This window comes from Pseudoliparis swirei, chromosome 17, assembly GCF_029220125.1.
Source record: "Pseudoliparis swirei isolate HS2019 ecotype Mariana Trench chromosome 17, NWPU_hadal_v1, whole genome shotgun sequence".
In the NCBI taxonomy this organism is placed as follows: domain Eukaryota; kingdom Metazoa; phylum Chordata; class Actinopteri; order Perciformes; family Liparidae; genus Pseudoliparis; species Pseudoliparis swirei.
In genome coordinates, this window is record NC_079404.1 from 5,548,719 (window position 1) to 5,620,807 (window position 72,089).

The following is a 72,089-nucleotide window of genomic DNA, read 5'->3' on the forward strand; positions in this document are numbered from 1 at the left end:
GGCTGCGCCGCATGATGCTTGTCTAGTTGCAGGGAAAACAATCACAGTACTCAGTCAAGCCATTAATAACTGTTTGCCAATCGGCGATCGTGTGTGTGCGGGGATCCCGCGTGGCCATTTGCGAGCGAGCGTGCGTGCTCCAGGGTGTTAATTTCCAGCGATGGGATGAGTCCTTGGCAGCTCAGCGTGATTCATATTAAAAGTCAATTGGCCTTAAAATTTGGCCAGACCCCCAAAGTCTGCGGCGGCGGTGAGATGTGGCTGTCGGCTAATGGCGGGAGCAGTCCGCAGTCATACTGGCTGAAATTGAAACTGACCACGGAAGCCAATGGGCCAGAGAAAGAGAGAGTCACGACGACTGACCATTACACTGATGACATCCTCTCTGCGAACTGGCCCACGCGTCCCCTACACTTCTCCCAGTTTGAGCTCCGAGTGCTGGGACTGGTGACCAGTTGGTCATTTTTGGTATTCAACGTGCGACGCATTGAGAGTCACGGAGCTCCCGGTAGAGCTCTTAACTCCGTAGGCGCCGCATTGTCGCTGGAACATACGACCACGAGCAGCGTGTACGTTGTGTGTCTTGTCCGCAACCTCTCGGCCTGTAACATTAGCGAGAGCTATCAGCGTCTCCCTGCTCTTAATTTCTCGCCTGCGTGCCCGCCAGGTGAGGTATGTCACCGCTGGCTGGGAAATAGAAAGAGATGAAGGCAGAGGGGCCATCACCCTCCTGCTGCTCCTGTGATTTCACCGGAACCTCAACTATAATTACTGCAAACGCCATTTGCAGGGACGGCAAACTTTTTTTACCATTTAACGACCAAAGCAAAACTTCTCCCGAACTCCTCCGTAGACTCACGATGTCTACGGAGGAGTTCGGGACAATGCACAGTTTACATAGCTGCAATTGGATGTAACCTAGTGGGAAAGAGGTGGTAAGCAGTAAAGCCACGAGAGGGCGCTCTATTTTGGGGAAAGTCAGTAGGACCGAACGAGTGCGTCACGTGACTGACTGGTGGCGTTGGTGACTTTTCTCGTGGAAGTAAATGTGTAGTAAATATGTTATAAACGTGTTTCTATGTCAACCTACCAAAAGATGTTCAATAATATGAGCACATAGAAGTTTATAAATGTATTGTATGTCGTTAAATGTGCCGATGGTGATGTCAAGAGGTATGATGTTGACTGATTTTGTCACCATGCGCTGCGCGTTGTGAGACGATGGCGGAGTTACTAATGCGCGTCGCTTTAATAACCGTCCTGTCGGGATACGTGCCGTTGTGATCCATGTTTTATGTCATTTGTTGTCTGTCAATTGTTCCAGAGATGATGTTTGTTTTTGTTACTTTAGTGCTCTATGGTGTGGGTGTCTGTGAACACCACAAGCATTTGAGCTAGCACCGTGATACGAGCTGTGAGTGTGTGAGTATGTTGTAATGTCTTGCGTCATTTGTATAGTGATGGACCAAATGTTTAATGTTGATTTCAGAGGTATGTGTGATTTGTTGTCTTTTGTTTCTGTGTTAGCAGAAGAGTTACCACTGCGGTTTATTTGTGTATTAGATAGATAGACACATAAATTGGACATTCCAAATTACTTTAATACTTCTCTCAAACATAAAGAGAAGTCGAGGAATAAAGATCCCGAACTCTCGTGTTGCGTCTGGTGTTTTATTAAATTTCACCTGCCTACATGAAGATGAAATGTTTCACTCTAAATGTTCTCAGTGTCTTCAGGTTTTCTGTTCCCACTTCCAAAAGACGACAGTCACTCTCATCTCGTCGTTTTTTACATCCGTGAATCTGCGTTGCAACCCCTTCCTTCTCTTCGCTTTCATTGGATCCATCTTGGTGGCAGATGCACGAGGCCCGGGGCAGCTCTTCTCGCCACGTGAGGCAGAGAGCCTTTGTTAACGTTTCATTCTCCTCTCCCCCCACATGACAGCAATGAACCGCCATGGCAGTGAAACCCTCTGGACTGTGAAATCTAGCTTTGTCCCTACTTCTACCCTCCATGTTCTCCATGAGCAGCAGCAGAGCTAAAGGTAGAGAAGCAGCATACATGATGCTTTACAGCTCTTATTGTGTTGAGATTGTTCAAGACCACAAGACCATTTCGCTTCTGAAATCACCTGAGGGAAGATACTGGTATCATAAAACTAGTCCGACTAATGAATCCATTGACACCAACCATGTTATGCTAGCTTGTAGGGAAGGTGAGCTGAATACCCCTCCAATGAGAAAAGTGGCATAGCGATTTTAAAAGGAGTTCCTTGACCCCTCACCTCAAGATATGCATATAAATACAAAGATATACAAATAAAAATGATATGGGTACCCATAAGTCATACCCCCTTTTGTGATAATTCACTCGTTGGCCAAAAACCATGCAGTATAAATGTGTGTTTTTTTATATTTCTGCACTGAATAAATTCTCAGATGGCAAAACATTTTGAAGTTTTGCGCCAAATCTGTGGAATAAACCCGTAAACTTATGAGACAAAAGTGAACATGCCTATGGACATAGTATACTTCTAGCATAATGTTCCCAGCCCTTATACACCTTCCAAATGATTCTGACTACTTAATAAATGTATTGTAGATTTCTGTTTTTTGAGCTCACGACCGCTTCTTTGAGGAATATACTGTTAACCTGCTATCTCGAAAGATCTCATGACCCTCCTAAAAATGTTAAAATAAGGTCTATGACGGTTTCAAAGAGGTAAAAAACAAAAATGTCTCATTCCAGCTCTAGTGTCATTGGGAAAAAAGAAAACAGGTGTTATCACTTTGTGAACTTTTTCGCCAATGTGGCCAACACAACGCAGCTATCTGTCCATCGATCATCGTCGCGATGTTACATGCTAGCATGTGGCTAATGCCAACACCATCAATCACCCCGGCACCGTGCTAGCACATGGCTAATGTATTTGTCATTAATCTCATCAGTGCTGTCTTTCCACATCATTTCAAGGCTTTGCCGTGATTCCTAGCACTAATTTGATAGTAATGAACCCATCGACGGCACAGTGCTTGATGAACACATTGATAAATCACCTTCGAGTGGATTTTGGACAGGCCACATCGGATCCCGTCGGATGATCTCTAGATCTCCTTCTGTTAGATAGGCGTGTAGCTGGGGAAGAACTGGCTGAGAATTTGGATGGGATGATCAAAATGGGCTGCACGATGGTGTGGTGGCTAGCACTGTCGCCTCAGAGCAAGAGGGCCGTGGGTTCAATTCCCGGTCGGGGCGGTCCTTCTGTGTGGAGTTTGCATGTTCTCCCCGTGGCAGCGTGGGTTCCCTCCGGGTTCTCCGGCTTCCTCCCACAGTCCAAACACATGCAGTCAGGTTAATTGACCTCTAAATTGCCCATAGGTGTGAATGTGAGCATGAATGGTTGTCTGTCTCTACACTACCGTTCAAAAGTTTGGGATCACCCAGACAATTTCGTGTCTTCCATGAAAAATCACACTTTTATTTATCAAATGAATATAAAATATAGTCAAGACATTGACAAGGTTAGAAATAATGATTAATATTTGAAATATTAATTTTGTTCGACAAACTTCAAGCTCAAAGGAAGGCCAGTTGTATAGCTTATATCACCAGCATAACTGTTTTCAGCTGTGCTAACATAATTGCACGGGTTTTCGAATCAGACATTAGTCTTCTAAGGCGATTAGCAAACACAATGTACCATTAGAACACTGGAGTGATAGTTGCTGTAAAAGGGCCTCTATACACCTATGGAGAAATTTCATTAGAAACCAGACGTTTCCACCTAGAATAGTCATTTACCACATTAACAATGTAGAGAGTGTATTTCTGATTAATTTAATGTTATCTTTTTTGAAAAAACAGTGCTTTTCTTTGAAAAATGAAGTCATTTCTAAGTGATCCCAAACTTTTGAACGGTAGTGTATATGTACCCTGAGATGGACTGGCGGCCCGTCCAGGGTGAACCCTGCCTTCTCAGCTGGCATCGGCTCCAGCGCCCCGCAACCCTAAAGAAGGATAAGCGGTTTGGATAATGGATGGATGGATGGATGATCAAAATAGTGAGGATGACATTTTTCTTGAGCCTTTTGGGTCAGTGATAAGTTTGCACTTGTATTTACAATTTCAAATTTTAGATTTTTTAAAATGTCTGACCTGCCTATTCCGAATCATTTTCGAAGAACAATAATGGACAGCAAGGCTCCAGAGTTAACTTTTTCCACCACTATCCCCCCAAAGATATTTAAATCCCCCAAAAGTAATTTTAAAAGTTAGACTAGTCCAGCAACTTCCTCCTGCTTCTGTCAAAACACTCGCCACAAATGGACAGTGTCATAAAAGTTGAGAAAACAAAGACATAATGGATATTTTATTTCACCTCCACGTCCTTCTGAATATTTAGTTTAGCTGTTGCCAGTGTGTGTGCCATCATTAACAACCTTGTGAAGCCCCCCTTGTGTATTATGTTGTTCCTTCTCATTTGTTACATTTAATTTCACAAAATAAATAACGATAAGAAAACTTCCGAGCTGTTTGTTTTGTTTGTACAGTTAATGCCCGTGTGAATGCATTACTCCCACAAAGCCCAGCTTATCAAAGGTGATTAGCATGCTATTCAGACAATCCCAACAGGTAGTCAATATCTGAGGATTAGTGGTTGGAGATATCACTTTGGTCATAAGTGCTGCTGCTTGGATCATATGTATAATGGAGAGCAGGCTATTCAGGTTCACATTTTCCATCTCACAGTAGTTTAACTACTATTCAGCTTGTTTTGGTATGATACAGCTAAAAAACATTCCTCACAGCAACACCATGTTGTTATGAAGACCTAAATTATAGTAATTACCCAGATTGTCTACACAAACAGTGTAGATCACTCTTGGATTAGTATCTGATCAAGGTTTGAATGGACCGCATCTACTTTGTGAAGGAGGAATTATACTGCATGCCTAAGTAAACATTAGTAGTGGTTTCTAAAGCCTCTAAACACCAACCAGTGTTTTCAGTTATTCTGCCTAGTCGTGTTGAAGGTGGGCCACAACTTTGATGGATGAATTCATGAAGTCACCAATCTTCGTTCACCAATAAGAATGATTATGGTCTAATTAGTACCGCCCTAACAGAAGCAACAAAGCTAACTGGAGGCTTAGGATAACGACACTCATCCGGTCTGTACACGCCCACACAGTCCTATGAAGAGGTCTAATCGAGATCAGATTAAAGATACTGTTAGGAATTTTTAACAGTCTTAATTTAATGCTGGTTCTCCTATAAGACCTACACAAGTACACAAGACCATCAGCAAGAACATCGTCTATTTGTACATTGTGATTCTTAATAGTTGTCATCAGTGCCACCTGGTTGGATTATGCGCAAAATCAGATGAAATCATGCAGAAGCTCAGACTCCAGCGGGGTCTTTGGCTCAGATCGCTGCCACCCTGCAGTTAAGAAGCATTGCTAGTTGTCCTTGCCTGCGTTGCAGCCTGGGGCTCTGGTTCAACCGTCAGATCGAGCAGGCTTCCAAAGTCAGTGCTTTTAGTAACACCAAAAGCATAGACACACATTGCTTCTCAATTGAGAATGTGTGTCTATGCACCGTAGCCCAACCTCCCGCCAACCATCTAGTCATTAACCCCATCCTGCTCTCCTCCACACTTGACCGCTGCTCCCATATGGACGGCAGTGCTCTCTATACTGGTAATGCTGGGAGCGGCTCCCTGTTCATTAAAGAGAACACCGTCCAGCCCGAGGCAGCTCACTGGCAGTCTGATTGCAGCACTTCCATACATGGTTTCTAATGGATAAAGTGCCATGCGATTTGGTTTAATTATAACACTTCAGCCAGTTTTGCCAGTGTTCCTCTCTGAAACAATAGTTACTGCACTACCATGACATAAACTAAATCGTTAAAGAGTACCAGCTCAGTTCTCTTAAAGTCCCTTTCAGCGATGGATGATCTTGGATAACCAGTGTCACAATCTGGTTTTCAACTGGCTCATTTAACTCTTGGTTTCCAGCCCAGCAACAAACGGCATTCAGGTGATGGAGGCACAAGCCAATCACAGCCAACATCATCAGATTCAGGTCTGAGATGAAATGGTGATATCCTCGGGGGGAAAGGGTTACAGTGGCAGCAAAGAGTGCTCAGTGAGGTGAAACATATTTAATACAACCACACATCTAGGGTAGAATAATAAGCGGTAGAACTAGTGGGAAAAGTGTATTAAGCATCATGATAAGGCTATAAGTCTCTGAATTAATACCTGGGCTTTTTGGGTTGGAGTTTTCGACATAGTGTGTATAGAGTATAAAAAAAACATTTGCCACTGGATTTTCTGACCAAGACCAAGCCACCAGACTGTTACAGGTTAGGAAAGTATACATCCTCCACCTTTACCCGAAGCACTGGTGTTCCACAGGGATGTGTGCTGAGCCCTCTCCTGTTTGCCCTCTTCACCCATGATTGGCTACCTGTCCACACAGCAAATACCATCTTCTGCACCAGGTTTGCAGAAGATGCAACAGTCATGGGCCTCTTTCTGAACAACAAGATCACTGAGGAGATTGTGGTTGACTTTAGGAAGACAAGGGGAATGCATCTTGGTCCAGTGTTAATATAAATGTCTCCAGTTTTAAATTCCTCGATGCTGCCTCGCTGCAGACTTCTCCTGGGAAATACACCTGTCAACTGTCAGTGAGAAGGATCAACAACACCTCTACTTCCTTCAAAGACTGACGAGATCCAGACTGACACAAAACCCGTCTTGGGAACCATTTATTGGTGCAGGTTAGAGAGTATCCTGACAAACTGCATCACCCAGCTGTGGAAGGACCAGAATGCTCAGCAGAGGGTCCACAAGACAGCCCTAACACATCATTGGGATCTACCTGCTGATCTTAGACATCTAACAGACCTAAGGTTGGGGACAGGGTCTCCAACAAGGTCCATGACCCAGTTCTCCCCGTAAAGTCACATTAGCTATAACTTGTAAATGATATGGCATATAAATATGATGATAATATAATACTGATGAACTACTATTGTGACAGTTACCACTGTCTGTGATTGAGAGAATGACTGCAGCAAAATGTAAAATACACAAACACACCCCCCCCCCCCCCACACACACACACACAGACGCACACACACACGTATTCCCCCAAACCATTCATGCCTCGGCTCACTGCTATTATTACAGGCACAGCTTATTGGGAAACTGCTACATTATGAGAAGTGTCTAACAAATCGCTTATGCTGCTATAATTGGATTACAGCGTCAGCGAGCTCTCATCGCTGGGACCTGGCAGGCTGCATGCACACACACTACAGTAGTGTTCAGGGTGTATGTGTGTGTGTGGATGAATACCTGCAGTGTGTCTCCCTGTGAACACAAAGGCAAAAAAAGCCTTGTTAGATTTAATTGACCTTCAGGCAATAGTATGATATCGTACGATACCTTGCATGATTGCACTTGCCATCAGTGTATGAATGGGTGAATGACATGTAGTGAAGAAAGTGCTTTGAGTTTCCTAATCTTAAGACTAGAAAGGTGCAATACAAGTACATTTAGCATTTGTTCGTGTCCTTGCAGTGACATTACGTAGTTTTTCTAACCCTATCATGATATTTTCTTTTGTCAACTAAACTAGTTTTGATGCCTGAACCTGACTTGTTGAGTGGCGGCTTACATTTGACACATTCCACGCCACCACCTCGACCGTAAGGTGTTCGTAAGAGTTTGTGGTTATTTCACATCTTTCGGCGAGATCAAGTTGAACTCTCTCTCCGTTCTTGAGAGTGGTGACAGAGGTACACAGCTCTGTAAAAAGATAAATACAATACATGATGGTGGTATCCCAGGGCTGCACGGTGGCGTAGTAGCGATAGCACTGTCACCTCACAGAAAAAGGGGCCTGGGATCATTTTTTTTCGGGTTTGGGTCCTTCTGTGTGGAGTTACTCCAGGTTCTCTGGCTTCCTGCCACATCCCAGAGACATGCAGCTTAGGTTAATTGGGGACTCTAAATTGCCCGTGGGTGTGAGTTTGAGTTGCCTGTATCTATATCTTCTCTATTTCCTTCTGTATAAATGAATGCACATTATTAACTTTGTACACATGACATATATTGCACTTCTATCCATCCTCCTCTGTTGCTCTCCCTGAGGTTTATTCCCTTTTTCTCCCTGTTGAAGGTTTTTTGGCGGGTGTTTTACTTAAGCTGATGTGATCCATCTCAACCCCATCACCAGAAAAGACGTGAGACCATTCTGCATAACCGAGGCTTTCTGTTTTATTAGTCCAGAAACAAAAATCGAAAGAGACAATTTGTTGTTCCAGGGGCAGTTATGTTCTCTAATTAAGTAAATTAGTGCAATTAAAAAAAACACAGGGAGCGTTACAATGCATTCTGTGTCTCTGTGTGTGTGTGTGTGTGTACACCAGGGAGTACAATCCGTGTCCACAGCCGCCCATAGATCAGTCCCAGGCAGCCGTCCTCTGTCAGCCTCCAACTCAGTTTATATGCAAATGCAGCAGTTTATTGTCCAGAACGTGTGAAGCTTTTGTCTGGACCGGCTTGAGCTGATCACTGCCTGACAGCTTAAATGTGTGTGTGTGTGTGGGGGGGGGGGGGGCAGACATTATCATTAATGGAGGGAGTATCCGGCAATAAGCCAGCCCTTGTCCCTGATGAGCAGCTCAGTCTGTCCACACACACACACACACACACACACACACACACACACACACACACACACACACACACACACACACACACACACACACACACACACACACACACACACACACACACACACACACACACACACACACACACACACACACACACACTCTGAGCCACTTCATTCATCATCCTGATGTTAATTGGTAGAGGCTTAAATAAACCTCTCTTACCCCCCTCTTAACACACATGACCTTGTGAACGCTCATGTTATGTCTTACAGCGGGAAGCGTATTCTTCATCAGATATTTTCTATCTTATTGGACTGAATGGAGTGTGTACACACACACACACACACACACACACACACACACATACACACACACAACCCCTATAACCGTCCATTGTATTTTATGAGTGTACAGACAAGTACTGCTATTAATATTACACTTCTCTCCTTGTAGTCTGGCTTGTTTTATGTGGGCACAAAGGAGGTCTGTTTATTTTAGAACTGCAATAATCATGATGTCAACTTTATTCCCCCATGAACTTTGATTTGCGATAATTCCGAGATCAAAGTTAGCCTAAATCTATAATGTCAGTGACATTGTTTGCTGCTGGTTTTGCGGCAAAGAATAATTATTTGTATTCTTAAAAAAGGATAACATTTTATAAGGACCACTGGACCTTTGCCAGAAGCTTTATTTTAATGTTGGAAAAAGTCAAAGTTATTTTACATATTAACACATTTCAACGGGCAAACACCCAAACCACAAACTACATTAAATGGCTCTTGGTTAAAAAAAATTATAAAAAGGGTTTGGATTCAACGAATGTCTTCAGGATTATGACTCTTGGCAAGTTTATGTATGGATAAGAGGTAGGAGACTGAATTGAAACACAAGTTGATATTGCAGAAAAAATGGAATACACTTTAGCCAGGGGTTACTATTTTATTTTATAATTTCTTTATTCTTTTTATTCTGTATTTTACTGCGCCTTCTTTTATTCTGTATTTTATTATGCTTTCTCTTGTAATGTTTTGGGCCCTCGTATAGTCATGCTGTTATTAATTGGAAAAAGTGTACTCTAGTCTTATTTATTATAGCTCCATTATTTCTTTTTTAAATCACGATTTAAATGGGCTGAGTTGAGCTTTTTAAAAACTAATTTCTGATAACAAATATTTGACACACAGTTGAGGTACATTTTATGAATTGATAAAAGCACACTGTTAAAACATCTATTTTTCTCTCATCTTGAGAGTTCACATTCATCTTTTATTGAAGAGTGAATTTATGACACATTTGCTTACTGACGTCATCGATGGTAGGCATGTCTACCTGAACCAATCCCTGGTTTTCTGTTCTGTTTTTAACAGACACATCTTTGGGTGATTTTCACCTGACCTTATTGATAGAGGTTAACATATTTTCGGGTAGACATTACCATTGCAGGAAGTCAGTGCCTTCACCGGACAAGGCTGACATGTCCCAGGAACGGATGGAAGTTCATAGCTCCATTATTTCTTTTTTAAATCACGATTTAAATCATGTTTTATTGACGAGTCCCGAATTTTTTTTCGCCTTTTTACAGGATACCTGCTTTTTTGTTTTATGAGAAGTAAACATGCCTATTGCTGTCATAATACGGAGGCGATGCAACAAATAAAATAATAATAAATAAGACTAGAGTATGCTTTTTGTAATTAACAACAGCATCGTAGCAAAGCGAGACAACAAATGGCAAAGATACGTTGATTAGAGACGTAGTTGTAATACGTCAAATACAAACGTAATCGGGGGAGAAATACATTTCAGTCAATCGTAATTACAAATTAGTTTTTAGTTCGTGATACAGGGTTGCTGGTAAAGTACTTTTTTATGAGGACCAAATGTCAAATGTGTGTGTAATGATCAACTTGTTGTGAGGTTCTGCCCCAACCTGACAAGTACATTTGATTCATGCAGCTTTAATAACCAGCAGCATGACAAGACGGAATAGAGTAAAGGCGTCATAACGGCTCCTCTTTTTTATGCAAGTAAAAATACTGGGGAAAACACCTGAAATGTTCCCGTGGCTTTTCTTTGGGCTGGTTTAGTCATTGTTTACCGATGTGTAAAAGTGATACTTGTGAAACCGGAGAGGTTGGGGGGAGATATATATTTCACAGAAATTACACTTCAGAGTAAAAACCTGTCTATTAGTAGCAGAGTGCATCATTAACATTTCTATGCTTTGCTTTAACGTTTCTTTGCTGCAGAATCCGTTTGACGTCTTAGACATACCCTTCAAATGCATATTGTAGACCCGTCAGTTCTGCTTCTCTCTGAAATTTCCTTTTAGTTTTTCCATAAATAATATATATACTGTCAGACATTCCAGCAGACCTTAGCTTGTATTCATCCAACCTGCCTGTTCACTAACACTCCTGTCATTTCAGATCCTCTCACCGCATCAGCTCTCCTTCCCCTCACCTGGCCCCCCCACCCACCACACCTCACCTGTGGCTCAATGGTGAGCAGGGTCGTCCTTCAGAGGATTAGCGGTTCGCTCCTAAAACACGCTTGAAGTCACATTTTCTTCCGTAACAATTTCTGAAAATTCTGTTTGTTACATTTGGATGTAAACTTGAGTATAATATTGAAGTTGATGGTACTTTATATGTTTTTGTTGTCGTTGTGAATAAGTAGGAACATTTGTATTATTTTATTGCAGGCCACACACTCAGTCCACTGATGCTATTTAAGTAATAAAGTTTGCTTTTATTGAAAGGAAAATGTACAAAGAAAACGTGTGAGCGCAAACATGAAGGTAACACAGAGTATAGTCTGTCCCCGAGGAGAGCCTTGGTTTCAACTGTATTTGTTTCATGTAGCTTATTGATCAAAATAAGAAATGTCTTTTGCAGCTGTTTTTATTTCTGCCTAAAATATTATTGTGGTGCAATAAAAGGGCAGAGTTGTTTGAATCTATCACGTAAAATGTAACTGAATGAGAAGTATTATCTCTCTGAAGGTCATTTGTTATTGGTAATAATATTGATAGGTTTTACTCTCTGGGGTCTAGTGCATTTGTGTCTGTGTGTGTGTGTGTGTGCGTGAACTGTGTACCAGAATTTGAACTCCAATCTCGTCGAATCATTGTTTCTATTAACTAAAACGTCACTACGATGGTTTCAACCTGAGGGTGGTCCTCACAAAGCTAGCATTACCACAAACACACACACACCATTCAACCTAGAGTTTATTAAGGCCTGCAGGCCTTCCCCTCCTGCCTGTGTGACATTTACAGCGTGGATAGGAACACAGAGTGGACTGACCCTTCTGAGCTGTCAATCAAACCACGAAGTAAAAAAGAAGGAAAACAGCTCAAGGAGTAAATGATTTATTTTGAAATAGACTCAGTTCTACTGGTGTCCTGCATAAGCCATGCACCAGACCGGTATGCATGTCTCAGTCAGCGCTGTTAGCCAACACCACTGTCGTCCAAAAAGTGGTCAAAACTAAATAAATCACTCGTAAACATTTGACTCAAGTGGAGTAAATTCACTGATAAACAAGCTGATTCAAGACAGCGTTGAGCCTTTTTGAAAGCACGTGGAATTGGTTGCTACGAGACAAATGTACACAGAGAAATAAGAGCCGGACAACAGTGCAGAACAATGCTGCGATATCAAAAGCAGCTGAACAGAAGCCGACCTCCGGTCAGTAACATTCCTTTGACATATCTGCAAAGCCGTGTACTGCCAACATCCGTCAGTTATCGCCCAACAAAAACTCCCAACTCGCACTGGGTTTTAGATTTGACATCTCCACTGATCAGACCGACGTCTACGATCCGGTTCCCCTCCTCCCGCCTTCCACTTGTTCCTCTTACTCTCCTGTTTCAAGGCTCAACTCAAACACTCTGGGCTGTGCAACACGAAATGTTCTGAAAATCATTTTTACATTTCTGCTAAACTTCTGTGTGAACCTCGGGTCTGTGTGCCTCTTCTCCTTTAACCCCGGGCCTCTCTGTGCCGGGCCGTCCCGGGACCTCTCGCTCTCATTCCAGATGTTTGGACTTGTGTCCTCTCCTCTCGGCACTTCTCCCGTGTGCATGTTGTCCTTGTGTGTCTCTCCCTCTGTGCGTTTGTTTCTGTGTGAATGATGTGCAGCAGTTGTGAGTCGGCCTTCCTCCAGGTCGGAAGAGTGCATCATGTTTAATTCATTCTTCAACAAATTGCCGTAATATTTCACAATTTTAGATGCACAATTTGTTTGTGTTTTACATGTACATATCATTGGTCCCTGTCAAAATGTAGCCTGCACATGGTATATACAGTATAGGCACACAGTATAGGGACATATTTAGATGTACACACTGTACTTATGTATTAATTGTTGGCCGTTGATGGTACTTTTATTCATATATATATATATATTTATTTGGAGCTGGCCCTATATATATATATAAATATACACTACCGTTCAAAAGTTTGGGATCACTTAGAAATGTCTTTATTTTTCAAAGAAAAGCACTGTTTTTTCAATAAAGATAACATTAATCAAAAATACACACTATACATTGTTAATGTGGTAAATGACTCTTCTAGGTGGAAACGTCTGGTTTCTAATGAAATATCTCCATAGGTGTATAGAGGCCCATTTCCATCAACGATCACTCCAGTGTTCTAATGGTACATTGTGTTTGCTAATCGCCTTAGAAGACTAATATCTGATTAGAAATCCCGTGTGCAATTATGTTAGCACAGCTGAAAACAGTTATGCTGATGATATAAGCTATAAAACTGGCCTTCCTTTGAGCTTGAAGTTTGAAGAACAAAATTAATACTTCAAATATTAATCATTATTTCTAACCTTGTCAATGTCTTGACTATATTTTCTATTAAATTTTCAATTCATTTGATAAATAAAAGTGAGTTTTCATGGAAGACACAAAATTGTCTGGATGACCCCAAACTTTTGAACGGTAGTGTATATATATATATATATACAATATTTCCATAATTGTTTCCCTACTTGTTGCTCCTTTGAGCTTGGTTATTTTTAATTTCTATCAAAGTACATTGCGAGAGATTAAAGAATTCTTTGTGTTCACGCAAACTCATATTTCTCTGATTGTCTATATTTACTCTAATTGGGCACATTTGTAATATTGAGATGTATATTAAAACTTGCCTCGACCAGTTCTTGTTTTCTACTTTTTAGGTTCTTTATCACAATCTAAATTTCCACATCTGATTTACTTCGACATCTCAGAACTAGCAAAAAGGTCATCATGAGAAACTTAAACTCCTCACTGATATCAACACAGTCAATATGCACTCGGTAAAACTGTTTCAGGTATTCTAGGTTCAGGCTAGATTTGACAGAGTAAACAGAGTTACAACACATTCAATGAATATGACAGAACTGTATGAATAATATGGGTTCCATATGTCCCACTCAGCCTGCCTCTTGTGGTGAAACTATTACGTCATCCTCATTTCATGAAAACTTGGAAAAACTGTTGCCAAACTCGCTGCACGACAACTACGCTATAACCTCAACCCTTCGATGTTAACGCCCGACCATAACTATTCTTGTGAAAGTTGATCAAATGTGCCATCTTGGCACGACGTCTCTCTGTGAAGCATCCGAACAGATGAGTACTCCTTCCCTCTTTCCTTCGACTCCGTACTGCAGGAATAATGAGAATGTATATCACTGCACTGAGAGGCCTGGGAGGCTCCTGATTAAAACACACACACACACACAAACGAACGCACACACATTTGCAGGCTGTCTCCCAGCATAACTAATGGGAGCATTTCACGGTGGTGACAGCGAGCGGTGTGCGCTTGTCTGCCTGAGCATTATAGCTGTTACGATAATAATGAGAACAAATGAGAGCCATCCATTTCCTGCCTGGCAGCTGATTGGTCCTGATGGCCAATATGGCGCCGGGTAATCCATCTTCGAGCCCCTCCCCCTGGCGACTCGCTGGCGACCCGCTGGGAGAGCGTCAGCCAATGGAACGGCAAGTGGGTGATAGAGGGGGGGGGGGGGGGGGGCATGGTCCGGAACGAGTGGAATACAGGAATACAACACCTAAACATAGCAATGAAATGAGCCCATCAGGCATTATCACTAGTACTTCAACTACGACTGGTCCTGGGTCCGCCTCTCCAAAGGACCGCGAGGCCTATCGAACATTTGAGGTGATAATGGGGGCGGCAACACTAATATGTTTTTGTTTTGTGAAATATAAGATAATTTTTTCTTTGGGTCTCACATTTGTAAATGTAACATTTAGAGAGGAGATGTTGATGGAACTGATGAAAAGTCATAGAAAAGGGCCCACAACTACGCACTGCTTTTATTTAAAGAGGTCACGAGCCAATGAGGTGAACACACTTAATGTTAGCTGTCAACTAAATGTTTTGGTATTTAACTCTGAACTGTAGAGAAGTATAAAGAAGCATAAACTGAAAGTACATGCATCTCAAAAGTATGCTTAAGTATGGTGTTTACTTTCCACCACTGACTCCTGTGAATATACCTTGACTTTATAGTACCGACAAATTACAACAAACACTACCAACGACTATTACTACCCACACAATGAGAAGGATTCTGTTCTTGCTTAACTGCGACAAAAGGTAAGAAACCTCAGTGTAATTATAGTTCCTCATTCAAATACACTGACCAAAACTGCCTTTTTGTAATTTGCACAATGAGCAAAGTTGTGAGCTCCAATGAGCCAGCAGGACGCAGGAAAGATTGTTCCCACTTGTGTTTGTTATACTCGCTTACCAAGAGCAGCCTTTGCAAAGCTCATTAACTCATGAAAAAGCCTTCACTGGCTCACAGTCTTCGAGTATAATGGATCTTAAAGTCCTTCTCTTCATTTCCTTTTATATATCCATTTATATATCACTGTCCCCAAGGTCACGTCAAAAGCCTTCTGGTGATGCCCCAACATGCAAGACTGCGCCTATACCCTCGTAATGTCCTCCCCATTGACACACACCTTTTAACCTCTGGGGTCAAAAAGGACCCCACCTGGTTTGACTGTTATTTAAGCATATAGGATACATTTTCAACACATTGTGTTTCACACCTTTAGTCTGACCTTGAATATGCGGTTGGTCCATGCCGGCTTGTCTCTCTCTGCTCAACATGCGTCATCCGTCACTGGGAGGGATGGAAAACCAGATCAATGTCATCTTTGACTGGAAATATTCTTCTATCGTAGCTGGGTCCTCTTCCTTTATATTTTACCTCATTAGTTGATTCTTCCTCTTCATCATCAAGTGCACTCCTTCACTTCAGACACTTCAGCTTCAGATTCGTCCTCATGTTCTTCATGTTCCTTCATACTCTTCTTCCATTTGTGTAGCGGGTGATGTGGGGGCTTCTTCAGAGGAAGAAGTAGCATGTGGTCTGGATGTTGGTTCTATCACCTCATCATGATTTTTCTTCGGACCCTGAATCCTCCTCATCAGTTGATTCTTCCCAGTGATGTTCAGCATTGTCCTCATGGTCATTATTTTGCACGACATGATTAAAAATGAGCTCACAAGACTCCTCTCCAGCGCTTCTGCCTCACTGTGCTGCCTGTCTCTTTCTAAAATGCGAAATGCCCCACACCTGTGAGAAAAGAGCTGCTCTTGTTCGTCGTTTGTGGCAGCTGTCCCCAATCTGGCCTCGGCTGCTGGCTGGTTGTTAATCAGTCAGCTGCTCTGACTGATTGGCAATCAGTCAGCAGCCGATGCTGCTTGTATAAGAGGGCAGCAGAGCTGGAGGGAGAGAGGGAAGAGTTAGCAGAGGCGCAGGTTTTGCGGTCTGCTGTGCATTGTGTGTGTGAATAAAATATGTCGTTCAACGAAACCTCTTGGTGCCTGGCTGATCCTTGGAGCCTTTGGGGGAAACCCACGGGTAGTGGCCCGGAAGCTGCTACATTGTTATAACCATTTATTGACCCCACACATCAAACATCCAAGATGGTGTTTGTTGTGACACGTTGCCCCATTGCACCACTTTGTGCTGCAGGGTCGTTTTGAGCCCAGAGGACAACAGATGTTATTAAGTTAAATTCATCAACCATAATTTAATCAAATTACATGAAATGCATTGCGTCACATCACACGTCATTTAGCAGATGCTTTTATCCAAAGCGACTTACAATAAGTGCATTCAGCCATGAGTACAAACTATTTTAATCAACCCGATTGTTTTCAGACCTTTTGATGAATACAACATATATTTAATGGCACTACCACTACTACTACTTATTACTACTACTATTACTACTACTACCACTACTACCATCACCACTACTACTACTACCACTACCACTACTACTACTACTACTACTACTACTACCACTACTACTACCACTACCACTACCACTACTACTACCACTACTACTACTACTACTACCACCACTACTACTACCACTACTACCACTACTACTACCACTACTACTACCACCACTACTGCTACTGCTACTGCTACCACTACTACTACTGCTACTACTACCACTACTACTACTGCCACTACTACTACTGTACTACTACCACTACCACTACTACCACTACCACCACTACCACTACCACTACTACTACTACTACTACTACTACTACCACTACTACCACTACCACTACTACACTACCACTACTACCACTACCACTACTACTACTCCTACTCTCTCCTCTTGTGCAGGTCTTATTTAGCAGTGTGATGAATGTGACACTGCTCTGCACAGACAACCAGCTGTCTTCATTACAATGAGTTCTTCCAGCCTTCCTGTCACACAGGTCAACAACATGGCCACCAGGGGGCCACCATGATTTAACATTGTGTGTGTGCGTGTATGCGTGTTTGTGAGTGTGTGTCTGTGAGAGTGAGAGAGAGAGAGATAGAGAAAAAGAGAGCGAGAGAAAGAGAAAAGAGGAAAAAAAGACAAATCAATGCAACAATGGTTCCCATACAATTCATAAAAGCAGATAATGAAGACATCACGGGAGTTTGCGGAAGCCATTGGCAGTAACTTCTCATGGTGTGTTAAGATCTGAGCATTATTTACTTACTATAATAAAATGATGACATGGTAAGCCACAATTTTATGTCAACATTATGAGATAGTTTTAACATTTTAAAGGGACAGTGTGGGAGAGTTGGCACCATCTAGTGGAGAGGTGGGGAGCAACCAACTGAACATTTAGAAACACTACAATGGTCGACGCAACAACACACACAGACACACACACACACACAAACGCACACACACACACACACACACACACACACACACACGCACAAACACACGCACACTCAAATGTCCCTGTTTAGGAGCTGGACTGGGTTTGTCTAATTTGGGTTACTCTAAAAACATGGCGACCAGCTCAGTGAAGAGGGCATGCTCCAAATCAAATCCTGCTTTATGGTCTGTCTGACTCTAACATTTCTAAATGCACCATCATTTACTAAATTACCATCATGCTGTCAAGAAGAATGTTCACGATGTTTACTGAGATAATAAATCAAGTTATTATTAAGATAATATTAGAGTACTCATAAAAACTGGCTTTTAAGTCAGGAGACGGCAGTTCGTTAACGTTGACGACAACCCATTTCTCCCAATAGATCCCTGAAAATTCAACACGTTGTTCCTTTAATTGCTAGTCTTGTCGGGTCTATATTTTGACATTAAGCTGTGCAGCAGGTTATCATTTTTTTACTCCATGTTTTTAACAACGAGATCAGGATTACTTTTCCTTTCTGGTACCATTCACTTTGAATGAATGCCGTAATAAGGCATTAGCAACCCATGCATTGAGTGCCATATATTCCCATTACTAAGGCAACCAGGACCGTTCGTGAAGGGCAAATTATGGCACGGCATTACGGAGCCTACACTTTGAGAGGCTCACAGCTTAGAGGCATTTGTGTAGTTCTGTGTGAAGTATTGTGTTATATTACTGTAAGTGTACTGTAATGCACAGGAAGTGTCAGGCAGATCATGTGCACTGTGTAGAAACTATGATACAGTACTGTTTAAGCTTTTAAATGTATCCCATCCTGCACAGGGACAAAGGATATACAGAAACATCAGTGCACTCTTTGCTCTCGGTATCAACATGAAATTACACCAGCGGGGGAAAGTACATTTACTCAAATACTGCACTTAAGTACAATTTGGAGATACTTGTACTTTACTAATACAGTATTTACATTTTGCGCTGCTTTTTATTTTTCAATTCAAATCAGTTCATTTTGTATAGCTCAAAATCAGAAATGACTAATTTGCCTCAGTGGACTTTACAATCTGTACATCCCTGACCTTTGATCTCACATCGGATCAGGAAAAACGCCCCCAAAAATATTAAAAACCCTTTCATGGGAAAAAAGTGAAGAAACCTTCAGGAAAGCAACAGAGGAGGATCCCTCTCCAGGATGGACAGAAGCAATACACTCTAAAAAGCCCAACTTCAAATTTGTTGTCCTAACACATTTTTTAAGTTGAGTCAAATTTTTTTTTTTTTAGTGTAGATGTCATGTGTACAGATGAACAGAGTTACAGAGCTGAACATGGAAAGTAAAACAAAAAAGTATTCTTATTTATTTATATAAGTAGTTATCATCATGCAAATACATTCCATGTAATTCTCTGTCTTTTTCTCTCCTCTTTTGACCTTTTTCAACACATGCAGCTCAAGCTGATTGAGAGGAAGTGGCGCTCAATAAAAGTTGATACGATGGACGATCGTGTGCTCGTTTAACTCAATAAAAGTCGTGCCGCTTTCAATTCAATCTGAAGACGACTAATGATTAACCTGGAGCTAGACTCATGGGACAGAACACACACACACACACACAGACAGACATGGTCACCCGTGAACCCTGGATCCGGTAGACTGGAGATATGCCAGCTCTTTTTCCACACTGTCAGAGAGACTGTAAATATTTGTCTATTACTATAATGAAGTAAAAATCCCAAGTCCTTAGTTTCCCTCAATGTACGTACTATACATTCCAGAGGGAAACGTTGTACTTTTTACGACACAATGTTCTTCCACTGCTCCTGAATAACTAAGGATGGGTCAAATGCAGAGAAGGATTTACCCACGGGGATCAATAATATTTCTTCATTTTTCTCTTCAAAAGGCTCTAAAACGATTTTGAACCATCATGTTATCCTCCAGAAGAAGAAGGGAGAGTGGACACCGACCACTTGAAGGAAACCACACTGTCTCTTTTTTATTTACAAAGCCATCCTAAATACGCTACCATTTTATTCATCACCACTTTTTAAACTTCATGGAGAAATAAAGAATTACAGGAAACCGACTCGTTCCCAGGGAGGCATTGACTTGGATCCTCTTCATAAATCCGCTCCAGGACACCTTTAAGTTGGACACATTGCTGACCCGAGAACAGTTGAAGCTTCGTGCCTGTGGAATGTACTTGCTCTCCAGTTGTTGTCTTGTGTTTGTGTTGTTGATTGTGGTAGGGTTTGTTTCACAGTTTTTGATTGGACATTTTGATTCTGCATCTGCAAGGCACCATTGTAGTCATAAAGATGCTAAAGGTCCTGGTCTTGAGTTCACCGAAAAGCATTCACATTTCAAGAAAAAATTTAATGACATGACTCTGGAGAAGTACAGACGTAACAGCATTGATGAAGCATCATAAGTAACGGTTAATGGGGACATTTTTTGTTTTGTTTATTGTTTTATGTAAATATGTATGTGTGTGTATTTATGTGTGTGTATTTATGTATGTGTGTTTGTATATGTATATATGTGTGTGTGAATATGTATGTATGTGTATGTATATGTATATGTATGTACATGTGTATATGTTAATGTATATCTCTAGGTATATGTATATGGTTCTCTGAAATAAGTTTTTTCGTGTAATTATAGGTTAGGCCACTTATAAGCTTGATAGCTTCAGCCTTGACCCTTTCGGTCAGCCACTTTCTTCTTTTGCTGAATTTTGATTTTTGCATATTTTGCTGATCAAAATAAACGAAACAAAACTAAATTTCACACAACACATTCTGAATCGAGTTACCCAATCGTGCCTGTATCGACTTCTACAGTATTGCCGCGCTCCGGCCAGATTGTGATATTTACAAATTCATAGCTAGTGTAGCTTCACGAGTCGTAGGTTAATAACGGGGGCCAAAGTTGTGGGAGTTTAAGAACAAACCCAGCCTTTCATGCCACAGCAGGGAGGGCGTGGTCACAGGATTAATGCATGTGGAATGCTCAGCAGGTGATTCATACCCAATGATCACAAAACACTGACTTGCTTCTTCTAACCAACATAACCAGTGGTTGTCTGACCTTTACCTTTTTTAAATAGCCAGTGTGATCAGTGTGGACTTAAAGGACCGATGTGTTTTCATCCCGTCTCTACGACACACAGCATACGTCACATTTATCTTCAGAGCAAGTCGTTATGGTGTGTCCTAGATAATGGATGTCTTTAAAGAAAAAAATGCAATAGTTTCAAATTTTTTTTTTACAATGAATAGAAATATAGAATTACAAACACCTCTCACCTCCCCCTTCTTCTTATTTAAACCCGGCTCTAATCTCCTCCTACTTTCTTCCCCTTTCCTTTCTTCCCCTGTTCCTTTCTTCTTGCTCATTGGCCTCTCTCCTCTTTTCACCTCACATCACCTCCTTTCTTATTTGTTTTCCTTTTCACACCGTTCATGACTTTTGCCCTCCTTCCCTTTCATCCATCATCTCTACTTCCCCTCTTTTAAAATTTATTTTCACCCCTCCTTTTCTAGTTAATGTCCTCTTTTCTCTCTTCTCTTCTTTATCTCCTTTCCTTCTCGTTTTATGTCCTGTCTTCTTGTTTCTGTCCACTCGTCTCCTCCTCCTCTCCTTCCCACCTTCTTTTCCTTTCGTCCTCTTTTCTTCTCGTCCTCTTTTTTCTTCTCTTCTCTTTCCCTCTCCTCTTCTCCTCCTCTTGTTCTTCTCTTCTCCTCTCCTCCTCTAGTTCCTCCTATGTCCTGTCTTCTTGTTTCCGTCCACTCGTCTCCTCCTCCTCTCCTTCCCACCTTCTTTTTCTTTCGTCCTCTTTTCTTCTCCTCCTCTTGTTTCTTCTCTTCTCTTTTCCTCTCCTCTTCTCCTCCTCTTGTTCTTCTCTTCTCTTTTCCTCTCCTCCTCCTCTTGTTTCTTCCCCTTGTTACTTTTCTTCTCTTATCCTCTCCTCCTCTAGTTCCTCCTCTTATGTCCTGTCCTCTTGTTTCCGTCCACTCGTCTCCTCTTCCTCTCCTTCCAACCTTCTTTTTCATTCGTCCTCTCTTCTTCTCCTCCTCTTGTTTCTTCTCTTCTCTTTTCCTCTCCTCTGGTTCCCCCCTCTTGTGTCCTCCTTTGCTCTCATATCCTCCTCTCCTCTCTTCCCTTCTTCTCTCTTGTTGTCTCTCCTTTCCTTCTCGTTTTATGTCCTGTCCTCTTGTTTCCGTCCACTCGTCTCCTCCTCCTCTCCTTCCCACCTTCTTTTTCTTTCGTCCTCTTTTCTTCTCCTCCTCTTGTTTCTTCTCTTCTCCTTTCATCTCCTCTCCTCCTCTAGTTTCCCCCCTCCTGTGTCCTCCTTTGCTCTCATATCCTCCTCTCCTCTCTTCCCTTCTCCTCTCATTGTTTCCTCCTCTTAGTTGGTTTCCTCTCCTCTCCCCTCTCTTTCTTCGTAAACTCACTTCGGGTAAATTGCTTCCAGCAGGCTTTTCTCTCGGCGTGTCACGCTGCCCTCTGTCATGTGATGACACTGCGTGGTCTTGTTATCGGCCGGAGGAGAGGCCTGGAACTGTGCACGTGAACGGCCACGACCACTTTGACGTGCACATTTCTGTGAGAGCAGACTTAGCCGTGCAGCCATGAGCTCCTGTGCAGTGTAGAGAGAAACCCTTCAGCTGTGTACCGTCGGGGAAGGAGGACAGACTTCCCAAATGGCTGAGGAGGTTTTAATTGCATCGTCTGGGAAAAGCTCATCGGTAAGTTCAGACCGCCTGCATCACTCGGGTCGGATCAGCTGACTGATCCCCTAGTCTGAGACGCATGCAGGGACCCAGCAGCTGATAGCATTCCTACTTTCAAAGTTCCAGAGCTACTTGGGATGTAGAGGATCAGCGGCTGCACTCAATAAGACCGTAGGGGATATTCATCTCCCTGATGGATCATGGAGGTCTGCATCGTGGTCCATGCCTACTACCAACTATTCATACACTCTGTCATACTCATTGAATGTGTTGTAACTCTGTATTGATTCATTCTGTACGCATGTCATCTATTGCTTCTGTCCATCCGGGGAGAGAGATCCTCCTCTGTTGCTCTCCTGAAGGGTTCTTTCTCTTTTTTCCCTGTAAAAGGGTTTTTTCTATTTCTTGGGAGTTTTTACTGATTCGATGTGAGGTCAAAAGTCAGGGATGTCGTATTCGTACAGATTGTAAAGCCCTCTGAGGCAAATTTCTTCATTTGTGATATTGGGCTATACAAAATAAACTGAATTGAATTGAATATTCAATGAAGACCACCAGACCGTATAAGCATAAAATGTACCAGTACGTAAAGACTGTTGAATTTGATGTCAAACAGCAAAAATACTCGGCAAAATTCAGTGAACACTTTTTTGATTGAAAACAAAAGGAGTCGAGGTTGCAAACAATATTGTGTCGTTTTCAGCCAGTTACAGTGAAAGAAAATCAGTGTTTCTAGACCAGAATTATTTGATGTTAAATAACCAAATACAGTGACTCATTCGTAGTAATCAAAGGGGGACTGGCACATTTCTGATCCGGGGTTCTATGTGTCCCGGAGATTATGCCTCTGCCGTGCTTATTTAAAACCATCTGATGCTGAACCTCACTAAGTGGTTTTGTTACCCAAACGTAAAGTATTTCTAGAGCTTTTCCAAAACCTAAACATTTGATAATATTGCCGAAACCTATCTGAACCTCTCATTCTTCCTATTTCTGTCCACATACTTTTAGTCACTTTCGTGCCATGTCTCACTCTGTTATAGATTACAACGCCAACATCACATTTCCAGCCATAATTCACATATTCTTCCCAAATGCAGGCTCTTTCCTCTTAGTTTGTACCTTGATATTTTGAAGTTCAGCTGGACATTTGTTTTTCGTGACCATGCAGGTCACACTGTAAGGAAAAAAGGTTCTGACTTTGCCTTTCAACTCTCTCAGGCCCTTTGCCTGCAGTGAGGAATGTGAATCAAGTGGATGTATTGTAGATCCTAATCTTCTCAATTAACATCATGCTGTCTTGAAAAAGACTTGAAACTAAAGATTGAGACCATAAACTCAAGACAGACTTCATTTTGCAACCAGAGGAGTCGACCCGCACTGGTCAATTGAGAGAATCCAAGTTTTAAGATACTTTCCATTTAGTTTCCACAGGTTGTCCCAGAGCGACCATTCCTCTGTGACTCATTCAATATAAATAAAAATAGGTCGTGTAGCCTAATGCAGCGTATGCATGGTCTTATCCCTTTACTTGTAAAATAAGACCATTTATTGTAAACGTCCTCCTTATCTTCTTTCAGCTTTAAAAGTGGAGAAGAAGAGCCATAAAGCATAAACTCCACCCGCGGGCTCTCATGGAGGCGGAGGTACTGCTTGCCCCTTTTGTTTTTTCACTGCGGTTAATGGCAATCAGCAAAACTAACTGGGTTCAACACATACACAACCTATTCTATGGAAAGGACGTGTAATAAAAGTGTCTATATTACAGTGGTGAGAAACAACGAGAAAGCAAAGGGATTAACCCAGTTAGTGAGGGATTGATCTGAGATGAGGCTCAGTTTGAGCAAATTCATCGATTTTGATTCTAAAAATTCTTGATTATTATTAATATTTATTTAATTTTGATCAGTGATTGTTTTTTACTTTTCATGAAGCTCTGCCTCCCCTCCTCTCCCTGTCCATTGTCTCTATCGTTGACTACCGTACATTTATTTTTTTACCAAAATAAGGTCCCACGGTAGTCGACCGGCAGAGGCGGGGCTTGGCCTCATTGTGTGAAGCGACTGCGATCACCTTTTCCAACTAAATATTCTTACATTTCTGAAAACTATGTATCTTATTTTAAAAAAAAAATACTTTATTAGAGAATGTGCACAATATAGCGACAGGGATCAGCGAACAAGTATTTTCATTTTTTTTAAACTATGTATCTTAAGCTTATTGTGCTCAATGTCTTCTAGCAAGCCCTGACTGGTTAGGACACCTCTTGAGCTCTAGATAGGTGTCATTTCCTAATCTAAAGTATATATATATATAAAGAATAATTGCCTTTACTCCTAATCACTTCCCCTACCACTCTCTGTCCTCTGTGTACAGCAACTGACCGGCTCCTTGTTGGCGGTGACGTTCATCACCTCCTTTGGGAGCTCCATGCTTTATGGCTAGAACCTAGCTGTGGTCAACTCCCCTGCTGTGGTAAGATGCATGTGCACACACACACACACACACAAAATGATTATGACCTTTCATTTATATGCAGATCTCCAATAAAATTACGAAAAATAAAACATGACAAGAAAAGATTACTCTCATCGGTCATTAATACCATTTACTGGAAACACGGAATTTCCAAAGAAAGTGTTATTAATGATTACTTTTCCTTATGATGGATGACGACTGTCTCGCTGTATTAGGAGTAAATAAAAGATACATAACATGTATATAACATATTGTTGCTTATTTAGTCATACATATTCAATGTCAAGATGTGTACGCTTGACTTGAGTAAAAGTGTGTTATTTTGTAATGACTTTTTTTGGGCCAAGAGAGTATTTTCAACAACAGGAAGTTCAGGATTAAGCCTTAACTCCTTCTTTATGTTAACAGGAGACTCGGGAGATCACTTTTTAAAAAAGTAGAATAAAAAGACACCGTTTTCCCATTTCAAAATAAAAGCCACATAGAGTAACTCTAGGACGCTCAGGACACCTGCAACGCTGTGTGTGTGTGCGTGTGTGTGCGTGTGTGTGTGTTTGTTTTCTGTATGTTTTCGCTCATACTTAAAAGGGAAAAGTGTTGCAGAGCGTTAACGATCCGGAGCAAATGATATACACTCTTCCACTTGCTATGATAATTAAGTCAAACAATGATTAATTAATTTCAATCACGGGAGGCAAGTGAGTTATTTAAAGATAATTGTTATTATAACAGATAAGATGTGATCATAACCTGGAGGCCAAGACACTGGTGGCTGATGTTTCTGCTGAGACTGGGAGGCTGATGAAGCTGATGAAGACTGGGCGCTGATGGGGAGCATAACCACAGCATGAATTAATTAAAAAGAGACAGCAGCAAGATGATTGACGTGTTTGGCTGGGTGTATGGCTGGATGTATGAGAAACACACAACAGGCCTAAGCGTATTTAAGTATAGTCGTCAGGACTGAACTTACACTCGAGCTTCATATGAACCAGAGCTACCAGGAAGTTTTAGTGGTACACGTCATTGGAACCGTTGTTTTCTTCCTTATATATGATGGAAATTAAAATAACACATCAACTGCAAAAGGCAAGAAAATTGTGAAAACATGTTCACTAATTTGACTTAGAGTGAAAAATAAACACAGAATTGCGCTAAAACTCTGCTCACATTGTTCCATATCGCGTACCTTAATGGAGTTTTACAGAACTTAGTTCGGGAGCAATGACCACGCCCCGAATGTAGCTCATTCCCGCGCACTAAAGCATTTAAACCGAGCACACCTGCCCATCTTCCTGTGACTCTGTCTCTACATCCCGTAGCAGCATGGACCCAGAACTCTCACTCACCGCTTCCGATGCCGACCTCTTCGCAGACGAGCAGATAACGCCCGAAGACCCAGAGACCCCACCGTCTCCCGCCATACGTCGCCGCCGGCGACCGCGACATACAGCCAGTGTCACTCACGGCTCCGGACACCGATCCCCGGGCAACCCCGACGCCATCGGCCTCTCGCAGTCCAACAGCCCCGGGCGGAGATCCCGTCTCCGTCGCCCGAGGGACATCGCCCCTCCCCGACGGCGCTCTTCCAGCCGCTCGAACGCCAGCCGCGATCGGTCTCCACGCCGACGCCCCGCCGAGCGCCGTACTCTCAACAACTCCGGGTGGACAGTGCGTAAATTGAAAGATGCACTCACCGAGCGCAACATCCCGTTTTTCGAATCTGACAAGAAAGCCAGATTACACCAACGCCTGACTGAACACCAGCGGAACACCACGGCACTTCCGGGTTCCCAGCTCCGCGTCGGCAGCTCCGCCAATGACGTCACTATGCGAACCACGGCCGCAGCAGCGCTGCCGCACACGGGGGGGCCAGGTTGCATCGCACCCCCCCCCCCCCCCCCAGCATGCCCTCAACCCAGAGGCCACCCACCTGGCAGGCTCCCTCGTACAGCCTTCACTTCCACCCCATGCACATGCTTCCTTCCATCCAAGCACCCCTTCCCACCCTTCCTTCGTTCCCGTTCCCCCCCCCCCCCTACCCCTACCCCTTTCATTACCCTTCCCTCCCCCATATCCCAAATGTGTGTAATACTAACCTGCATACAACCTTTCATTCCACAGGTCAGCCAGCATCAGTTCACAACTTCTTTCCACAGCACGTACCTCCACCCGCCAGGCCCACACTAGCCATAGCAACACCTCCAGCACACCCACCCACCCGACCATCCCCGTTATCTAACTCCATCAGGCAGCAGATTCTCACCGGTAACTACGTCGACCTCGCCCAACTCATCCACCCATCAGCTAGCAACACCCAGACCCCTAGAGGACTGCTCACCATATTCGGCCCCGTCGAGCTGAGCCAGCCTCTCCCCACCCGGTCAAAAGAACTCACGACAACGGAGTTCGCGTACGCTTTCTCCCTGTACCGTGACGTCATCTGCTCCGCCCTACCCGACCGCAGGCCCGAGCTGGACAACTACTTAACGTTAATCCTCAATTTAGCCTTGCGGTTCGGCAACAACGGGTTCTATAGCTACCACGTCCTGTTTGCTTCCGAAACCGCCGGCCGCGTGCAACAGTACAACCAGGGCACATATTGGGGAACCCTCGACCCAGAATTATATTGTCGAGTTTTTGCATCCCGCCCTTCCCTTAACTGCGAGCTCTGCAGCGCACCAGCCCACCCAGCCTCCTCATGCTTCCTCTCTACAACTCAGCCGCAACCAATTCCCCTTAAACAAAGTCCCACATCCCACCGCAGCCCCCCGCCCCAACCCCATCAAACCAGCCCCCCGCCCTCCCCCCAAGGACACAGACCAGAGAGGAAGACCCATCCTCTACCAGGGCGGGAAGACGGTCTGCAACAATTTCAATGACTTGGGATGCAGCGCCTCCAGCTGTCGATTCCTCCACACCTGCTCCTTCTGCGGCGGGGCCCACACAAAATCAACCTGCCCCCATAACTCTCTAAAACACAGGCTTTGTAAGTACCTCGGGACACCGATTAACATCCCCGCGTTAGCCTCCGCACTGGAGGGACACCCAGACCCCCAGTTCACGAGTTATCTTTTACAAGGTCTCACTCACGGTTTCCACCCAGGAGTATCCGCAGTACCACAGTCTTCCTTTACGTGCAAAAACCTTCAGTCAGCCACTGCCGAGTCTGACATAGTTGCCAAACTCTTAGCCCAGGAAGTTAAAAACTCATTTATGATCGGCCCACTCACCAGCCCACCTTTCCCCATAGTTAGAATAAGCCCCATCGGAATAGCTACCAGAAAATATTCGGGCAAAAAGAGGCTAATTATAGACCTCTCAGCACCTCGCGGCTCCTCCACCCCAAGCATTAACAGCCTCATCCCCAGCGCAGACTACTCCATGCAGTACACAACAATTGGCCATGCCACATCCCTCATCCGCCTCGCAGGCCGAGGAGCCAGCGCTTTTAAAATAATGCCCATCCACCCTGATTACTGGCACCTTTTCGGTGTCTCCTGGAACGGCACTTACTACTTTGCCGTACGCCTGACCTTCGGGTGCAAGAGCAGCCCCAAAATCTTTGACTGCTTATCCGAGGCACTCTGTTGGGTCCTAGCGAATGTCCATAAACTCCCCTACGTCATCTACCTCTTGGACGACTTCCTCACCGTCACACCACCTTCCTCCCCCCCGGCACACGGCCTCCATGCCCTGACCTCCCTGTTCCAGGAACTCGGCGCCCCCCTTTCTGCAGAGAAAACCGCAGGTCCCAGCACGTCACTGGAATTCCTCGGCATCACCCTCGACTCGGTCCTGTTCCAAGGGTCTCTACCCCTCTAAAAAATCAACCGCATATCCCTTATCATCTCCAATTTCCTCCTGACCCCCACATGCACCAAGCGCCAACTCCTCTCACTGCTAGGCCACCTTAATTACGCCATTCGTATCATTCCCCAAGGTCGTTCCTTCTTGTCCCACCTTCTCTCAGTCGCCGCTTCCGCCGAAAACCTCCAGACACAAGTCACGCTCGACAATGCATGCCAAACAGAGCTTAAACTATGGCACCAGTTCCTCTCCTCGTGGAATGGAATCTCCTTCTATGATGACCACATTACAAAACCGGAAGACATCCAGCTCTTCACAGACGCAGCACCCTCAATAGGCTTCGGCGGCCTCTTCGGCAACAAATGGTTTTCAGCCGATTGGCCGGTGGAATTTGCGTCCTTGACTCCCTCCTCCGCGATCTCAGAATTATATCCCATCGTCATCGCAGCCATTCTTTGGGGGCCTGAATGGTCCAAAAAGACAATAACTTTTTACACCGACAACAGCGCAGTAGTTGACATAATCAACAAAGGGCGGTCACGCTGCCTTAGACATCATGCAGTTCATGCGCAGACTAACCCTAATTTCAGCCCAGTGTCAGTTCATCATCAGAGCCACCCACATCCCAGGTCACAAAAACCTCATCGCCAATTCACTCTCCCGTTTCTCATTTCAGAAATTCAAACGATGAGCACCAGCCTCAGAACCCCAGCCGACTCCGGTCCCACCGTTTTCAGCCACCGTCTTCATCTGACCCCTCAACTACGACACCTGATCTCCGCCTCCCAAGATGCCATCATCACTAGCGTCGCACCACGAACACTGTCTTCGTACCTCACAGGATGGCACAGCTTTAAAGCTTTTCACGCCTTTGCCGGCTTGCCATTCCCATCACTCGACGTCCTCACCCTCACAAACTTCGTCACATACGCCCACTCCCGCACCATCAGGTCGGCTACCATAAAAGTCTACCTAAGCGGAATCAATTTCCTCACCAAACTGTCCACAGGGGCGCCCTGTCCCGCCACAAACCACTCGCACATAGCCATGCTCCTTAAAGGCCTTCGCAACACTGCACCTATCTCTGCGCCTAAACGCCTGCCCCTCACTCCAGACCTCCTCACTCGCTGCATCCAGACACTTCATTCAGGCTACCTGTCTCCATTCACGGACAAAACGCTAGAGTCCATGTTTCTGCTCGCGTTTTTTGGTTTCTTGCGTTGCTCCGAGTTTACCACTCCGAGCTCGGTCCACCACCCGTCGCTACACGCCACCATTTCCGATGTCTCCATCCATCCTCCCGACACCATCACATATCTCCTCAAACGCAGCAAGACTAACCAGCACGGTCCACCTCAGCGCGTTTACCTCTTCCGCCAAGAATCGTTCCTGAGTCCGTACGAGCCCATCTGCGACTACCTAAACTCGAGATCAACGAGCCAAACCCAAGACCCCCTGTTTATCACTGAGACAGGGAAGGGGGCCACGCGGTCCTGGTTCCTCCACCACTTCCGCCAGGTCCTAGCCAGATCCGGCATACCTCCCGCGTCATACTCGTGCCACTCATTCCGCATCGGCGCCGCCTCCGCAGCCGCAAGCCAAGGAATACCCGACCACGTCATAAAGATGCTCGGCCGGTGGTCCTCCTCCGCATATCTCTCCTACATTCGCGCCAACATGAACGCCATCAGGAACGCTCACCGGTGCTTGTCTACCTGAAGCTACCTTTTGGGGGATTCAGCCCTCCGAAGCTTCAAGAGGAGACAACCCCCACCCACGAGTCTCCACTCCCCGTTCCCGCAGCGACCGGGACACCGGCAACCCGCCGTCTCACCCTGCCGACCTTCTCTCTCTCTCTCACCCACCTAACCCCTCTACCTCCCTTACCTCTTACCCCTCGACCGTCATCCCGTTCCCCTCGACCCCATCCCTACATCCCTCATCCCCACATCCCTTCCCCTCGACCCCTTTTCCTTTTCTCTCTTTTGCAATAAACCGTTCAAACTCATATCGCTACCAGCGTGGTCATTGTTAGTGAAACGGAGTTTTACAGAACTTAGTTCGGGAGCAATGACCACGCCCTGAACGTAGCTCATTCCCGCGCACTAAAGCATTTAAACCGAGCACACCTGCCCATCTTCCTGTGACTCTGTCTCTACATCCCTCCCCCCCAACCCCTTTTTCAAAACATACCATCCTCTCTCCCTCACAGGAACGGGGGGATTCAGCCCTCCGAAGCTTCAAGAGGAGACAACCCCCACCCACGAGTCTCCACTCCCCGTTCCCGCAGCGACCGGGACTCCGGCAACCCGCCGTCTCACCCCGCCGACCTTCTCTCTCTCTCTCTCACCCACCTAACCCCTCTACCTCCCTTACCTCTTACCCCTCGACCGTCATCCCGTTCCCCTCGACCCCATCCCTACATCCCTCATCCCCACATCCCTTCCCCTCGACCCCTTTTCCTTTTCTCTCTTTTGCAATAAACCGTTCAAACTCATATCGCTACCAGCGTGGTCATTGTTAGTGAACACAGTTTTTACTATTCGGTTGGAACATCCTACTTCATCACACCATGGCACTTTGAACGTTGACCCTCTTGTTCATATATCTGTTGCAAAGGATTGTGGGTCAGAGTAGCCGGGTAAAGCAGGCTTGCATACGACAAAATTATACCGCACACATGACATGCTGTGTGTTGGAACGCACTAAATATGTTCTGTCGTACTAAAAAGAAAGGTATTATGGGTATTGGAACACGGGCATACTTTAAAAATGTGTACGTATCTGTATTTGTTCCTGTTTTCTCTATCTGCAGCTAGCAATGCTAGTGAGCTAGCTAACTCGACAACATTTTTCGAATGCTGTTTTTTAGAAGCAACAATCTAATACAGTTATGGACCCTCTCTTTCCAACAGTTTTCTTGACACTGAAATGTGCCCGGTAATATTTGACCATGGAATGAAAGAGCCCTTCTTCTATTAAGGGTCGCAATGAAGGCTGGAGCCGATCCCAGCTGACATTGGGCAAAGGCGGGTTCACCGAGACATGGTCATCATTGCAGAACTCACGTATAGACACAGACAGAGAGTCACGCTCACACCTACAGGTCATCTAGAGCCTCCGGTTAACCTGATGTCTTTATACGTCTTTGGACTGTGGACTGCAGGGCTGGGGAGGGGGGACCCTTCTTGCTGGTAGGGTGGCCGTGCTCGCCACTCCACTGTTGTTTGAACAGAGAGCAAGTCACATGCATGAAAAGCTTTTAGTTAAGTAACGATATGTGTCTTCCTCCTGCATGTTGGTGGGGGAACTCGTGCCTTCACATGTGTAAACTGATTGGGAGGCTCAGTTCCCAAAAAGACTTTGGGATTTGATTAGAGCTGTGAAAGAGAGAGAGAGAGATAAAGAGAGTGAGTTAATACTGGTCTCGTGCAGCAAGGATATGTTGGGCCACATGATCAAACGTGGTTTGCCATCTTTTCAGGAAGGAATGCTCTCCGTCTGGCTCGAAAAATGGCAAATTGACTGTATCCTCGCTAATAGAGCATCTATGAGGACTCAGTCCTCAGTTCACTTTACCGTAGTAGGAGTGGTAATGAGCGAACCAGTGATACACACATGCGCCTTTTGAATATACAACCATCAGTCTATTACATGGTTTTCAACTATGTATCTGATCCATATGAAAACTTTACTCTTCTTTGAATGAAAGGGAACCAACAACGCCACCTGGGGACTCACACCCCAAGAAATATAAGTTTAACAACCCCAATGTATAGTTTGAGAAGGGTTAAGGACACAGATTTGTTACTAATATTTGGCCAGAGATGTGTTGAGTAATACGAACCATAAGTTTATTACAGGAAACCATGAAAATAATCTAAAATGAAACAATTAAAAGCCAAAACATGCAGAACTAATTCACAATGGCCAAACCCTGCACGAAGTAAAAACAAGCACAATGGAGACAGTCATACAGGCAAATAGGGGCAGCAAAATAGCAGCAAGTGAACCTACAAATGATAAAAAGCATCTTTTTATTTTTTTATAATTTTTTATTTTTCGTTTTTGGATAGTATCTTAATTTACAAAGTATACATCAGCACAGGTGTAATATTCAATATATACCATCCAGTCTTTCAAATTAAATAACATTGAACATTTTTGGGAGAGTGTACATACAAACAGAGAAATACATCAGACAAGGGGGAGACTAGGGAGGGAGAGGGATAGAGGTCGGAGAGGTTTCCTAAACTAGAGCAGCGTTGCAGGGTCATTCATTTATTATCTCCACAGGACCTGTCCGTATTGGATTTGCATATTTCACCCACTTGTCCCAGAGTTGAATAAACATATACTTCTCTGAAGGCGGAGGGAGAAGGTGATCCTTTCCATAGCATAGATGTCATTTACTATGTCTATCCACTCCTGAATCGTGGGGGGCTCAGGAAGCAGCCAGCGTCTGGTGAGCGCTTTTTTACAAGCGGTTATTAAAATGCCCAACATGTATTTATCTCGTCGCCCTGTTTGAAAATCAAATTTTCCGAAGAATAAAGTGGCAAATTCCAGGGGCAAGTCAGTGTTAAGTATGATTTCCAATATTTGATGAAAATCTGCCCAAAATATGTGCCAGTGATTTGCTTCTTGAGCCCCACACCGTCTCCAACATGTGGCATCCCCTCCCGCGAAGCGTGCCTTCTGCTTCGGTGTAATAAAGAAACGAATAACACACTTCCATGCAAATTCCCGCCATATATGAGATAAAAAGCATCTTTGTGTACTCAGAAAAGCGCTATATAAATGAATTATTGTTATTATTATAAACAGAGATTAAAAGAAAACTCAATGGTGCAAAAATAAGACAAAGATTGTGACTACTTACCACCTCATATACAGAGTAAGTAGTCAGATGGCATGACAATAAAAGCATGTCTGAAACTCCCCAAGAACCACCACAGGGCGAGGACAGGGGCCAATAGGGAGTGAAGCAATGACAACAGGTGCCTTTTATATGCTGGCGCTGATTGGGGAGGAGCCAGTTTGCGGGCTGCGTTCAAACCCCTCCCCTTCCTTCTCTGGAGAGCGTTCCTCACTTAGATAGTCATGGTGGTTAAGTGGCCCCTTGCATGGTAGCCCCTCCCATCAGTGTATGAATGGTTGTGAATGATGACATCAACCTCTACCTTTATGTTTAAGTCGCCTCGTATTCTGACTGAGCAAATGGAAATGTTTGAGGGGGGTTGGTGGATGGGTGATAAGTGTTTGGGCCGTAAAAATGACAAATAGTTACTGAGTTATTGTTGATTCATGTGTTTATGATTAAATCAGAGTTAACTCATATACATTGGACTGCCTCTCTTTGACCGAGTTGTTATAATTGTATTCATTAATGAAGGATGATCGTAGTTCTTCATTATTTCTGCCACCTTTCCCACCACGTTCCTCTCCTGACCACGTTCCTCTCCTGACCTCTACCTCCTACCTCCTACCTCCTATCTCCTGTCTCTATACAATCCCTTCCCCTCTCAGTGCATGAAGGACTTCAACAACAAAACGGTGGTGAGTCGTAATGGAACAGGACTCAGTGCGGAGACCCTGACCCTCATGTACTCCCTCACCGTGTCGGTCTTTGGTATTGGCGGTCTGCTGGGCTCCGTCATCGTGGGCATGCTGGTCTCTCGCTTCGGCAGGTGAGCAAACGAGTGCAGATTCTAGACCAGTTCTACACCAGTCGGGGTCGTTTTCCTTTATTATTACATTAGAAACTTAGCAAAAAAAGTTGAACAAAAATTTACATGTTGATGAAAAATTAAACACATAGAGCAATGATAATTTAAAAAAGATTGCCCTTCTAGTTTGACATGACACAAGGAGAGTCCTTAGTTCAAAACAACGGAACTGGAGCTGTGGTTCTCAAGCTGGGAGGGGGAGGGGGGGGGGGGGGTCCTGCGGTTCTAAGGGTTGTCAGATGCTCGTTGAGATAAAAATATTAAATATCATATTTTACTCTGGGGAGTAGATTTTTACATTGCATCGCCTGTGCCAGTGCTCCATTGCATCAGAGCAATTTTTATTGAGCGTGTTTGTAAAGTTCATTAATAGCTCACGGGTTTCTGACGGGGGAATTCCGACAGGTCAGGGGGGGGAGAGAAAAAGTGAACTAAACTAAACTGTCATAACAAACAAAGCATTATTTATCTATATTTATTTATCAGAGCATTTGCAATAACCACTCCGAGTCAGCAGGGGGATGCGCATGGAAACAGCTGTGTATGCAGGTTTGCAGATTTCTTTCTCCCTTATTTCCCTGTTGTTTCCATTCTGTCTGAGGACTGATGCAATGTGGGAGATAATGGAGTCGGAGCCAAAAGGGTCTATTTACAACCATGTGAAAAAGAAAGCAGGCTGAGAAAATGCTTGGGTCTCCTCCACTCAGTTGTTAAGCACCTCCTGATCATGCACCTGTTCTCAGAGAACAGCAACGCAGTAACGTCTACATCACATTTCATTTAGCTGATGCTTTTATCCAAAAAAGACTTACAATCACACACCACACGTTCATCTGCTCAGAGGAAAACATGTGTTTTTGTGTTTTTGAACTCTCACCAGTCAGGATCATTTTTAGCTGACTTCCACTTCAAAATACGATTCCCTTGAAAACTTTATTTTTTGTGGAAACTTCATTTTAGGAGACAGGGCTGAAGAAGCAGCAGGGGACATTTGTCCTCAGCAGCCCACGGAGCCGTGTTTTAATCTTGGCTGTGCTTTTGTCCTGACACGCCGACCCCTTAACCCCTGTAGACCATCCAACCAATGGATAGGGGCCAATTGGCAATGTCTGCCTCAGGGACACTCAGCAGCATCTGGTGCTGCCACCAACACCAGCACCTGAACACTCAGCGTTAACACACGGTCACGGTGAGGAACCAACACCACTCTTTTTTAAAGTTCTGAAAATGACACTGATAAGCATCGTCCCGTAGCGTCATGGACGGACTACAAAATAAAGAAGATGACGCAAGGTTAGGAAGAAGGTAAAGACACCCAAACCATCACTAAAGGCACTAGATCAGAGGCTTATATCAACCCTGCCCTCCTGTCCTCTGTATGCAAAGCTGCTGGTACCCCCCCCCCCCCCTGGTGTCCTTCAGAGTGCACAGTGCCACCGCGTCACCCTCTGCCCCCCACAGTGAGCTTGTCCTCAAAGTGCAAAGCACAGTTCTCTTATATTTCAGTGTGAATCCCCGGAAAGCTCCACCCGTCTCCACTGGTTCATGGAACTCCGGCGGACATTTACACGCAAATGAAAGCAGGCAATTTATAATCCCGTTTACAGGCCGATCCCACAGCATTGTTTTATGGTGCTGTGTTAGCGTTTTACACCTAATCGGGATTTCTACACGCATACATGTCTGTGACTGTGTGTGTATATGTGTATATCAGGCGGGTTTACTACTGTCGACCACATACTGCAGCTGTCCTCACTCTGGGTCATATGCTTTTATGTATATTCATAATGTCTGCCTACTCCATGTCTGCCTACTCCATGTGTGTGTGTGTGTGTGTTTGTGTGTGTGTGTGTGTATTTTCAGGAGAGGCACGGTGGTAAATACAACAGTGCTGGTGTTTATTGCCGGCTCACTCATGGGCTTCAGCAGGATTTGTGGTTCACCCGAGATGGTTATTGTCGGCCGCTTCATCACAGGGAACAGGGATTTACTCAGGTACACACACACACACACACACACCCACACACACACACACACACACACACACACACACACACACACACACACGCGTATGTGGACACCCCAGGCGACGACCTCCGGTTCCAATGTCGAAGTGTCTTAGTCTTGCATCTTCGATAATTGCCAGCAGGGGCAGCTCCTCTGTTTGATTGTAACAAAGTGGATGAGAAAATGACTTCTCTCTTGATTCATTCCCTCAGTAAACATTGTAAACACGAGTTTATGGTCTCAATCTCTAGTTTCAAGTCTTCTTCAATACAGCATGATGTTTTTTTCATAAATGATCGAGAAATCGAGTCAAATCGAGTCAAATTGACAATGAAGCAGGGAATTAGGGCGTGGCTCTCTTGTGATTGACAGGTTGCTGCTGCTACGAGAGACATACACGGCGTCTCTATGTCACAGTCCAAATATCTGTTTGAATCAAATCAAGATGGGGATGGCCAAAACTAGAGGCTTCAAATCGGCAGCTCGCAAACCAATGGGTCACGATGACTTCTTATACCCCTATTCCAGTTTAGGGAAGTCACTTTCCTGTTTCTACGTGATGCACCTGTGCACAAAGCCAGCTGAATAAAGACAATGCGATCTCATCCTCTCTGTCACACGGGGTTGACGGTGTGAAACTGCATCCGTTAGGTTTAACAAACAAAACCACTCATCAGGGTTTGGAAAAGTATCCTCTTCCATCAATTCTGCCTTCTAAGCCACCTTCTCCTGCGTGGCCCTCCATGTCGTAGGATCTCCGGTGGGATGGAAGCCAATCTTTCGTGCATGTAAACCTTGTACTGTACTCCAATATCAATGAGTACACTTTGCTCTTAGTGTATCTGAGCCCCTATGCGCCAACAAGTACCCACAAGAGAAACCGAGAGTGTAATGAGTACAGAAGGACAGATTTAGAGTTAAAATACATTCAATGACTATGACAGAGTGTATGAATAGTTCGTAGTAGGCATATTCCACGATGGAGACCTCCACGATCCATCAGGCAGATGGAGGTAGAGAGGAGGAGTGGGCGGAGTCTCAACAGTGGGCGGAGTCTCAACAGGGCAGTGGCGTAGTTGGTAGTAGGAATTCCACGACCCAGACCTCGATGATCCATCAGCAGATAGGATCTATGCCGTCTCATAGGGTCATCGGACCCTATGAGACGTGAAGTCAAAAGGACTCCGGGGAGAAAGCAGAGTTAGTAACGTGTGATTGAGAGATGACAATGACGTCTTTATCGAACATTTATTTTAAATCTGTGCAATGTTCCATGGATCTTCTTCTATGCTTTTTTATTTCACTGCAGGCATCTCTCTGTGTTGTCCCAATGTACTTGGGTGAGATTGCGCCTAAGAACCTGCGAGGCTTCCTGGGTCTCGTGCCGATTATCTTTATTGGCACCGGAGTCTTCCTCGCCCAAATCCTCAGCCTCCATGAGCTTCTGGTGAAAGGTATTCAAACACGCTTGGCCCGGAACATTATTGTCCTTGACAAAGCACATCTTTGACATGAGGTGTGTTGAAATGGACAACATTCATTAGAAATGTATCACGTTTTTCTTTTAAACAGTCAATGTAGCGTTTACCAATTAAATAAATCCTTTTTTTTAAATAAATTTTTTTTTAAAGAGTGGCCCTTTTATGGCTGAGACCAGAGTAAAATTTCAGTATTTGTGTAAGTATGACTGCGTTGTATCACTGTTACAGGAGGAACACTGGCCCCTCTTTCTTTCAGTCATGGTGGTGCCCACCTTCATCCAGTTGAAGCTGTTACCATGGTTCCCGGAGAGCCCCAGGTACCTGCTGATTGAGAAGCACAACGTCCATGCCACCATCACAGGTCAGTGTTGCGGCACCGCGAAACATCAACAAGAAGAAAAAAAAGAACGATGTGTTTTGCCAATAGTGAACCAATCAAATGAGAGTAATTTGGCCAAATATAACGATCAGTAGTAGTACAATTTGAGAAATACATTCTTTTATTGCACTATGGCAGTTGTGAATTACCCAACATATTATTCCATTTGCTGCAGCAGAATGGGAGATCAGACGTGTACACATACATGTGGTGCAAACAAGTGTATAACTAGAACGGGCACTCGGTAGAGCGCATACCTTCGCATATCACAAGATTGGGCATTGAATTATGAACATTTTGGCATTAGTTGCATGCCAATTGGATAATAATTGACCGCGCTATGATAGAAAGAAGATTTTGACCTTTTCATGATCTTGACCTTTGACCCGATCGATCCCAAAATCTAATCAAATGGTCCCCGAATAATAACCAATCATCCCACCAAATTTCATGCGATTTGGTTTAATACTTTTTGAGTTATGCGAGTAACACGCATACAAATAAATAAATAAATACACGGCGATCAAAACATTCCCTTCCGCATTTTCAATGCGAAGTTAATAATAAGAATAACTAGAACGGGCACTCGGTAGAGTGCATACCTTCGCATATCACAAGATTGGGCATTGAATTATGAACATTTTGGCATTAGTTGCATGCCAATTGGATACAAATTTGACCGTGCTATGGTAAAAAGAAGATTTTCAATGCGAAGGAAATAATCAGAACTACAAATTATGTGTCAGAGGAGCAGCATGTACACAGATAACAGGATGGTCCCGAGGATTATTAAAGGTGCTGATGACTGGTCCTGACGCAGGGCAATATTATACCAACAACACTGTTATCTTGGCTAGCTAGTTAGCTTGTCTGACATCAGCTGGCCTATGACTTATGTCTGCTAGGTCACGTAGCTGCAGTGACCGATGCGATCTGCGTCCTTGTGTCGGTCCATAATGTGCCGCGGCCATGATGCTTCCTGTCCGTTGTCTCGTAGCCCTGGAGTGGCACAGAACCAAGTGTAACATCCAGGCCGAGATCAAGGAGATGCAGGAGGAGCAGAGCTCCCTGTCGTCGGTGGAGATGCTGTCGGTATGGAAACTGCTCCGGGATGACTCGGTCCGCTGGCAGGTGCTCAGTGTGATGGTCATCAACGTCGGCATGCAGTTGTCCGGCATCGATGCTGTAAGGACTCTTTGAAAACTGAGTAATGTATACACAAGTTGGTATTAGTATGCTCTGCTGTCTACCACAATGTCATTTGTGTCTTGTATCGCCCAACATTTTAGATTTTGGGCAAAACAAAATCAATTTCCTTGAATGTCTTTTTTGATATTACATAAAAGCCTTCTATCTTTAGTAAGTCCATTTTTAGCTTGACCTCGGACCAAATACGCTTTAGATGTCACACACAAGTTCGAGCCTTCTTTGGGCATAATGAAAGTCAATAAATGTATGAGTAAAGGTCTGTGCACACCAAATCCATATATTGTGCCAGATTTAAAAATAAATATGACCTCACGTTGTGTCAATCACTTTTTACACTGTGAAACTTTTGTCCATTATTAAAGTTTCCGGAACAGTTTAGACTTTCTGTGTTTTTTCCGCATCTGTCAGAGGCCTTCAGAGTTGTTTGACCACACGTCATCATCCAATGCCATGTCAATCATTCATTAGCCCCGTTTGCCACCAGCGCTACCATTGCACCCATTAAATTAATCCAGTTTAGAATCGTTTTGCACATTTTTCCACGTTTTAGAAGAAAAAATCTGGCTTAAGGCAAAGGCCAAAAGTCATGTGACCACCGCTCTGCCAACACAACTATTAATGTTGCATATCTGTACATTTTGACCTGTAATGACATTGCATTGGCCTAAATAACGGGGTCCAAAGTACGTTGGTGGAATAAGTTACCGGTATTGTCCGGAGGGTGTTCCCAGGTTTAGCAGGTGTTTGCTGCAAAACAGAATCAACAAACATGTTGTGTTTCTACATTCCCTCTTTGAGCTCGTTTACCATCAACTGTTGGTTGCCAAATGGTGTCTGTTAAATGGAGTCTTAAGGCTACAGCGATGAGCAGCACACACTCCTGATGGAACAGCATCAGATGGTTTGAGACAGTTCTGGCTCTGTTTCACTTTGCACTTCATCTCTCTCACTTTCCAATGGTTCAGTTTACTCTTTCCCTCCCTTTGTCCACCCAGACCACTCCTCCATGTTTCCACCGCTCCCTCATCTGATTGATCTAGCTTATTAGACAAAGACACTGTGATGAAAGTAGGCCTAAATGATCCCTTATTGTTTTATAAGCCTCGCGTGGTCTCTTGAATGAAGCCAAAAGCTTTGTGTCAGCAGTTTTCTGCCCGTACGATTAGCCAAATTCCTCCCCTGAATTATGCCCCAGAGATTAATTAATTATTCAAATGATTACCGGGGCGCCCGGGCCAGAAAGTGCACACTGTAAGCACTGGAGCTGAACTCATTAGCACGCCCTTCTCGAGGCTGTATTTTTAGCTGCTAATTAGCTCTGCCGAAACAAAGTGGAGCAGTGCTGAAGCACGCACATACTGACAGCAGCGCTGAGGATGAGGAGGGTCATGGTGGTGGTGGCGAAAACAGCAACACTTCAATGAGAAGGAAATCAATCAATCAATATCACCAGTGAGGATGAGAGTGATGCGGATAAAGGTGCATTTGGTTGCCATGACGTCGACGATGACAGTTATAACGGAGATGGTGATCGTGATGATGAAGATATCATCATCATCATCATCACACAAATCATCATCCTCCAGTGTTCGCAGCTCTACCTATTACAATGATGCGCTGCGATTCGTAAATACCCCACGCAAATCAATGTGTCGCCTTCTGTAAAGACTGAAGTTTATTTTGAGTGTTGCGTGTCACGAAATCAACTCATGCCGGACCTTTGCCCGAAAACGCGCACAAATAAAATAAGGAGGACATTTTCGTAAGATAAGAACCGTTGAATGAGATTACGTCGCAGTGATTGCGGGCGTTGTGGTTATTTTTGGTGAACTAATTCCCGATGTTTAAAATGACAACGGTTATAGTGAAGATGATACTATCGGTAACCAGTGGTGACGATGACGAAGGTGAAGATCACAAACAGTAATTGTGACAATGATGAGGACGCTCCAGGTGATCTTCAGTCCTGAGTGCTTGTGACAGTTGGCGAGCCTTGACACAGATCCTGGCACCCCACAGGATGTGTGTGTAACCGTTGATGCCAGCCGTGTGTTTTAGTGTACTCGCCTACCTGGTCCTCTAACCATCGCCGTCTGCCGTCTCCAGTTTATACCCCCACCGTCCTCGCCTGCTCCCCCCCAAGCCTCAAATTGAGTTGAATTGAATGTGAACAAATGTCTGCCGTCTCTTCGTGGCAACGCCGCGCCACCTGTGCAGAAGGTCCTAAATGGCTGCCTCCTCGTTTGGATATTTACAACGTTGTGTTTCTCTTTCTCAAAGCATATGTTCCGTTATTGGGAGGAACATTTTTTTGGTGCTTCTCAGACAATCTGCACACAGAAGACTTGTAACTACACTCAAAAAAACGTTTCAAGCCCTTCTTAGAGGTGACACATTTAAATATTGTTTGATACATTTAAATAAATCAATTACAAAAATAGATATTTATATTTAATGGGTGTAACACAAAATGTATGAATACTTTCATTTATTAGATTTATTTAGGTTAGATGGTGTGCATATCAACTCAAAATAAATGTGTTTCATTGGGGACTACCCTTTGCGCATGCGCCAGCTGAAAATCAGTTGTTTACATGAGGTGAAGACACTTTCAGGGCTGTACGGTGGTGTAGTGGCTAGCACTGTCGCCTCAAAGCCAGAGGGCCGAGGGTTCTATTCCCAGTCGGGGTGTTCCTTCTGTGTGGAGTTTGCATATTTTCTTGGTTAGTTTATATTTTGAGTTGGACAAACACAAATTAATTTAATTTAATGAATATCAGTTATTTTATTTGAGATGTATTTGATACAAATGAGTTGGACTAACTTAATTACATTTTATTGCACTGATGTGCTAAATTTGAGTTGGAGTTGCATATAATTATTGGATGGAAAACCTGCCAACAATTTAATTGAGTTCATCCAATGAGTCATTTCTTTGAGTGTATTTAGCTACTTTGGGAAAGTGTTAAATCCAACACGTCCGGTACCGCGGCTTGGTCAGAGGCCCCGTGCTTGAAACTATGGCGCTCTAGCGTCAGCTTTGGACCGGTCAGGGTTAGGGGGTTACCCTTCATTGGGAATCCCACCGTTCTTCTTGGCGAGTCCCGGCCTGTGCAGCACTCAAGCACAAGGATTGGTCAGGTGTCCGCACTTGCCGAAGTACTGATAACCCGATTTGTTGAGGTCCTATGCCCTGACCAATGGGCCTGTGCTGACTCTAACTACTTGAGGCCAAACCTCAACCAGCTAAAGAGGGCGGGTCTTGCCAAGAAGACTACAGTGGGATTAAGAATTATGCATTAGGGTGTCGGTTTCCAATCATTGCATACATAGGGTATTTTCTAAATAAACTTAACATGTTCACAGGACCAGGACAGTTTCCACTCACCAGTCAATCGGTCAAATGAGTTGGAAGCTTAGCATCAAAAAGTACAGATTTAAAGAGGAATACATTCCTGTTTCTGTGTCAAATGCACACAAATGTGTGTAACAGCTATTCTTAAAACATCACAATAGAAATAGAAGGTTAGTAACAGGTTAGCAGTATTAGAATTGGATCAAAGAATATCAGATTGACCAAATATGGACAAACAAATCCCAGTATAAGACAATTCAATCCCACCACTGCGTCGACTGCTGAGGGCGCAACATATTTAGAGTCCAAATGCAGTGTTGTGTTTCAAGAGTGAGCTTTTGGGTCATTTATACAAATAAAAAAACGAAGGGAGTTTGGGGGGAGATACTGTAGTTGCAACATTATTCTCCCTTTGCATGTAGTACTTTGGGGACTTTGACCAAACACAAGTTTTATTCAAGTAATTCTTCTTCGTTTGGGGCCAAAACCATTAGAAATGTAAATAATGAATTTAGTATCTGAATTATACTCTCGTTGTCTCTAAATTAGTCATCATTGAACGAAAGAAAAAACATCAACATATCATTTGGCCCCAAATTCTTGACCGGAAGCATAAGTTTACATATATTTTAAGGTTTACTTAGGCAACAAAACTTCTTTGTTAGGTTTAGGAAAATGGGGTTAAATAAGTTTGTTTATTAATCACACTGAAATTCCATGTTTAAAGTTGTATTTCCCATTCATTATTTAGTTTTGACCACATAGCATTGACGTATAACTACCGTCAGATGACCGGTCTGTGTTGCAGTGATCTCCAGGCTGTTCATTTGAACTCCCAGCATAACTTTACTGAAGAGCTTTAACCACACACACCACCCTACAGGCCTTTTGTTATGTCAAAAAATATACAAAAGTCAACATTGACTTATTTAAAGTCACATACACTACCGTTCAAAAGTTTGGGGTCACTTAGAAATGTCTTTATTTTTCAAAGAAAAGCACTGTTTTTTCAATAAAGATAACATTAATCAAAAATACACACTATACATTGTTAATGTGGTAAATGACTATTCTAGGTGGAAACGTCTGGTTTCTAATGAAATATCTCCACAGGTGTATAGAGGCCCATTTCCATCAACTATGTGTTCTAATGGTACATTGTGTTTGCTAATCGCCTTAGAAGACTAATGTCTGATTAGAAAACCCTTGTGCAATTATGTTAGCACAGCTGAAAACAGTTATGCTGGTGATATAAGCTATACAACTGGCCTTCCTTTGAGCTTGAAGTTTGAAGAATAAAATTAATACTTCAAATATTAATCATTATTTCTAACCTTGTCAATGTCTTGACTATATTTTCTATTCAATTTTCAATTCATTTGATAAATAAGAGTGAGTTTTCATGGAAGACACGAAATTGTCTGGATGACCCCAAACTTTTGAACGGTAGTGTACATATTTGAAGCTAAATCCCTTATTGTTATGTTATGGGTTGCATAATGTGACGTGATGTAAGTCTACTTATTTTACGCACTTATTTTGAGCGAAATCCCAATCTGTTTCTAAACCCTGTTTTAGATTTAGAAACCTAACCAAGGTAAGTAACCTGATATAGTTTAGTTGCTGAAACCTAGTCAAGATACATTTAGTATTTAACAAGTGGAAATTGACATGTTTAATAGCGCCGCTGGAGGCTATATGTAGAGCGGTACGATTGAAGCTCAGGGCCGCCGAGTTGAAAAGAGAGTGTGCTATTATTTATGTTAAATGTGCCCTTTCACACAAACCTATGCTGGTACACAACACTTTAGAAAAGGCAATAATTAGAAGTGTTTGGCAGATAATTAGAGAGGTTTGGCGGACGGCAGTGTGTCCCACTTTGAGCAGTGGGATGCCGCTCGACAAATGATTGTTGAAAGCGCAACGCTTTTATTTTATTAATTCAACTCCACCAGTTATTCATGTTTAATCTGGTTTAATCAGACTGAAAGAGAAATATTCCAGATAGTAGGTCACACTCATATAAACCTCTGTCTCTCGAAATCACACGTTCACACAGAAACATGTTCAACTAGAACGGGCACTCGGTAGAGCGCATACCTTCGCATATCACAAGATTGGGCATTGAATTATGAACATTTTGGCATTAGTTGCATGCCAATTGGATAGAAATTGACCGCACTATATGTTGACCTTTTCTTGACCTTGACCTTGACCTTTGATCCGATCGATCCCAAAATCTAATCAAATGGTCCCCGGATAATAACCAATCATCCCACCAAATTGCATGTGATTCGGTTTAATACTTTTTGACTTATGCGAGTAACACGCATACAAATAAATAAATAAATAAATACACGGCGATCAAAACATTACCTTCCGCATTTTCAATGCGAAGGTAATAACAATTTGATTTCACCTCATTTATCGTAACGTGCTTATTTTCAGAGAAAATAACTCAAATGTCCTGCATGCTGCTCCTCCCCCCCCCCCGCAGGTACACTTATCGTTCATGCGCTACGTGAGCGTCGGCTGCGTGGTCGGCATCATCGCCGGCTTCTGTATCGGCCCAGGCAAATTTGTTCCACAACGCATGCGCGAGGATCTTTTGTATTTATTATGCACTGCCAATGTCCTTCAATGCCGTAAACATGAACTGGCCGGGTTGCATTAAGCTGATCAGGGTATAGTTATTGATCATATCACACAGGTGGCAGAGGAGCTATAAACATATTCCAGAAGTATGGGAAACAAAAGTTTAACAGACGAAAAGCACAGTACTCATTTAAAAATACTCCTTCCTATGACTGCAACTCTTCATTAATTATACTGAATTATTTGGTCCATAAAATATTCAAACTAGTCATACGTAATTGTTTTGTCTGACCAACAGTTCAGTTGTTTGAACTCAGGATGAATCTCTATTGAGTGAGAGTGCCAGTTGACCCAAATTAACATGTCAAAATAAGTGACTTTTATCTTCTTCTTTTTTTGCTTAAATAAATGACTTAAATGATCAGTTGTCAAAACAGATTTATTGAAAAATGTCAATAGAGTAATCAATGAATGGACGGTATCGTTTTAGCTCCTATGTGCTCTCTGTGTAAGATCCACGGTTACTGCTTACTATGGCATTTTTAGATGTTCTTCATATTATTTCCTCCATGTTACTGAAAGACATGTATGGAGAGATACCATGAGAGGGAAATATCTACATATTTATGGATGTCACAGCTGATTGCAGCTGAGAAGGGATGATTTCATTTCTTAAGGTGACCAAACAGCACTGCTGGCATGTTTGCCTGCAGAGGTCCAGGTCGCTTTGTGTTGTTGGATGGCTCCCTCTGGAGGTCATACCCTAAACATCCTGAAGGGGTTTCTATTGTGAAGAAAGTGAGAGAACGCTACTAATCTTCATATTTACAAATCTGTCATGAGAACATTCACGAAAAGCGTTACTTGCTGTTCCACAGCATCCTACACTGAGTGATAAATATGCCTATTTATTCCTGTTAGCAGTTATTCATGCTGACTAATTCATGGCCTCCTGGAAAAGAGACAAATAATGCTAGAATATGATAATACAATATGAGTAATATGCATTTGTGTTTATATATGTCTCTCCTGTCCTCATCTTATCAGCTGGTTAAGTTCTCTAATGATGAAAGAGATGATTAATGAATATGAATTATATTTTCCATATAACTTCTCTGTATAACTGTTAGCTGATATATTCTATTAAGACATTAATCTGCACTTCTTTATATATATATATATGTATATATATATATACATATATATATATATATATTGTGAACACAGTACATACAGAGCATTTTTGTATTAATGCACTCATCCATTTTGGGATTTTTAACTATTCTGTTTCTTTCTGATTAGTGGAAATAAAACACCCAAAATGCACATTTATCATTTTCTTTTTGTGCCTGTAGATTTCTACAAAATCCTTTATAAATTTTTTGCTGTAGTGAGTGAAAAACATTCTCTCTATAAAATCATTTGACCCTAATTCTGAACCTGGATTTTTAAAATGTATTTATAATGCGTCATTGGCACATTAAATCATTAAACCTATTTTCCATATTCTATAGAAATAAATTCTGGGATTGGAGGTTACACATTTATTAAAGGAAGCCTGCATAATGTGTGTGAATACATAATGAATAACACAATCACGTTGCATTGTGGGACATCAAGAGTCCTTTTGCTGAACATATTTTGACAGTTTTTTGTATTTATATATTTGTATTACAATGAGCTGTCCAATCTACTCAAGGTTGAATTTAAACCGTTAGCATGAACCGTTCAGTGAACTCATTCAACAGAAGTGTGTGTTTTGCATTGAAGTGTTTGTGTTTCTCTTTGTTGCCGTTGCAGCGCGAGTTCCCTTTCTGATCACAGCAGAGCTGTTCAAACAGTCCCACCGGCCGGCGGCCTACATCGTAGGAGGATCGCTGAACTGGCTGTCTAACTTCACCGTGGGCTTCGTCTTCCCCTTTTTACAGGTGAAAGCTTTGTGATGTGCTGAGCTCTTCTCTTTCCTTAGTTTTAATATCAATGCTCCGGCTTTTTAATAACCACACATTTAAAGTGATCCGAACCAGGAAATCTGACCTGAAAGCTCCAATTAGAAACTGGGTGTCCACTTTGTAATGTTCCCCTTTTTGGGTTGGCTGTAGCTCATGAGGATGGGTGGTTGTCCCATAACCACAAAGTATGATCCCCGCTCTCCCCATAGTTCATGATGAAGTATCCTTGAGCAAGACACTGAACCCCCAGTTGCTCCCACAGCGCTTCACTGCAGCCCACTGCTCCTTAATACCTAAGGATGGGTCAAATGCAGAGAAGGATTTACCCACTCAATCAATAACGGATACATTATTATTCATATTAATAAACTTGAGAACATGTGGCTCTCTCTCCCACACAGCAGAGTGATGGCAGAGCAGCTTGGAAGATCAAACTGTATTACTAATGGCAAGTTTGAATACAATATGTTTCTGTATTTGTAGTCATGTGGCAATAAGCCAATTTAGCTCCAGAAAGTTGTTGCCGAACCAAATAAGAGAACAGTGGTAACAAAGACAGAACATTTAACAAGCATGCAACTCTTTCTTTCATAAAGGTCATAAGTGAGCTTGACTTGCTGAGTCCCGCATGGTTCCACCACGATCAGCAGCACTTTGTAGAGACATTGAATTGGTGAGAGATCACATATAGTCTCACTCCCAACTTGTCAAAGACCGACTCTCGGGCATTGGCCCGAGAGCAGGGGTCAGGAACCTTTTTGACTGGGAGAGCCATAAAAGCCAAATATTTCGAAATATATTTTCATTGAGAGCCATATAGTATTTTTAACAGGTAATAAATTAAATATGTCTTGCTTTTAATGCAACTTCTGGTGCTGCATGATGCTACGGGGGGGGAGTGCAGGTGACTTTTTCTTTGCTCCGACCCGATGCGCGCATACGCCGGCATCGGAGCTCTGCGGCACGCGCGAGACGGAGAGCCGAGAAGTGTTAACGCGACACGTAGAGACAGACATGACATGCTGCTGTAGAGACAATCAATAACAGACGTTTAGTTTAATAAAAGAACAAAGACGTCTTCAAGAAAAGGACCTTAAATTACTTCTGCTGTCGTGGACATCCCAAACACTAACGCCCTCGTGTTTGGGTTCATGACATCACCCGTAGGCTCACTCAGCTCGGTCACTTTCACCGATGAAGTTACTGTTACGTCTGAAAGACTTCCGCTTCCAGCTACGAGAGCGGAACTCAAGAGCTGATTGGCCCGAGTTGCGAGACGACCGCCTCAAAGTTGAAATATTTCAACTCGGGGCGAAAATTGTGCCGCTGTAAACGCGTCGCCCACATCGTGTCGCCCCAAACGCGCCGCCCGGGAAAATATTGCGTCTACTTTACATGGGATTCGGTTGCGCGAAAAAATAGTTTCGCTTTTGGTGTGAACGCACCTTTAGACATTGATTGTTTCCAACCTTGTGCTGCATTATGTTGACCCGAGAAAAGCATGTATTCTTGACCCTTCCCTTCAAAAGAATTACAAATAACAATTTCCCCTGTGAATCAACCATTGTTTCATTTAATTGTTCTGTCCACATCTCTAATCTTTCCAACAATCCTCTGCTCCATCTAACCATCAGATGTCAGCGGGGTCTTACTGCTACCTGGTGTTCAGCAGCATTTGTTTTTCCGTGGCCGTCTACGTCTATTTCGTCATCCCAGAGACCAAGAACAAGACCTTCATGGAGATCAGCCAGATGTTCTCTAAGAAGAAGGCAGTCGCAGAGACCCAGGGCCTGATCCACGGGGACCAGCTGAAACTGAAGAAGATGAATGGCTATGGTGGGTTGGGAACATGCTTCGCTGGAGCTCGACAGCTCTTCGTCCGTCCCTTAGCCGAGCTTCAGGTTCTCAATGTGACTATAAAACCATTTACACCTTTTTTTGATATGTAGGTTTTGATATGTAGATATGAACTAAACAACACCTCCCCTGGACTCAGTGGGCTCTGGTTGGGTGTGCTGTATATACAACAAATGCCAGTGTGCAGTTTTGAAATTAGCAATTTCTTCAATCAATTTAATGTCTCGGTCGGCTCGAGCCATTGGGTCTTATTTTCATGGCTGTCCATTATTAACTAATGGCTGGGATCTGAGACCAAGGTGGCATCATTGGAAATAATTCTGACAGGACAAGAAACACGAGCAGTCAGACATGTTAGAAACAAACCTCCAGGTGAAGCATTCTGACGGAAAATCTGTTGCAGGTTATAAACTTATTTCCGACATTGACTGGCTGGACTCGCTGTAGTATAGCATCGTTTTTTCCCTGTTCAATTAAGGGATTATTAGCAACGTTGGAGGTGCTCTCACTCACTCGCTAAGGGGCTAAAATAAGGAGAATAATACGTTTGTTTGTTTGTGTACCTTTAATGTGTCGATGTCCAAACTTTTCTGACAGAAAAGACTTGTGTTTACCCGTTTTAGAGTCGCAATTTTAAACATGTGGTTAATGTTTTGAATTGAACAAAAATTCAAAACAACTTAATAAGGTTAAGCAGAAAACATGATTGTTTTTCCTTAAAATGGATGTTACATTAAAATAACTAAACGTTGACTTAATTTGACATGGGACATGAACAGAGGTCTCCGTGGTGAAAGTCTTGTGTGGACCTCCTCCCTAGACAGACTTTCGCAGACATTTGCCGATGAAAAGTTAAATATGTTTTAGGGGAACGTAATTTCTTCGGTGACTGTGCTGCAATGTCACCATGTTCCCAGACCTCTTCAATTACTTTGACGAGTACAGCTTAATCACAACTGTTGGGAATAATGGAATAAAACTGCGAAAATAAAACCCAACTCTAAAAAACAGAATTCTGCTACTATTAAATTTATGGTTCCTTTCAACGTGGCTCTTTTTTGTCGTTCTAAACATCGGTTCAATCAGTAACCACCAAAGTGAGGGGGGAACAGACTGCAGAGATCTCGGAGCAGTATGCCGTCACTAAAAATAGATCAAGCAATTATGAAAGGGGACACCGACTTCCTACAGAGCTGCCGAGCTAGCTAACTATAGCCATGAACAATAGGCATAGAAAATAAAAGTTGGATTAGATTGGCACAGCTGTAAAAGTTAATGAAAGATGACTTACTGACTTACCTCTTAAATTTATCCTAAATGCTTAAACTGCTTCATCTATCTGTAAACGGCAATGGATATCTCCAATGCATGGTTCGCCAGATGGCCAGCTACCAATGGCTCATTGGGGGTGGGATGTCTACGATTTGGCACTTTTATAAAAATAACGTCATGTTAGTTGAAGTAGAGTTGATAATAAAATGTATACCACTTTTCGAATCTCAGGAGAGCTTCAGTTGTACAAAAGACAAAAATCAATAAATACATGCAAGGATATAAACTAAGGATAAATTTTAGTGCTGGTGAACCATTCAATGATGTTTTTTGTATTGTTTGTACAGGACTGTCTCAGAAAATTAGAATATTGTGATAAAGTTCTTTATTTTCTGTAATGCAATTAAAAAAACAAAAATGTCATGCATTCTGGATTCATTACAAATCAACTGAAATATTGCAAGCCTTTTATTCTTTTAATATTGCTGATTATTTATTACAGCTTAAGACAACTCTAAAATCCTATCTCATAAAATTTTAATATTTCCTCAGACCAAGTAAAAAAAAAGATTTATAACAGCTGAGTGTTTGTCAAGGCTCAGGAAACCCTTGCAGGTGTTTCGAGTTAATTAGACAATTCAAGTGATTTGTTTAATACCCTACTAGTATACTTTTTCATGATATTCTAATATTTAGAGATAGGATATTTGAGTTTTCTTAAGCTGTAAACCATAATCATCAATATTAAAAGAATAAAAGGCTTGCAATATTTCAGTTGATTTGTAATGAATCCAGAATGCATGACATTTTTGTTTTTTTAATTGCATTACAGAAAATAAAGAACTTCATCACAATATTCTAATTTTCTGAGACAGTCCTGTATATTGCAGTAAAAATTTCTCTGATGGAAACCCTAATATGTTTGCATGTATTGACTATGTCATCTTCTATTTTTATTTTAAGGTTATATCACCTTTTTTTTCTTGTCATTTTCACAGAAAGCCTCAGAGTACTCCGTACTGTCTGACCTGTACAGTAGAATATGCTAAAATACTTTTAATTGTAATACTGTGTATTTTGTGTTAACAACTGGTGGTTTGCCATCTTTCTACATCTGCGTCATATCGAGCTCTGAGTAATATGTAGAGTTATGAGAGAAAAAAATTAACGAAAAAAATGTCCTCACTCTGAAGGTCCTAAACTCTAACTGGTCCTCACAAAGATAGATGTACAGGTACACATGTGCAGGCACACAATCACACAAACCACCTTGACCCTTATTGCCCAATACCCAACCTAACTCACTCCTGACCCGTAGTGGTCAGAAAGGGAATTGTCCGACTAGTCCAGTTTTTAATAAAGAGGTACTTGCACAGCATGTAGTCGAATAGTGTTAGATAGATAGTGGCGAATTGTGGGATACGTTGAATACATTCAATATACAGGGTGTTTTTTTAGGTTTTTGATCTGGAACACGCCTTCTACCTGGTTGACAAATGTATGTAATTCAGAACCATGCGTTTCATCAATCTATACTACCATGTTGTGGCCACAACGCCACTGCCTAATAAAACGAGATGGATCAGCAACAGCTCCACTACAGCAGCTGTAATGAAAACCAGAGACGAAGAACAGAACAATAATGTGGAAATAGGTCGTAGCGACCAAATTCAATTCAATTCAGTTTATTTGTATAGCCCAATTTCACAAATTTCTAATTTGTCTCGGAGTGCTTTACAGTCTGTACACATAGACATCCCTGTCCCAAAACCTCACATCGGATCAGGAAAAACTCCCAAATAACCCTTCAGGGGGGAAAAAGGGAAGAAACCTTCAGGAGAGCAACAGAGGAGGATCCCTCTGCAGGATGGACAGGTGCAATAGATGTAAAAATGCAAATCAGCCCACAACAATTATATTACAGCTAACAATGCTACACTACAGACCTGGGGTCACTAATAGGCAGACCCAGACGCCTTTGTGTCTGGACCCAGACTTAAAACCGGTAGATAATTGATAATTATACAATTTTGACAATTTTTCAGCGGCCCATGAAACTCACCGACATTAGTTGTAAATCATCTCACGTGATGCTACTCTCCAAAAAGAGAACAGTGGCCACTCGAGACCAAAGCCTTTATATGAATGGACAGACTCTTATATGTTCAGTCTTCTCAAAGGAAATTCAAAACCAGTTCCTCATATGTTCAGAGACACTGTGGCCATTATTAAATGCTGCAATGTGAAGAGAAAGTACCAGAGAAAGCACAGCTTTAAAAAAAAAAGATAGTTACTGACACACAAAAGGCACAGAAAAATAAATGTAAGAGCTCAATATGATCAGAACCATGATACAGTAATTCACTACACAACAACGGTAAAAAATCAAGCAGAAACAAATTGTTTTAATAAACACAGATGAAGTCCCTGCACACAAATTTATCTTTTAATGAAGATAAGAAGAATATAATATTCAGGTTTTTTTGGGTGACATTACTTCACACCTGAGTGATCTCAATTTAAAGTCAGTTCAGTTCATTAAAAAAGAATGTTTAAAATTCACATTAAAAAAAGCTTTGTGATATATAATTCATTTTTTTTATCCAGTGCTTATTTAACTTGAATTTAGAGATTCTTTATTTATTATGTCTACATTTGTTCTATTATGTCAATTTGAAATCTGACAATACATATTGTTAAGATATTGCTCAATTGAACTTTCTATAATTGAAATGACAGTCAGTTGTTACAGAGGACAATTCCGTTGTTTATTTAAAATTCACATTAAAAAAAAGCTTTCTGATAAGAAATTGTTGTTGATATCCAGTGCTTATTTAACTTGAATTAAGAGATTAAGAGATCTCCTTGCACAACCTCTATTTGCAAACAAAGCATCAACTTGGCATAATCATCATCATCATCAGTATCTTCTTCTTCCTCCCCTTGGTAAACCAACTGATGGTAGAGATGCTTACGCCACCAAGTGTACTGGAGTGTGGAACTGTTGGCGCACCTGCTGTGTGTACTGTATGTGTTTGTCTGTGTGTGTGTGTGCGTGTGTGTGTACCTCAGATTTGGGAAGAAGATGACATCTGAACGTAAAGTGTGTTTTGACCTTCTAGAAAGGAAGAAAAAAACAGATGCACATGGAAAGTTGGAACGCAGAGTGGCGGCGCCATCCGGCTGGCTTCACTTGTCCTTCTACCTGAGCACATCCTTAAATCTCTGAAACAAGGAACTCTCTCCTCCCTGTTCTGGATTCCCACCCTCCCTTCTTCTCATAACTCACTCGTTACCATCCTCTTTTTCTCTCTCCTCCCCTCTGTCCTCTGTCCCTCAGATCTGTCGGCGGTGGCCGTGTAAATGTTCTGGCAGGTAGCCGATGAATGTGACACTTCTCTGCTACAGGCTGTAAGTGTTTTGTTGCGACCGGGCCGGCCCATTCTTTATGCTTTAGCACCGCGCTGCCACACAGACAGACATATGTGAATCATTTGAATGCTGCTGCCTCACTTCAGCACTTCCTTCTGCATGTTTACCTTCATAAGACCGGACCTGCACATACACACCGCAGCGGCGGAGCAATGCAGGAAACTTTAAAGCTAATGTTATATAACAGGGTGGAGCCACCAAGGGGCCCTAAAGGAGGGTCGTAAGATAAACCTGAGAGGTGGCGAGATTATACTAATTGGAGAGGTTTTTTCAGACCTTTCTCAAAATTGTATAACAAGCCAAAATAGGAATCTTTGACTGAATGTACGTCAACAGGAAATCAACTACATGGAGGTGTTTACTGGTTTTGAACCAGTCTCAACGGAAAGTGAAGCCTCGATATGAGATAAGTTAGCGAGAAAGCATGTTTTACAACTGATTTCTCTGCTTTATGTTGCCCAATTCAATTCAGTTTATTTAATATAGCAATATCACAAATTACAAGTTTACCTTAGAGGGCTTTACAATCTGTGCACATACGACATCCCTGACCTTTGACCTCACATGGGATCAGAAAAAACTCCGACAAATAAAAAGAAAACCTTTCACAGGGAAAAAAGTGAAGAAAGCTTCAGGAGAGCAACAGAGGAGGATCCCTCTCCAGGATGGACAGAAGAATAATAAATATTTGGCAGGACACCGTTGGCCCAGAAAGTCTTGAACAGCGGAAAATGGAAGAGAATCAGATAGTGCAGTAGAGATTGCTTGTACAGAATACCAATGTAACAAGATTAAAGAATAGACAATCCAAATCACAAAAATGATGCACAGAGTACATTTTGTTCGATAATTGTTGGTCTCCGTTTTTTTCTTAAACAATTGTCAGGAGGATCGCGAGGTAATGGATAAAATACGGCGTCAGCGCTACAATTTGATTGGCCAACGCAGATGAAGGTAAAGGCCAGTTGTTGTTTTTTTTGCTGGGTCAATAGACTGGCTCCATTCAAATGAACAGAAGGGCTGAACGTTGCCATAAGGACCCAAAACTCCATTAGGTGGTTTAGCAGCTGCATCAATAGTAGGGGCCGTCTATGACCACCACAAATATTAAACACAGAATTACTAAAGCTGCCCCATTTTAATGAGTTTCATTAATCAACAGATAAATGAATGGTTATAGGATCACAGTAATAGTCTTTATGGATATTATATGACACTAACAGACATATTTAAAACCCTTGAAAACATGTTTTTAAAGTATAGTTGGAATTCCCCAAAAGTCTCACTGCCCTGTTTTGTGGATGTCTACGAGAATGTATGTAATTATTTAAATGTTGACCTCTGTCAGACGCCGAAATGCTATGTACTAAATAGCAACGAAACTCTCACATAATGTCACTAGTGGGGTAAGATGTGGACTGCCTGTTGTCCCTGTATCAGTCTTTCTGAGATGGGGCAGGTCCTGGGCCTGTTTTAAATGTAAATCACCATTGCCTTGCCTCAGGGGCCACAGACACAGCCACAGATGCCGGTATGCTAACGGCGCCCGGCCAATAAGCATCCGAGGCCACTCCCAGAGCTGAGGCTGGTTTCTGCTCCTCACATGTTTATTCTCCCACATCATTAAAGCCAGTCACATGTTGATTGGGCCTTTCAGTCCTCAATGTGTATGTGTTAGGGCGTTTTTTCCACCTGTTGCCTTTGATGTGGAGAAGCAGTGTGCGTGTGGTGTTAAGTGGAAATTAAAGGCTATTGGCCTAGGGGTCAAAGGTTAATGATTAACCATTTGATAGTATCATAACTAAACTGATATGGATCCAAGGATATTCTTTTTTATAAATAATCCAGCTGCAGCCGTTTGGATTTGATACAGCAGCCAATGTTACGAACATTCCCGAACTGAAATGAAGAATGAAGAGATTTTACAAATGATCCCGTTGACAAGTTTGTTCCTTCAAATGTGGTTTTCAAACGACTGACGAGAGGATAAATATCAACGTATGCACTGCATTACATAGAAGATGAAATCATTTGAAGACACAATCCTTTCGATATTTTAAGTTTTAGTCACCAGATCCAATGTGAGGATCCAAACCAACAGTGAATATATCTACTAACACGTATAGTGTGTGTGTGACACAGCCGGTGTATCTTCTTCCTCAGTGAAAAAAAGCTTCATTAGAAACAGATCAATAAGTCACACTGTATGTATTTTATGGACTTGATCCCACGTGCACCGTCGTGCTGCCCCGACCAATGCACTATTTCCTCTTGTGTGATTAACGGTATAGTTAAAAACTAAACTGACCAGCTGTTAGGAAATGACTGCGCTCTTTAAAAATGAAACTATCTATTTGTGAGCTTTTTTAAATTTTTTTTAAAGATTTGTATTGTTTGTATTGGAACTTTTATTGAAAAACCTGTATTATATATAGAAACAGACACAACAAACATCTCAGAGGCAGTATTGTTGTAGGCCACGAAATAGGGCGACCTGGAGTTGTGAGCTCGATTACTATTATTCATGATTGTGCTTGTTTCTGGTCCTGTATACTCATATTTCCTTTGCCCTTGCATACTTGTTAGTTCTTTTTTGTGGGTCGCTTTATGGGCTTCTGAAGACATCTGTGCTGTTTCCTGCACGTTTTATAATAGTATATTTATATGTATATATACATTTATACATACATACATTTATATATAAATATATAAACATGTATATATAATATATATATTATATATATATATATTTTTAAATATATATATAATTGTAATTTTTTATTTAAATGGTAAAAAGGGTTATTGGGAAATTAATTGTTATTGAAAGTAGACAGTAGATTATTAAGATTAGTTAGTCCACTGGACTGCACTTGACAAAAAACGCCACTAGAGGACACTACTGATGTTTTGAAACCTGCCTCGTGAGTCGTGACACAGAAGACAACAGACAATAGCAGGTGGAAGTAGGACATTATGTGGTAAAACCAGTTCACTCAGACTATGGGCCAGAACCAGACCCTCAGACCTGCAGCTTCCCTCTATTTGATTCCAAAACACTGCTCTTGCGGGGTCACAAAAACATCACCATGGCCCTCCTCCAATTCCCTGCCCTTTCAGTGGCAAACGTGGCACGGACATGTCATTACTCCGTTCATTTACGACTCTACCAAAACCCCGGAAAACACAGCAGATCGCCAATACGCGGGTCAATACGCATGGTGGCCCTCAGTGTCTGCGACCTGATGGGCCCGAGCCCTTCCATTGTGCAAAAGGGAGTTTACCTTGAAACTCTTATTTGAAGTCATTGTAACTTGCAGCGGTCATTGTGTTATAGGCCCTCATCTCGACAAGTAGCGACAGTTCGCAACTACCTGTAATGGCGGATCCCCCCAACAGCGCTCAAAGGGGAGTCCAGAGTGTCTGCCTTTACGAATAACAATACAACTGTTTCCCAGTTGTGGGACCTCTGTGCTTGGTATCTGGGATCCCACAGTGGGACTATTGGGTCCTGTGAAGCCTCTTTACGGCCAATAATACACAAAACACAACAATAGCAGACCATTCCAAATGCCACCATGATTGGCTGAGCTGTGACTTGAGCCCGGCTGTAAAAATACCATCAGCTCTTTGGGGTGTTGGAGAGCTGAATGGCAGTTTGATTGGGTGTTAATAGCGGTTAGGTTACTTGAAGTGCATGTTTGAGCTAATTGTCCAGAATGGACTAAGCTGTGCTTTGTTGATTAGATGGCTGGGACTTTCTGAGTGGTCAGGATTAACATGTGTGTTTATTGTCGCACCGCTGAAATCAGTTACTAGCTCACAGAGTTCACAGTTGTTGTTATTCAATTCTTTTGGAAAACTGGCTGCATGGTGACGATGTGATAATATTGCAGAGTTTTGTAGTTCAGCTCCCACAATTAAAGAGATTCTTTGATAGTCAGTCAAAAGAAAGCCAAAACTTCTATTCCGTTCAAAACTGTTTTGATTGTGGAGAGTGGCATCCAGATAGAACCCTCTTCAACCAATCAGACACTAAATAAAGTGTCCTTTAGTGTCTCTCACAGTAATGTGGATGCACTGTTGGCCTTGTTGTTTCTCTCAACAATATATTAATGAGTGAGTTTATATATATTCTAGTGCTGTGAAAAATAACGTGTTAACTCAGTTAATTCAATTACAGGTTTAACTAGTTATTTATTTTTAACGCATTTAACGCATGCGCAGAATGAGCTTCCAATCCGTCTGTTGTTGGTCGTCGGGACGAAAAAAAAGTCACTTGCAAAATGAGCTTCCAATACACCACTTCAATCTGAACTCTGTCCGCTCTCATGCAGACGGTCTGTTCATCGGTAATGATCCTTCCGCAGGTTCACCTACGGAAACCTTGTTACGACTTTTACTTCCTGTAGATCAGGGTCTCAACACGTCGATCGCGACCTGCCAGTCGATCGCGGCGTAGTGTTGGTAGATCGCATGACATTAAAGAGATTGGCCCGCCCCTGACATGTTCTCTATAGCACGTCTTTGTTCTTTTATTAAACTAAACGTCTGTTGTTGATCGTATCTCCACAGCAGCATGTCATTTCTGTCTCTTCGCGTTGCGTTAACACTTATCGATCTCCGTCTCGCGCGCCACAGAGCTCCGTGCGCGCGCATCGGGACCGAGCAAAAAAAAAGCCACTTGTCAATCTGTCCCCGTGTCCGGGCCGGTGAGGTTTCAGCTTTGCAGCGGTGTCCCCGCCGTCCCTTTCATCACGGCCCAGTTCATGAAGAAAACCCACACAGTCAGTTTGCCTTAGCAGCTGCTAGAGGAAGACTAGAGGCCTTTAGATTGTATCATGGTGGAGTTAATGGTTGACAAACAAGAGAAAAATGTTCTGTTTAACCCTCCTGTTACCTTTACTTTACTAACATATTTTACCCTCGGGGTCAATTTGACCCCAGCAATTAAAACCTCCAGAAAATTATTAGAATTAATATTGCTTCCCAAGTTTACGTGTGAGGTACTTTATGTTTGTTTGTTGACTACCTAAATAGCCCTTTAAATAAATAAAAAAGTTGATATTTCTTATATGTTTGACACAGTGAAAAACAGCCTGGGGTCAAATTGACCCCAAAGAACACCGACATTAAACATTGAATGGGGTCAAATTGACCCGAAAGGTAACAGGATGGTTAAACATTCTGTTTAGGATGAAGATGTATTAATGTTCCATATGGAAGAAAACTGCTAAATAACTGCTGAGTTGCAGCACCATTGTATAGAAGAATGTATAAATGTATATATCCGTCTTTTGTCATAAATCTCTATGTTCTCACAAAATATACCGAGAATATCGGTAATATGTGATTAATCATGATTAATCCACAAAAACCTGTGATTAACCCAATTAAAAATTTTAATCATTTCACAGCCCTAATATATTCACACAACACAGTGCGCAGCTGTGAGTTAAATCTCCAATGTTGCTGAGGAGCGTTGCACACGTGGTGTTTGGTGCCATTTATATATTATAGATATACTTCTCAGGCTGTATCAGGCCGTTTCATATTATTATATATGTTTGTATTATTATTAGTCTTGTCAGTAACACAAATATCAGTCATGCCAGTAGACAACTCAATTTCTAATCATATGGAAATGTATGATTATTTATGAATTTATTTCCATCTTTCCATCTTCTCTTTCTCCTTCTGTTTTAAGGATTGTGGAAATCTGTATCGTGGTCCATGCCTTCTAGTTATTCATAATTTCTGTCATATTCATTGAATATGTTGTAACTCTGTAACACTGTTCATCTGGTCACATGACATCTATTGTTCATCTGGTCACATGTTATCTATTGCTTCTGTCCATCCAGGGAGAGGGATCTTCCTCTGGTGCTCTCGTGAAAGTTTCTTCCCTTTTTTAAAAAATGTTGGGGAGTTTTCCCTGATCCGATGTGAGGTCCAAGGTCAGGGATGTCATATGAATACAGATTGTAAAGCCCTTTGAGGCAAATTTGGAATTTGTGATGTTGGGCAATACAAAATAAACTGAATTGAATTGGAACAGGGAGCGTGTCACTGGCTCTAGAGCGGGCCATCCTCGTTCTCCGACCCACTCAGAAAGGGGAGGGTGTGAGCGGAGGGGTTTACAGTAGGTTGCAATCTGCAACCTCACCACAAGATGTCATTAAATCTTACACGCAGCTCCTTTAAAGCGAGAAAGTTGGCATGGGAACATGGTGAAGGTTTTTGGATCCCAATGTATCATTTGTTGAGTTCAAATTCTACAAAGCTTTGTTGCTGACAGAATCTGCCTCTGACACGGACACAAGATGTATCAATGTTTTCCTGTGACAGGTGACTCAGGAAATAAGAATGTATCACAGAAGCAAAGACGTGCAGGTCTTACTGGGAACTTGGAAACCTCCTGTGGTGAAAGGAGTATTAAGATCCTTCACTGCAGAAAGGGTATAGCACACTGTGAAAATACTCAACGACGAGTCAAATCCCTGCATTAAAAAAACATTCCTAAGTAAAAGTATGTAAGTATTACTGCTAAAGTGGAAGTATTCAACAGTGCAGTACAATTGTCAAAACAATTGAAGTACTCCCTTACTGGAAACCATTAGTAAACCATTAGTGTGCAGCACGTCATGACAGCTAATTAACTACTGAAACACTATTAATTAATGACTATTATCTATTCTATTCAATTAGGCACTATGATGTATGACTCAAATTACTCCCATATGTTTTCTAAAGATGATTTCAGCAGTCAAATATGAACTCTTGTGCATAAATGATGTTTCACAGAAGCATTTGCTCTGGACAGGAGCTCAGCCACGGGGATACTGCTGAGGAGGGGCCGGGCTCGGCCTCGGGGAGCTGTGGTCAGAAGGTGTTCCAGCCTCGCTGGGCGGAGCTCGGTCCACGCGGAGAGACCAGCGCACACTGAACATGTGTCACCTGTGATCTTTTTTATCAGCGATCTCCTGATGTGTGAAAGGGAAACTGATGCTCTGGGCATTGTCCCCAGTTCATGTGAATGGTAGTTTAAGTGCAGCAAAGTGCTCAATGTCCATCAAATTAAAGACGAACGGTATAACCAAATGAAAAAAACACACACAATTAATCCCCCCCCCCCAACTGATTTATCCAACAGCACAGTGGAGCCCTGTGAGCCGGGTCATCCAGCAGACTGACTGAGTTAGCATACACCTGCAGACATCTTGTGTATTCAGAGCTGATAAGAAGTCTCAGTCAAAGACTCGCAAGTCTTCGCATCAATTAACAAAAGCACAGAGGTGTTGAGAGCAGACATGCAGATCTTTCATCAATACACCATAGGCTTTTTGTTACTGGTAATGCAGGAAGAAACTATGCTCCTTCCAATCAATCTTTGGTTTCGTCGTAAGATACTGGAGCAGGTTGGACAGCAGGCCCACATAATGTGTTTCAACAGCGGAGGTTTTGTGGCGGGCTAAATATTTAAAGATAATATAAGTGTCTTAGATTAGATCTTTGTGAAAAAGGTAAATGTTGCATTCAAGCGATGTCGGACAGTTTTGTGAAAGCAGATATTCAATTCAGTTTATTTTCTATTTTTAAAACTAGATGAATGGGGGATTTCATTTAAATGTAAATCCCAGCAATGATGGCTTTGCAGCCTTTTTATAGCGTTTTGAAGAGCAAGTGAAGCTGTGTTCCTCAGTTGCTACTAACCATGGTCTGGATGGGAAAGACACAAACTTGGAACAACATGGAATTAGCACATGACTCTAGCTGACCTTTAATATTCAACCTAGTGACACCAGCCAACTACAATGCACACTTCAAGTTACAGCTTGTTTGTTAAAATTGTGATTGTTTGGCAGAAGTTTAGCTTGAGGTCCATGGAAGTGAGTGGGGTGCATATGCATTTGGAGTGAGTTTTTCCTGATCCAATGTGAGGTCAAAGGTCAGGGATGACGTATGTGGACAGATTGTAAAGCCCTCTGAGGCAAATTTGTAATTTGTGATATTGGGCTATACAAAATAAACTGAACTGAATTGAATGAGGGGGCCACCACAGCGTATGACGACGACAGGAGGGACACAATGATGACTGGTGGGAGCTGACAGGGAGGAAGAGGATGAGAGGATGAATGCAAGGTAGAGAGAAAAGTTGCTGAATGAGGAGATCTGCTTGTTGTTGTTTTTCCTTCATATTTCTTCATATATATTTTTAGTGTTATTATAGTTTCCAAGTCAAGCGTGATTTGTTTCTTTTCACCCCAGAGTTATATTATTATTGCTGAATGGTAACGCATATTGTAGATATCTGTGGTGCTACACATTCAGTAATTCCTTTTTTGTTGAAGATTGTATTCTATTCATATAGTGATAAAGAGGCTGTTTACTGATTGGACATGAAGGTCAGTAAGCATGTCCAAAACAGTTTAATGACAGAACGCCTGAGCTACAAACGGGGGCTGTGCTTCGAGGCGCTCGAGAGACGCCGGAGAATATCAGAAGAGGAGGGTGGGTGGAGGTGAGGATGAAGAGGGAGTGCCAGAAGGACAGAGGAGGAGGGGACAGGTGGAGGGACAGAGTCAACCCGGACACAGAGGGAGAAGAAAACTGTGGGTAGCTCCACAAACCTCATGGCCATAGACACACACACACACACACACACTCACACGCACACGCACACACACACACACAGGCTACGAGTGTGTTTCTGACTCTACACAAACAGGCCATCAGCTGTTTCAGCTATGTATGCCTTGTGTCTCTCCCTTCCTCTTGTTCACACATTTATGGTCTCTCCCTTTCTCTCTCTCTTTCTCTCTCTCTCTCTCTCTCTGACTCTCAGGCTTCAGCTCCCGCAGACATTCGTACATTCACGACTCCACTGCGTCGACACACTCCGCAAATACAAAAGGAAGGAATGTTGCCAAGCGACAACTCACCACTCGAAATACGTTTTTCTTTTCTGTCTTGTTGATATTTTTCTCGAATAATTTTTTGGGAATGCAACATTTGAGAATCTTTACTCAAGGTCCAGACGTGGGATTCCATATAGAGCATATATCTATCTCCAGGGCCTCCCCTCACAGAGTTGGTTCAGAAAGGAACGCGTTGCTACTCTCAACTCGTCAAACGCAGCCGCTGACGATACGCCTCCTACCCGAGATGCGATAGTGTAGCGTCGGCTTTAGACAGGGGTGACTGTGGATCAGTGGTCAGCAGGGGTCATCCTTCAATCAGAGGGTCAGCGGTTTGATCGCCCATGTCCATGTGTCCTTGGGCAAGACCCTTAACCCCATAGGCTCCCGTCCACTGTGTGTGAATGTTAGCTCTTGCTGATGTGCAGGTGGAACCGTAGCTCCTCCCATCAGGGTATGAATATGGGAGAATGATGAAGACTTCCTTTGAGTGAAGATTAGGGAAACGCTGTACAGGTTTACCATAAACCTGTCATGAATTGTGTCTTTTCAAAATAAATGTCTGTGTTCAAAGTAAATGTCGAGTTTCTGCTCAGTGTTTAGGTTTCCTTCCTTAGGTTTAGGAAATGATCTGACAAACTATGACTTTACAGATATAAGTACCTTAGTTATGTGAAAAATCTCAGGTAAAATAAGTCAAACTACTGGATAACGGTCTTGGACCCATTCTCCCCGTCTCCGCCTGCCCCTTAAGGACTCTCTCGCTTGTATTACTCTTTATTATACCACGCAACTTTTAATAATGGCCTCTCTATATACCACGCCTCTCGCTCAGTCATTATAATATGCTTCGCTTGCTCTGCACAAATCCCCAAAACTGCCACATTCACAAAACAAAACCCCCCCAAAAAGAACTTGTCCGGGGTTTAAAGAACCGTACAATGCCGACATCTTTTTAAATGGCAACCAGGCTAAATACCTCTTGAAGAGGTTTTATGATCATGATCTGGGGATTATAATGTGATGGCGGAAGTGAGTTTCCAAATGTTGGTATCATATTCAAACTCAAAACTCAATTCAGATTAAGGTCGGCGAAAACATATTGAATCGTGTGACATTTTTTGGAAATCAGCCATTTGAAAACAAATGTTTCGGTGCAGCATGAGATATAATAATCATTCCGAAATCACGACGTGGTCGGCGATCGATCCAAAAAGCACCACTTTTTCTCTCTCGGCAGCGGCTGAAGTGTGTGCGTTAGCGGTGATGCAGTGATTCCTCCTCATTAGCATACAGCTCCAGCGACGGATGGATTGTTCCCTCTGTTGGTCTCATCCTACAGGTGATTGATCTGTTAACAACTATTTCCCTTACAGACCTTTGATTGAGTGCTGCTTGTCTTTTGCCTGAAAGGACCGCGTGTGTGTGTGTGTGTGTGTGTGTGTGTGTGTGTGTGTGTGCGTGTGTGCGAGAGTGTGTGTGTGTGTGGCTGGAGGCCGGCCTCAGCTGGGTGTCTTTCAGCTCTCTATTTATGAGCTCTTCTTTACATATTCATTCCGCTACTGTTAAACAAAGGCCACGCATTGCCTTTCTCCCTCCGTGACTGTAGTGCAGTGTGTGAGTGTTGGGCGACAGAGAAGAATGAGGAGGAAAGAGCTGACTTTTTTTGCTACTTTCATTCCATCATTCGTTTTGTCGGCCAGCAGATGATACAGCCATAGGTTTACGATCCAAGATTCATGTCGGAGACGATATTTTGGAGCGTAAATATCAGTACTTTGTTATTTCCTCCAAAAACATCTGAAGGAAGTTGAACAATCAGACTTTTTAAGGTGGGTTGTCAGCGTGTTAGGTGGGATTCACGGACAGGTTTTGTTCAATGAGGATGTTGTTGAGAGATTTATTTGACAAGGCCAAATAATAACCAACTGATTCGTGCTCGCTGAGCACATTTACCTTTTCAGAAATTGCTTGCTCAGCACTTACACATTTCCTCCCGTGGACGTGAAACACCTCAAGAGGCCGATGCAGACAGATGGGGCGGAGAGCGCCTCAAAAGACACACCGGACACACACAATTTTGAAATAAAACGTGTATGAATGTTGTGTAAACACAAGGTCAGTGGACAATGGAGACAAACAATTAATTCTCCAATCTGGTGCCAATAAAACAAACGCAGAAGAAGAAGGCGACACAACGAGTCGAGGAAATTAAAAGAGTCAACTCATGCTACGTAATTTATTATTTATAACACATGGAAAACTTTTGGACCAACTGATTTTAAGATTCTGGTCTTGTATTTTTCATTCATTATTTATATATAAATTGTTTCTATATTTCTGATTGCATGCTACATTTCTTGAAAATAACTCCACATTCAACGTGTCCGTGGTTTGTAGAAACGTACAATGCCGACATTTTTTTCCTCATGTTGTAAAGCTGTTATGATAGAGATCTGCTGATAACAATCAGTGCGTTTACGTGATGGTATAATTCGAATCTTGCTTTAGTCGGACTATGCTATCTTTTGGGGGATCTGCTGTTATCCCAATATACATGGCAGTGAGGAATTCGAATCATTGGCCGAAGGCATGTCATATCCGATAAGATAGGCGGCGCTGTTTTCATGACAACTCGTGGTGATACAGCCATTTCCGCTTGACCTCTTCACCACTACCAACAACAACCAACAACAACAACATCAACATTTCGAGAAAGATGGCGAACAGAGAGCAAGGCGAAGCTACATCCCTCTACTATTCTGTCTGCTCTTCGGTCCAGAAATGTGTGGCGGCTCTTGTGTTCTCCATAGCGTTGTTTGTTTGTTTTCTGCCGGCCAGGCTCCCGGCAGTGACAACATATCGTCTCTTTCGACTTCCGGGTCACGACATGGGAGGGAGGAGGGAGGGAGGGCGGCGGGATCTCAAGCATGCGCAAAGACGCAAAGTCCAGTTCCTAATCCAATTCACCGTTACATGCCGCGATAGTCGAATTATCAACCGGATCGGATCGAGTTATCCAGGGGTGTTAATCGGATCGTAGTCGGACCGCACATAGTCGAACAAAGGTGTTTACATCAAACGGATAATTCGATTTCAGTCCGACTAAGCCAGTTATTCGAATGCATGTAAACACGGTCAGTGTGAAGGTGGAAAACAAATAAAGACAAATGAATACCAAAATATGACATTTTTCATGTAATAAATGGGAAGAGGGACGCTAGCATGCTTCTTTGGTCAAATGTGTCATTATTTCTAAATTATTTATTTTGCAGGTGTTTTCTTAGTTTTCACACTTCAGTTTAAACTGAAACACCTCAAATCTCTGGCGCATGCTAACGAGTTTCAGGTAACACACTTTTTGAATGCAACATTTGAAAATATAAAGTCACGGTCCACTTACCAGCTTCTTTTGGAAACGTATGACCATGTTTCATGGTCTTCGTCAGCTAATGGAGTTCTTCTTTTGCAAAGAAATTCATTTTTTCATTTTTTTTCCCGTAGTAATCCTACCATCAACTCTAGGACAGTTGGTGTCTTTAATTCACATATTTAGACATAGAAACGTAACTCAATTTTGTTGGGATTCTCAACCGGAACGTAATTGGAGACTAGGGAGCAATCAGCTTTGTGATGACTCATTCTTCATGCGTGGTATCTTGGGAGTCTCTTGTCTCATCTGATGAATGATGAAATGATGCGCTGTTTCTCATCACTCCACATTCAACTCTCACATCATCGGCGTGAGTTTTGTTTCTGGATTTTTTTTATCTACCCAAGTGTAAGTGTAAGTGAATCATTTTGCTTATGTGCATCATTCTCCATCATATTGGTTGTGTCATCCCATCCAGGTCCAAACTCATGGAGGTAGAGAGAGAGAGAGAGAGAGAGAGAGAGAGAAAGAGCTGACAGCTGTGAAGATAACAGGGCCCTGGTTGCCATGGTGAGGGGATTTGATTGGCGGCTGGGGTGGGGGGGTTGATGGATAAGGACCCCCCTGCTATTCCAGTGACAGCTCCTGTCAGAGGGCCAGCTCGTCTCACATCAGATGTATCAACTGGTACAGCCCGCTCCCACCCCCAACACACACTAAAACACACACGGAGGAGGCAGCCACAACATTTAGCCGACCCACCCCTGACCAGCCCATTAAGTTTGGCCACTTAATATAACAGATTGAGGAGTATTGATACTTTACCACATCACTTAGATTCTATTTGTACTTAGATACAATGAATGTTTGTACACTGGACATTCACTGTGATCTTTAAACTGTGCTGAAAGTATTCTGTGTGTCCCCCCCCCAACTAATAAGAGTACAAATACAGCATGTAGATGGGAAACTAAAACTGTCCATGAAAACAAAGACTCTCGCGACGGTATTAGAGCCATCGTCGAGGCAGGTGACCCATCATGCTGACGAGGATTATGTTACAATTCAATTCAGTTTATTTTGTATAGCCCAAAATCACAAAGTACAAATTTGCCTGAGAGAACTTTACAATCTGTACACATACATGTCGACATCCCTGTCCCAGGACCTCACATCGGATCAGGAACAACTAGCAAAAAAACAGGGAAGAACCCTTCAGGAGAGCAACAGAGGAGGATCCCTCTCCCCGGATGGCCACAAGCAATAGATGTCATGTTACACACGTTATACATTCCTACATTTTTTATTGATTGTACAATGAATTTGATGAAACGTTTGCCATATATCCTAGATGACTTTAGACCCGTCATCGTCCAAAAAAAAGGAGAATCAAATCCCCCCAAACGTCCAGCACACATTGTATTAGCTTTTAGATTCAGATAGGCCAGGTGTCAGACTATTTCAGTCTGCTGATAGGCGCAGATGCGGGCAGAGGGTCCGCCAATGTATTCTGGAGAGGTGAAGAGAGTTCAGAGTCCAAATTAGAACGACTAGGCTGGCTGCACACAGACTCAGTCCCACTGACACTGAGTTCATATTCGTGTAGTGAGGAGAGTGGTGGTGGCGCTTGGTCATGCACCTCTCCATTGTGTTGGATAAACAACATATAAGAGTTTACAGGTTTACAATCCGGCGTCGGCATTGTGGACGTTGGTTTATGGCGTTTTGTCGGTTACATTTACGATCGACGAACATATCGATGAGTTACACTCTCTTTTTGTGTTCTTTACGGTTCATTATGTTTGGGGCTTCGGAGAAAGATGCAGCGCACAGAGCCGAGAGTGGAGACGCCTCCGTTACTGCTCGGAGGTCACGTGACGTCTGCGGAGGTGCCAAGCCCGAGTAAACCACAGCTTTAAGCTTTCCTCTGATCTCAGGGTTCTATGCTCTGATCTCAAGGTTCTATGCTCTGATCTCAGGGTTCTATGCTCTGATCTCAAGGTTCTATGCTCTGATCTCAAGGTTCTATGCTCTGATCTCAGGGTTCTATGCTCTGATCTCAAGGTCCTATGCTCTCACTAAGGTTCTCTGCTCTCAAGGTTCGATATGCTGACCTCAGGTTTCTATACTCTGACCTCAGGGTTCTCTGACCTCAGGATTCTATGTTACGACCTCAAGGTTCCATACTCTGACCTAAGGGTTCTATGCTCTGATCTCAAGGTTCCATACTCTGATTTTAGGGTTGTATGCTCTGACCTCAGGGTTCTATGTTCCGACTTCAAGGTTCCGTGCTCTGACCTCAGGGTTATGTGCTCTGACCTCAAGGTGCCATGCTGTAATTTTAGGGTACTATGCTCTGACCTCAGGATTCTATGTTCCGACCTCAAGGTTCCGTGCTCTGACCTCAGTGTTCTATGCTCTGACCCCAGGGTTCTTTGATCTCAGGTTTCTCTGATTTAAGGGTTATATGCTCTGACCGTAGGGTTCTATATTCCGACCTCAAGGTTCCGTGCTCAGTTCAGTGTTCTATGCTCTGACCCCAGGGTTCTTTGACCTCAGGTTTCTCTGATTTAAGGGTTATATGCTCTGACCGTAGGGTTCTCAGAACTCAGGGTCCCATGCTCTGATTTTAGGGTTCTATGCTCTGACCTCAGGGTTCTATGTTCTGACCTTATGGTGCCACGCTCTGACCTCAGGGTTCTATGCTCTGACTTCAGGTTTCTCTGATTTAAGGGTTATATGCTCTGACCTTAGGGTTCTCAGACCTCAGGATTCTATGCTCTGACCTCAGGATTCTATTTTCTAACCTCAAGGTTCCGTGCTCAGACCTCAGTGTTTTATGCTCTGATCTCAGGGTTCCATGTTCTGATCTCAGGGTTCCATGATCTGATTATAGTGTTCTATGCTCTGACCTCAGGATTCTATTTTCTAACCTCAAGGTTCCGTGCTCTGACCTCAGTGTTTTATGCTCTGATCTCAGGGTTCCATGTTCTGACCTCAGGGTTCCATGATCTGATTTTAGTGTTCTATGTTCCGACCTCAAGGTTCCGTGCTCTGACCTCAGTGTTTTATGCTCTGACCCCAGGGTTCTTTGACCTCAGTGTTTTCTGATTTAATGGTTCTATGCTTTACATTAGATTACATGTCATTTAGTTGACTTTTATCCAAAGCGACTTACAATCCTGTTACATTCATACACCGTCGACGCAGCTACAAGGAGCAATTCAGGGTTAAGTGTCTTGCTCAAGGACACATCGAGTAGGGCGGGGATTGAACCTCCAACTGATTGAAAGACGGACCTGCTGACCACTGACCCAAAGTCGCCACTATGCTCTGATCTCAGGGTTCTATGGTCTGATCTCATTGTGCTATACTCATCCTCAGTGTTCTCTGATCTCAGGGTTCTATGCTCTGACCCCAGGGTTCTCTGACCTGTTCTCAGTTATCTTATTTACACACCAGAAGTGTTCTTGAAATAACTACTCAAGCAGTTTTGAGTATGGAAGTTAGTTGACGAATAATTAAACGACAGCTGAGGATGTGTCCCACAAATACATTGCTTTTAGGCCTATGAGGCTGAACTTGAACACAGTGGTGCTTTGAGCCTCACCACGCTACCACACTCGTGGTGATGCATGACGTTGAAGGAATTTTTAATTCAATGTTAATTAAGGGTGATGCTTATAAGAAAACTTAACATCGACCATGAACACAACTTTCCAGCAGGGTGGTCAATACGATACTGTACTAAAATAGATTATATATTATTGTGGTTCTCTTTTTGAGCTACAAAGCATTCAGAAAATAAGATGCCTATTAAAATATATTGAGTTCAAACTAAAGTTTTAGTCCTGTATGCTGACATTTCCATGAACAAAGGACAATAAAAAAACAACGGACACCTGCTATTTATATCAATCCATTAGCTACACCTGCTTATCCTTTTGAAGAGTCGCGGGGAGGCCGGATCCCAGCTGTCACTGGGCGTGAGGTGGGGTACACCCCAGTCAGGTAGCTTGTCAATCACAGGACTGATACAGTCACGCCTTAACCTAGTTAAGCTACATTAAACCTTCTTCACAAATGCTTTGCTCCACTTACTCTTTCTTCTTCCAGAGCGGACCAATGCCCGATTTCAATAAGGAAGTAAAAATAATAAAATGTAATGATGTTTAATTGCGCGATAAGAATTCAACTCTGCGAATTAAAGTACTCTTCTTAAAACCCATATTTCTAATACATGTTACACATATTCGAGGCCCATTTTGTTGCTTATCCCATTCAAATATGTGTTTGTATTGCCTCCTGTCCACCTCATCAATAAACGTGTTCCATAGCATGTCAATACCCACCTTCCACTGAGTGTTCTAAGCCAATATCTCCTGTGCTGTTGCTAGAATTGCATTAAATCTATGAATGCCCACAAGGTCAACAATTGTCTCAATGGGCTCTAGTTAAGACAAATAAACGATCCATCTTTGATACGAGTGTTCTCTGTACCACATGTTAGATAAGTTACTTTGACAGGACTTGACAGTTAATCAGTCGTGTCAGTTAATGGCAGCTTTCCTCTAATGGACCTCAGCTCTTGGCAATGTGCCAGAATAAGTTGTAATAGCTATAGGAATAAGCCCTCAGGGTCTGTTTAATGGACTTGGAACAAGAAAGCAATCGCTCAAATACTTACGATACTTAAATTCATTACAATCTGATGATAACGTCAATGCCTTGCTGAGCCGAGACTGGGTGAAAGTCATTTTTGTCAAATAAATCCGTTGAGGGGTTGGAGGTGATGCCTGCGCCGGGCCGAGGGTAGACACCTGCCTACACCTGCCGAGGGAAAAGAAGTCCTGCCTGCTGACTCTTGAGTCACAGAACATCAGTGTCCTCCTGAACCCTGTTTAGGTAGGGGTGAAAGAGAATCTCCGTCAGCCAACCCCTGCCCTCAATCGGCCTCCTGGGAGCTGTGAGCAGAGAGAACGTTCTCCGATGTTTGTCCTGGACGATGTCCTGTTGTCTTCAGCTGAGTAATAGACGATGTGCCGCGTCAAATCTCAACTTCATGTCCTGATTCTTCTTCTTTTTTGGTCCATTTGTGCCATTAACCTCTCCCTCACATCCTCACACCCAGTTGCTCAGCATTTCATCCATTGCTTTAGATTTACACAAACACATTATGGATCAACAGGATACACTGCCTGAGTGAGTCAAAGAGGAATTGGGTTTCGTCACTTTTACCACACAACCTGGTCCTGAATGAGACGGTCGTATAAGGGAACATTTCATCAGTTTCCAAACTTTAAAGTAACATTATGCAACAATTGTACCTTAAAATAACAGCCTGAAAAAAATGGTGCCGCTACAATGACTTTTAATATGGCGATTTGCGCATCCGCCGTTGCCATCGGGGGTCTGTGGGGAAATAACTCCGCTATGTAGGATTCTGGGGCCGCCCGATCCGGGGCGGATGTACTTCGACCTGCTTTCTGGCAGTGATTACGCAATGTCATATAGTGCCAGTCCACGCTTGCAGCTACAGTATAAGGGCGAAGCAAGCGAAGTCTCTTGT

General features: G+C 42.8%; 1 protein-coding gene across 1 annotated transcript; it reads left to right on the plus strand.

Annotated features, from left to right (window-relative positions):
- The first annotated feature begins 22,646 nt into the window (after nucleotides 1-22,646).
- On the plus strand, nucleotides 22,647-49,561 carry slc2a15a (solute carrier family 2 member 15a). Its single transcript, XM_056436204.1, is given in 11 exon segments — nucleotides 22,647-22,691; nucleotides 25,053-25,151; nucleotides 34,494-34,654; nucleotides 36,557-36,678; nucleotides 38,005-38,147; nucleotides 38,410-38,542; nucleotides 39,558-39,745; nucleotides 45,622-45,697; nucleotides 47,520-47,647; nucleotides 49,306-49,515; nucleotides 49,517-49,561. Coding segments are annotated over 11 exon segments (1,350 nt in total).
- The last annotated feature ends 22,528 nt before the right edge of the window (nucleotides 49,562-72,089 follow it).